The sequence below is a fragment of the Amborella trichopoda genome, chromosome 6 (genome assembly GCF_054954075.1).
Source record: "Amborella trichopoda isolate Santa Cruz 75 chromosome 6, AtrichopodaSantaCruz75HAP2 v2.0, whole genome shotgun sequence".
In the NCBI taxonomy this organism is placed as follows: domain Eukaryota; kingdom Viridiplantae; phylum Streptophyta; class Magnoliopsida; order Amborellales; family Amborellaceae; genus Amborella; species Amborella trichopoda.
This window is the reverse complement of record NC_142341.1, coordinates 5,249,672-5,321,760: the sequence shown is the minus strand read 5'-3', so window position 1 is coordinate 5,321,760 and position 72,089 is coordinate 5,249,672. Positions and strand designations below refer to the sequence as shown.

Genomic DNA, 72,089 nt, shown 5'->3' with positions numbered 1-72,089 from the left:
ATTGGCTTCGTTCCACTCTCTCGGGTCATCTCTCTCTTCCTCTCTCTTCATTGCTCCCATTGGGCTACTGGTTCTAGTCTCTTGATTTTTTCTTCAGTGCATTTCTTTTATTGCTTTGCATCTGTATTATTTTCCATTCTCCGATTAACTATGCTGACAGATGTCCCCCTTTCTACTGGAAGAGAAGAAGTTTTCATTTTCGAAGATGACATAGTTTTTAGAAGTGATTTAAAACTCACCAGAGTTCTCTTTTTTTTTTTCTTAATTTTTAGGGTTCTAGCCAAGCCAAGTTTTTTTACTCGGGTCTGGGATCCTAGCGAGTCCGGATATTAGTACAAGTATTCATACTGATATAGGTACACAATATTGATATTAATATGTGATGGTGAAAGAAATTAAAAATCGTCTTGTTGAAATTTGTTCAAATGCATACTGGAAATCATTAGGGAAAAGATGATGCCAGTTCCAATGAACTGGTATGTTTGTATTGGGACATTATTGGATGGAATATATGATTGTTTAGTTGGAGACACCGAAAGTGCTATGGTTTGACTGACAAATAACCATGCATTGGCACTCATTTCTATCAATGTCAGCTTTCGACTTTAGTATCAATTTCAGTTTTCAACTAGGATGAGTTCTACCGAATTCATGGATTTGAGGTGGAAATGGATTTATACTAATTCAGGATGTATTTCGGGTCCTAAATTTTTCAAAAATCAGGGATGACTTAAAGTAATTCATTCTTTTTAGTTTGATGGTTGAATAAATCGTCAGCTCTGAAGTTAGTTGGGATATCGGAAATTCCAACTCATTTTGTAGTTGGGATATCGGAAATTCCAACTCATTTTGGTAGAAACTCAGTCATTCCTTTTTGGCATAGACTTGATGAAGGCAGCTGGAGTCTCGATGATGGCAGCGTTTGGTTAACTCTCTCTCTGTGTCTCCCCATTTGTGCCTGTGTGTGTGTGTTACACTGATGACATCATGATCTTTGCAGAAGTGGACTCACAAACGAAGGAAATGCTGAAGCTAATAGGCGAAGATGGTGATTCTTTCGCACAAAGAGCCGAGATTTACTTCGAGAGGAGGCCCCAACTTATTGAGATGGTTGAAGAATTACAGAAGTCTTATTGTGTTCTTGCCGAACGCTATGATCGCCTGAGATCAGAGTCTGCAAAATTTCATCACGACCAAATGCTTAAAAACTCGATTAAAATTGATGATTCTGATGGTTTGAATACAGCCAAGTCTACGAAGAACTCTAATGCATCTAGTTCAGCTGAATCCATGCTAGAAGATCCTGAGTTCAAAGAGAACGAATTGAGTGTTAGGTGCACGAAAGTGGAGAGAAATTTAAATGGCAATGTTTCAAAAGCATGTGATTACAAGATAAAGGACATTAGTCGCGTGCATTCTTCGAAGAGTGAGAATGGTGCGTATTTGTACAATTCGAAGAAAGAGGTTGATGATCTAGTGCATGAAGAGATCAAAATATGCACCCACTCCCCAAAAGTAGAGAGAGGCTCAAATACTGATGATTCAAAAGGGTATGAACCAAAGACAGAGAGAAACCGCTCCACATACGGTTTAAACGGAGAGAATGGTGACTCTGATAATGATCCAAAGGGGGAGACTGGTGACTCTGCATGTGATGTGAAGAGAGACGCAGTGAAACTTACAAATAATTTGGAATGTGAGAACAGAGCACAAGAGAATGAAGAGATTGAAAAAAGGATGCAGTACTGGAAAGAAGAGAGGGAATCAGATCTTGATGCTTTGTCATTGAATGAATGCGATGTCAAGAGAAACAGCAACAGCTCTGAGTATGGTTCAAAGAGATATAATGGTGATTATGCATACCTGAAAGAGAGAGAATCATATCCTGAATTGAAAGTAGGTGACTCCAAGGGAGAGGGCCACGATTCTACATATGCTACATATGCTTCAAAGAGAGAGAATGGTGATTTTACATGTGATGTGAAGAGAGAGGGAGGGGATTACAATTTGGAGAGACAGAGCCAAACACCTCAACTAAAGTTTGAGCATTGTGCACATGATTTGAAGAGAGAGGTTGCAAATAATTTGAAGAGAGAGAGTGCATACTCTACTCATGACATGTATAATGCTGAATGTTCGGCGGCTAGATTCGAACCAGTGGACCTCAGTTTGAAAAATGATACTTGGGTTGAAATGAGAAATCAGCTTTCATGGATGATGAAGGAGAATATGAGGCAACAAAGAGAATTGATAAAGAAAAATGCTGAGAAGAGGGAGACGATAAAGCAGCTACAACTTGATCTGATTAAGCTCAATGAAGAGAACAATGCACTGCAACATAATTTGATGATCTCTCAGCCAGTGCCCAGTGAGAATCGGGTTCATTTGTGGAGATGGAGGAGCTTATCTGTCAACAAGTTATTTGGGAGATAAGCTTACCTACTTAGGCAGCTGCTATTGGAGGCTTTTGATTAGGGGTATCATAATGAACTCACATTTATAGGTTACTTCATTTCGTTTTGAGAAAGTATATGACATGACTTTTCATTTTGGGATAATAAAAGTTCAGAAACACGTTTAGCCATTAGATACAAAACTTTTAACTGGGCTCATTTTCTTATGATAAAAGTTCCGAAACACATTTAGCCATTAGATATGAAACCGGGCAACTCGAAGGTGTGTGCCGAGGACTAGGCTCAAACTTCACCAGAATTTTCCGCAAACACCTAGCCTCCTTATTTCACATCTAAGGAACTAAGATGATTTGACTTTCTTGTTCCAAATGTAAATGGTGTAAAATTCCCTTTATTAATATAGATTTGTGTCTCCCATTATTTGTCAGGCCATAAAAAAAGCTCTCTCACACACACATCACTTGCTATAAAGTACTTCAGAATAAACCTCTCTCTCTCTCTCTCTCTGTTATATCACTTTACTTACCTATGAACCTAACTATACATATGAACCTTACTATAAACTGGGTTTTCCTTTCTTGAGGCCCTTCTTACTATGCTAGAAAAGGGTTCCATAAAAGCTATAGGCGATTTAAACAAGGGCTAATGGACGTAATAGAGGGCTACATGAAGGTAATAGAACTAATTTAGACTGTCACTAGGTTCTAATGTTTGATGGGAAACCTCCCCCTTTCCCTTCAACTTCTAAATATATAAATATAAAAGAAGCATGTTGCGAACACCATGGAGACCAACATTAAAAACCATTTTTTAGTTAGAATGTGTTGAGAGCAAGAGCAATTATGAGTTTTTAACTATCCGTACGAGGCATTGTATAATGTATAGGCCATTTGAGTGACTTTTCTTTGCTTCAAGCTTCAAGGATAGTAAACTAGCAAGGCCTAAATCCATTTAGCAACACTAAGCCCTCTTATTTTAGGAAAAACAAAAAAATGGTTTCTTGTTTGTATTTCAAATTAGAGTAATGATCTTACGAGACCCTCCCACGTCTCACGTTTATGTGTGTCGGATCTTCAAAGATCACCATTAAAGATCACCGTTAAATTTGGTATATATCTCTAAAAAAGTTAAATCCCATACCCATGTAATAACTATTTTAGAGATGTGTCAAATTTTATGATGATTTTTTGAAGTCCTACGCATAAATGAAAGTTTCATAGGATCATTACTCTTCAAAAGAGTAATATAATTTAACAATATAATTTTTAAAAAATATTTTAATATATCAAAATAAAATAATAGTATTATAAAACCGTACCACACCCAATGTTGAGAGACCCCGATTAATATGGGAAATACTAACGGCTAAGATTTTACTTTTGCCATTTCTCTCTCAACTCTCAAGAATCCCTGTAATACCCTGACACATGCTCTGTACCTTGTACAGTTGTACCCCTCTCTCTCAGGCCACCTTTTTTTAACCCAAATCCACCCATGCCGTACTCTTAACACTCTCTCTTGCTTCAAACTCCATTATCGACCTCACCTCTCTTCCATTCTCAAGTTATTCGGTCTCCACTATCTCTCTCTCTAGCTATTAATCTCTCACCTCCACCACTCTCTCTCCAGCTATTAGTATCACTCTCCCCTATAAACACTCTCTCTCTCAAATCATATTCATCGATATTGATCCATTTGAATCAAGTTTGATTTTTTAACTGTCAAAATTGGTCACCTGCTACTGATCAGGAGAGTGAAATCTTTGAACGTAATTATTTTTTCATATTTCTCCTTCATTATATATATCAATAAGTTATAGGTGGAGATCATAGCGCTACAGGATGATATGACCTCTCTTAATCATGTCCAGGCATTGAGAATCTTTCAAAAGTTGATGTTGCATTTAAGTTAGTTATTTTGCCACAAAGGTTTCTTATAAATGTCTCAATTATTTATTTATTTTTGGGAGTTTTGTTTTAGCACTTAAAGTGCTGAGGAACATAGTTGCCAAATAAATATATTTTCAGCACGAGTTTCTCTTGATGCCTTAAAATGTGAGTCTTGGGTCTCATGTATCGACAGACAAAATTATACTAAACAATTTGATCCACATTCAAGGTTCATGATGTATAAGCTTTAGTATAACATTTTCTCTGCTTTCCTTTTATTTTTATTTTTCATTGTATGTATACATTTAATTTTGAGACATGGTTGCCCTATTGAAGTGTACAGGTAAAAGGTAGTTATCATTCTTAAATTTAAAAAACACTAATAGGTTGCTTCTAATAAGGGTAGAATGAAATGGAGGAATGTAGTTGCTTCCAAAACATTAAATTCTCATCTCTCGTAAGGTCTCTCAACGGATTGAAATACAATTTACTAGGGCCAAATCTCCGTCTCCACTCTCCTCTCTCTCTCTCTCTCTCTCCAATGGTGGCAAGCTGTTCCTGCATCCAACATCAAACTAGCATTTTCTGTTTTTAAGCCCTCGCGACATATTTTAAGATTTTACACCCCAAAGAGGCATTTATAATGACAAACACTCTATGTCCCTAATGGATATAGAGCAAACATAATTAGTTGAAAGGAACAAATTAGTCACTATCACATCTGCCAAATACGAAATATGCGAAGAAAGCAGATAAGAAAAATCAATCAAATGAACCGCATTTGTGCAACAAACAACTTATACAAAAAGATTATTCCCTACCCATTTTTTAAAGTAGATTAAGAGTTAGCTTTTTTAAAATGTTAATAGAGTGGTGTTGGTGGTGAGAATGAAAACCACGACGCGGTGACTAAGGTGTGAAGTGCTACCACCTCGACCTAAATCCCTTCCCTTGGGCAAATTGCACTTGGGTTTCTAATATGCACACATACTTAACAAGCATAAAAACCACAGCTACAAACAGTACTAAACCACATTCAACTGTCATGATAACAAAAGTGAGTCATCCCCAACTTCTTTCGAGTCACTTTAAATTAAAAGTTGGTTAAATAAATAAGACAATGGAAATTACTGCCAAAGCTAATAAGTAGCTAAATGGTAAATGAGAACATGCTCGTCAAAGTTCACTTCTATTCATATTTATTGATTATCTAAAATCTTGAACAATATTTTTTTGTTTGATGGTGGTGAAGTTCTTGTGTTCCAATCTTGTAAGCTCCTAAGATAATCATCACAGAAGCCGTACCATCCGCGACATTACTCAGCATTACCGGTTGATGAACTAGTAATTTTTTCACCTACAAGAACATGGGAAGTTATTGTTTATAAGCAAATCGTTAATACTTTCTTATCCAATGGAACAACAAATACACTTAAAATAAGCACAGCGACATTGAGTTTTGAAGCACACACAAGATTGTACCTGCCACGACTTTCACTTTACATCAACTTGTGAAGTGCACTATTAATAGGAGAAACCCAATCAAGCACCAGGTATACGTATGAGCCTCACAAGTGCTCAACATTAACGACAATGTAGACACCATGATAAATACATGCGCAAAAATGGAGAGTCAAGACATCTTAGCAACCTTGTCACACAACAGCAACAATCATATACATAGCTAAGAAAATAAAAAGGCAACGAGGGTAAGCCCTGTGTTTTCCACGACTTTGCTACCAAGAAATTATTTTTGTAGGCCCAATAAGAAAAACTAGAATTTTGAGTATTGGATTCCACATACATGAATTTGATTTCAATGGTAACTCTCCTCTTTTGTCTGAGATGGCTCGTGCTATTTAGACATCCAGCAAAGAGAGAAGCTAATGGAGAGAGAGACACCAATGGTGAGAGAGAGAGTGTGTGGTGGAGACGAGAGAAGGGGAGAGAGACAGTAATGGCTAGAGAGAAAGAAAGAGAGTAGTGGAGACTAGAGAACTTGAGAAGGGAAGAGAGGTAAGGTTGATAATGGGGTTTGAAGCAGGAAGGAGAGAGAGAGATATGGGAGAAGAAATAGACTACGGCAGGTTTGGGTTGAGAAAAGTGGTACGAGAGAGAGAGGTATAAGGTACAGAACATGTATCAGGGTATTAAAAGAACTTTTGAGAGTTGAGAGAGAGAAATGGGAAAAGTAAAATATTAGCCGTTGATAGTTCCCTTATTTAATCGTAGCCGCTGGGTGTCTGCCACCAGTAACCTGCTTTGGAACAAATTGCCAGGTAAACCCCAATCCCAATCTCGATGCTGAGGCTGCCATTTAACAATGATCCTCAGGGTTCCCATACCATTGGGGTGTGGCATGGTCCAATAAGATCATTACTCATCAAAATAATATAATTTAACCATATAGTTTTTCTAAAATGTTTTAGTATATAAAGAAGGTGTTAATTTTTAGTCCCATATTGAAGAATGGAAAAAGGAAATCCTGTCTCCTCCCCAGATTTCCGAAAAAGAATTGTCTCCTTTGTTGTAGATATGGCAGAATCTCTCTTCCAAATGGAGTAAAGATGACAAATTTGAAGCCTCTTATCCCATGAAGTAGGAGTGGTAAGAGAAGGTAAGAATGTGTACTGGTGCAACCAATTCAAGCCGTTGCACCGCACCTTCTAGTCACCAATAGTCCCCACATGAGCAAGTTCCATCCCTGCAAAAATGGTGGAACCGATTCGAATCTCTCACCACAATCTCTCTCCCCTCCAGCTTTGCAATCATCTTGATCACATTATGGCAATCGACACAAACCCTGAGGTTCTTGATCACCCTGATTAAAACTCTAGGCCCCATATTCAACACCCCAAAAGCCACAGCGAGCTTCTCACTATGAACCCACAAACTTGTTTCCTTTTCTTCTTCATCTACATCATGAAGAGCCTCCTTTGTATCAGCCACATAACCAGCTTCTTGTAATTTCCCCATTAATCTCTCCAAAAACCCATAGATCTCTTCACTTTGTGGGTGCTCTCTATCACCCACCAAAAAGAAATGCACTCTTCCATGGTGTTCAACCAAGCTATAACCAGGGGCCTTAACCAACCCCCTCTTCTTCATCAAAACCCGGATCTTCTCTGCGTCTTCCCACCTTCCTGCCTCAGAATAGATGTTTGATAACAAAACATAGTAACCTGTGTTCTTCGGGTCCAATTCAAAGAGCTTCTTTGCTGAGATTTCACCAAGTTTGACATTCTTATGGATCTTGCAAGCTCCAAGCAATGCACCCCAAACCACGAAATCAGGCTTCATGGCCATGGATTTTATCAGAGCATAAGCTTGATCAAGCAAACCAGCTCTACCCAACAAATCAACCATACATCCATAGTGCTCAACACCTGGTTCTATCCCATACTGCATTTTCATGGCATTAAACCACCTCCACCCCTCCTCTATGAACCCAACATGGCTGCAAGCTGATAAAACACCAACAAAAGTAATATAATTCGGCTCCACCGCATTCTCTCTCATCTCTCTAAAGACTTGCAAAGCCTCATTGCTTCTTCCATGCATGCCATAACCAGCCACCATCGCAGTCCATGTCTTCACATTCCTATACTCCATACCCATCATGTCAAATGCTTTTCTGGCCAAATCAACACGCCCGCACTTACAGTACATATCAATAAGAGCCGTTCCAACAAATACATTGACATGAAAGTCTCTGTGCAAGGCTTGTGTATGAACACAAAGCCCGAAACGTAAGGCCCCAGCTTGAGCACAAGCCAGGAGCACAGCCGATAGGGTCACTGCGCTCGCTGGCTCGCTCAACTCGCTATGAATCCTATGGACCAAAGCCAAGGCCTCAACCGCTAAGCCAGCTTGGCCATAGCCCGAGATCATGGTGTTATATGACACTATATCTCTTAGAGACATTTCGTCAAACACTTGGCGAGCAAGCACGACAGAGGCTCCCTTTGCCTTTAAATAAGCACCCATGAGTGTGTTGGCAACCGAGGTGTTTCGTGAAAGGCCTGCGCGCTCAGCAACCCCATGCAGCATGCGCGCGACAAGCGTATCTGGCCCACAGGATGAGAGCGCCGTCACCAAGGCTGCCGGGTCAGGTGACACACCTGACCTTCGCATGTCACGCCATGTACCCAACGCATGCATGGGGAGGTTGTTTTGGGCGTAACAGGAAAGCATAACAGTGTAATGAACTTGGTTCTTAAAGGGTGATTCAATGAAGGCCTTCTCAGCTTCATCGGGTTTTGAACAATTTGAGTACATATTTATGAGAGAAGATGAAACAAAAGCGTCACAAATGAGACCTGAAACCAACGCATGGTGGTGGAGGACGAGGCCCATGGTCAGGTTGGCGAGGTTGGCCGCAGCCTTGATGGCGCAGGGAAGGGTGGAGCGGTCTGGTCGCACTTTTGTGCGGCGCATTGCAGTGTAGGCGTGCAGGGCCTCAAGGGAGTCGCCATTGCGCGCGAGGTCGGCGATGAGGGCATTCCACGCCGAGACGTCGGGACGGTCGATGAAGGCGTGGGCGAGGCTAGAGAGAGAAGGGGATGAAAGAGCAGAGAGAGAGGAGGGCTGGTGATCATCAGCGGAGTGGGGTGGGTGATTAGAGAGTGAGGAGGAGAGTTGGGGAGAGAGGGTAGAGAGATAGGAGGCTAGAGGGGAGCGGAAGCAGGGAAGCGGAGGAGGAGAGGGAAGCCGCATTCGATCAAGAAATACGGCATAGGACCCTGCTGGTTCGCAAAGTATTTTAGTGACCACCTATGATTTAGAAGGGAAATGTTTATATAGAGCCGAGGCTATAAACAATCAAATTTGAGCCTATCTCAAATTTTTTTGAAGAGGTTGATTTGATTCTCAAATATCCTCAAATTGATATCTCGACATCAAGATGCATAGACATGAAAAAAAGTTTTAAAATAGTCTATATTGTAATGTATTTTTGGACAGCCAATTTTCAAGTTTTCACTGTATCGATCTGCACTATTTTTTAAGCTTTAAACTTTATAAATAAAGACAAAAATATATTTTATGGCTATCACAAATATTTTCAGTATTGAAACTAAATTTCTCGACACTATTTAAGGATAGCCTAGGCTCTATACAAACCGCACCCGATTTAAAATCCAAATCAAAAGACAATTACAAGTGAACAAGATTTCTCAAATTTGCATCCAAAAATTAAAGAAATAACATTAAATAAAAAGGAAAAATATCACAATCCAAATTAAAAGACAATTACAAGTAAACAAGATTTCTCAAATTTGCATCCAAAAATTAAAGAAATAACACAAAAAATAACATTAAAAAAAAAGAAAAATATTTTTGTACCCCCTATTTTTGACGAGAAAGCTTGTTATGCTCCCCTACAATATAGAAGTCCTATCCTCCCCCTACCATCCAGCCGTCCATTTTTATCAAGAGAGCCACTCACCGTTTGATCTTAAATCTGATGTCTCAAAGCATTTTTTTTTTAGTTTTTTTAATGCAAATTTTCTGAATATGAAATTTGGTATGTGTCATCCTCTCATTGGAGCGCACCTATAAAAATATTAACAATAATTTTTCCATAAAATATAATAACCAAAACACCCCTTGAAACTTTCTGGGGTATTTTGATCATTTAATTTTATTATAAATATATATTTTTATATTTTTTCGTTAGTGTGAGTTTAATAGAGAAATGGACGTCTAAAATTTGGTATAAAAATAGTTTATAAAAAAAATTTAAAAATAAAAAAATATCGAGACATAACGTTGTAATTGGGGCAATCTTAACCTCTATTAAAAAATAGACGGTTAGATAAAAAGTGGATATAACTTCTATCTAATAGGGAGAACATAGAAAGCTTTTTTATTTTTGGCACCTAAGCTTTTTTATTTTTGGCACCTATTTCTCGGTAGACCAAATGATTTAAATTATTTCTAAGACCATAAAGTATTTGTCTTTTCTATCTTCCAACTCTTAAATCCTCCGACCTCTAAACCCATTCAACGATATATTATTGACGCAAACAATATGTGAAACGACCAGTATGCCTCCGTAAACTCCGTCTTTTCTCTCCAAGAACTCCGTCTCTCTCTCCCCTCTCTCTCTCTTATTCTCTCGCCCCCCTCTCTCTCTCTCTAAACTCCTTATCTCTCTCTCAAATACACAAAGTAAGGTTTGGGTTTTCCTTGCAAGACGCGCATCCATCTCTTTTCCAGTACAAGTTTTGTAATATCCCTTCTACTCGAGCGCCAAAGTAAAGCTGGTGTCGAGTTGCAACAAAAGTGGCAGGAGATATTAGCAGCATATTTTCGACCTGCAAATGCTACCATGTAACCACCATGTCTCCGGTGTGGTATTAATGGTGAGGAGAGAGATTTGGTCCACCTTAGGTGGAACATCGCAAGTTGGGTATTGTTTATAGAGAAAGCTTCAATCACAAGGTGAGAGTTGTGTGGTACTGTTGACAAAGACAGAAGACCTCAGAACGCGATACCAAATGTGAACCCATCTGATTTCTGGATGGGATTGTCTTGCAAAGCTGGAACACATTGTTGTTGTCATCTGCCATGGCCACAACTGTCTGTTATTGTCATCTGCCATGGCCACAACTGTCGTTACTGCAAGCACCATGATTGCACATTCTACCCTAAAGAAAAACCTTAGTTTTTCCATTACCAAGATTTCGGAAAATAAAAGCTCTCTAGACCACGGCAAATTGAAATTGAAGAGAGTTGATTCTAGGGCTCGTAAGTCAAATGGAGTTCATCTTGAATCTCTGAGTAGGAAATTGAGGCCCTTGCTAGAATTTGTGGCCTCCTCTATGTTGAAATTGGGGAGAATTTTCGATGTTTCGAGAGAGAGTGGGCGTCCTGAGAGAGAGAGAGAGAGGGATAGCTAGGAGTTTTGAGAGAGAGAGATGTAGTCATTTTATAGGAGTTTTGAGAGAGATAGAATGTTATTTTATAAATTGTTTAAGTGTACGGTTAAAGGGGTATAGGGTAGAAAGATAGAAACTTTATAAATCAATAAATAATTTAAATTTTTGGGTCCCTTAATGAATGATGAATTGAAGCAAAAAAGTATGGGGTTTGAAAATATTTTCTCTTGAAAAAAATTGAAAACATAATTTTCCATATATTGAATGAAAAAAATATCTTGTTTTTTTTTGTTCAATTACCAAATATTCAGATGATCTTCGACAAACAAAAAACAACTTTTCTTGCTCATTTTGTAAGATTACACAAGCCTTGAATGAATAAATTTATTAAACTGAAATTAAATAACCTGGTATAAATCATGTCTAGAGTCTGAAAATAACTCGGAAGGCAGAGACACGTCAAAGCATTTTCTAAAATTTTCATTGTCTTTGTCTTCTTTTTTTTTTCTTTTTGCCAAGTCCTATTTCTTCTCCATAATAACTTATTCTTTTTAAATTAAGATTCAGGTAAAATATAAGAAGATTCTTAAGGAGAGAATAACATAAATTTTTTATGGCAACTTAGATTTTCAGGTGTTTTTTCTTTCGTTGCTCACTCTATTTCTTCTCTAATTTTCTATTATTCCTTCGATTACAACAATCATGTCAGCACCACCCCCCACCCTCCCTACCCAACCTAGTTGTCCTTGCCCCGCTTTACACTATGTTCAAGCTTTCTTATTAGATGATGGTTTTCCAGTTATTCACAATCCTTTGTTCGCAAATAGTTCCCCTGTTTGTTTTTTACAGCTAAAAAGTATTAACCAATGAAACCCCAAAGCAACCTAAGAAAACTAAGGGTGAAATAATTTTATGGTTCTAATTTATCAGATTATTTACTTCTACATTCTGTTTTAATGCATAATGACATCCATCATGGTAAAGCCAATCCATTTATATCATGAACTCCTGAAAGAAGCATCTAATAAAATTAAATGAAGTTGGGTTTATTTCATACAGGCATGATGGACTCAACTCAAGTTATGATCCTAGTTATCGGACAACATACAAAGGTCTCAAACTACAAATCAACTATTGTCTCAAGCCTCAGAGATTCACCTGAGTAAAGGGGCCTCCACATTGACTAAGCTATCAGAGAAGCCAATAGCCTGCAACAGTACAATTGAACTCAGTTCAGGAGGAGATATACACCAAGCTTTCAGGACTGTACCAACAGAGCACAGGTTTAGCCGGACCAGTCAAACTGGGCTCATTCACCGGTAAAACTGTGGTCAAATTTTAAAATTAATTAAAAATCAAAAAACACAAATACAATGGAATAAAAGCATAATAAGAAGGTCAAATACCTAAAAGAAGACCCCTTCATAAACCCATTGTGCACTGAAAATCCTATTTGCTAAATTTTGGGGTACAGAGAGAGGTAATGTAGATTCATAAAAAGTCCTCTCTAAAGTCAAGGTTTTAGACCCTCAAATCCCTTGGAGAAGGTGTTTTGGACCACAAAGCCGCTAAACGTATACAAAAGGACAAAAGAATCCAACCAAAATCACGCCAAATAGCCAGAAAACATTAAAAAAATCAGTTCCGCATGGAAACCCTGCAGCATTGGAATCGGCTGGTCCAGTCTACATTGGTTGACCTGCCAGCCCAAACTATCGAGCTAGATATTCCACAGATCCATTCAGTTTGGTGCATAGACCAGAACCCCCGATTCCACCATAATGGCCACCGGTAATCCGATACGATCCTGATAACACTGATATATACTAATAGTTAGCCCAATTTCCAATGCTTTAAGAGGAAATGGGAAATAAATGATAAACGAACCCATCTACAATAACTACCAATTCATTAATGAAAAATAAATACATAGATAACAATAATTGATAAAAAATTAAATTAATAGAAACTAATCAAATAAGATAATTGCTTAGCCTTTTTGCTGTAGTCAAATAACGCTCCGCTTTCCCCTCTAAGAGGCCTAACAACAGTCAAATCACTTAAAACTTCTTCCCAAGAAGCCTGAAGATGACAATGTAAAAAAATTAAAGAAAATTGGTAAAAATGGATTGCAAAAAGGGAAAACCAGTATGTTCCTATCCATATAAGAGAAACTCTTAAAACTCATAAATTTCAAAACTCATAGCCATAGCAATATGAAACCTCGATTTTTATTGAAACCCCACGAAGAACAACTTATTCGTCCACAAAACCATAATCTTGCATTTTCATTGGCAAAAATTCACAAAAGCGAATTTTGAAAAGAAAGAGACCATATTAAACACTTAAATTTTTCAATGGAGATCCCCCATTGATCAAAAAATCCATATCAATGCTACAGCATCAAAATTCATTCCCATCAGCAACACGAAACTCTAGTAAAAAATGCTCCAAAAAATGGGCTATATCTATTAACGGTCGTTCTTTCTCTTCCGGTTTGCTAGGTGCCACCAAGTCCATGCTATCTCAGAAGGAAAATGGTGAATAACAAGGAGCAGATTAAGGGAGAACTAAAAAAAAAACCCATTAAGAAATACTGGAAAAACAACGGAGAGTGAAGGAAACAGACTTTCTAAATTACAAGGAATCAAAAGGAACATGGAGAAAATGAAGAAGACTGTTTGAGTGAAATTAGCAGGTTGGCTTTGGACGTAGAGGGACGGGGAGCAAAATGGTCTAGACTCACTTATGAACCCTCTTACTATTAAGCATTGTGTGTAGCCAATGGCATGCTTCAAGTGAAAATAATGCTAACATTTGTAAGAATTGGCGAGGATTTTGACTAGATTTTCAAATGAAAATGACAGATTTCAGCTGAACTCATCTCAACAAAAATTGCCCATAATTAAAATTATATCCAAGACATTATCCTTGAAAAAACAAACTGTAAAGCATCTAACGTAATTATAGAAAAACAACTCCAACATATTCATTGCTGTTCAAATGCTTTGATTGTTTTGGAAAACAAATGAACACAGTATATTCTGAATTAGAGGAATACACTCTGCATATAATGAAATAACAAAGATTATCTTCCTTCCTACAGAGTTAGAATAGCAATCTACTCCAATTTTCCATTGTTTTGCTTTCATAATGATAAAACCGACAGCAGAAACACAATACTAACTGGTCCACTTATTTGTTTTCAGAGAATTAGAAGTGTGATATTAATATTTTAATGTTTTGAAGCATATGAATGAAATAGCAACCACAAAAGGATAGAATGGAAGAGCAAAACACAGATAGATAGAAAGACATACTTGAAAGCTTTAATAATCATAAATTAAAGGGAAACTGAAAGCTCAAGTTAAACTCACCCAAAATATAAGTTAGCTATAACCTGAATTCACCCCAATAAGGTTAAAAGAAACACCTAATATTCATTACCCCCAGGCAATTACAGAATGAAATTCCGGGAAAAAGCACCCAACATGGAATGAGACATGCCCAAATTAATACACTTCTAGAAAATGTTATAGAATTAACAATTCTTCATCAGATAACTATACTCAGATTTTTTTTGTAGGGAACAAAAGAAAAAGGCAAAAAAAGAGAGAGAGGTGATTACATATAATCAAGAACGACTGAAAAGTGTACGGTTTATACCTCTTCTGAACTGTGGTTGAGCCATTGAGGGCAGAGTTTTGTCAATGGTTAAGGTGAGAAGGCCCATTATGTTGGCATCAAAGATGAAGAATTGATAAATTTGGAAATTTTGCAGAGAGAGAAATGGTGAATAGACAGGGCTTGGACTAGATTGGAAAGAGATGGAGAGAAGAGAGGTTGATTTAGAAAACTAAAAATAGGGTTTGGAAGATATTGACAAAGAGATGGAGAGTTGAATTTTCAGTCGTAGAAAGGGGCAATGGGAGGGTGAGACTTTGGTTGTGTTAGTGAGATTAGACTAGCTCAGCGAGAGAGAATCGAACAGTGCAGACTCTGATGTAAAATGGGGGAGAAGAGAAAGGGCACGAGACCAAACTTTTTGAATCGCTCACCTGTAGGGCGGGCGAAGAGAGAGGGTGTCGTGGGTGAGGTGCCTAGTGTTTGCAAAATCGAACCGGATGGATTAATCGGAAATGGTGGCGAGGTTTAATCTGCAGGCGTTTCAACCGGACATATGGTGTTTCGGTTACAAAATTGTAAAAAAAAAAATTAAAAGATACAAAAAAATCTACTAAAATATAAAAATTGTATAAAAAAAAATATACTCAAATATGAAAAGTATATAAAGAAATATTAAAAATAAAATACAAATGAAATTGAAAATTATTTAAATAAATAGATTTTAAATAATTGATTTGTGCTTAGTGGTATGTTTAAAAATTTTCGAAAAATATGGAACAATGTAAAAGTGAGTATTAATGACCAAAGCAATTTCTAATATTTACTATAATGTATAGAATATTAAAAAATATATTACAAACCAAATTCTTTATTTTAAAATTTTATATATATTTTTTTATTTTTTAAAATACCTGCTGATCACTCAAATTGTTCGAAAAAATCGAGTGTTCTAACCGGTAACCGTGTTTGGGTGACCGAGCCTGGGTCGGGCAAGAACCGGTCAGGCAAAAAGTATTGAAAAATAAAATAAAAATTTAAAAATATATAGAAACATATTTAAAGTAAAATTAAACAAAAACACATCTAAATAAGGTATCTTTTAAACAATGTATTTCTTTATTTGTAATGCAAAACACCAAGAGGTATATTTGGTATTTGGTTGAGGCCTTTTAGAGGCCAAATTACATAAATACCCATGATTGTTTCATGTTCCAAATACTGAAAAAAGGTGATTTAGAATTTTTTTAAAGTAGAATTTGACAAAGTATCTGATTGACATATAAATTTTAAAGCGGACCTTTAAATAAAAGTTGTAATATTTTAACCCTTTTTATAATATTGTAAGGGATTTCAACCCCCGTTTCGATATTTTTCTACTAAATAATGATTGCGATCTCCTTGTTCTGAAAGTTAATGATTTCTTTATATACTTTTGTTGGATTAACGAAGGTCTTAAGATTTTTACATACAAAGGCTTTCGATTCCTACTAAGTGAAGTATTAGGACCAATATTTTAAAAACTGGCTAGTTTCGATCGGCAATATCAATTCAGATGGAAATCAGTTGGGATCAAACTGACTCTAGGATGGTATGGGTCCTAACCTAGTTTCCCTTAAAACCTTGTTGTATATTTTTTTTCTTTTTTTTTAAAAAAAATACTAATATTTTCTTTGATATCTTCTAAATCTCCATCCCATAAACCCCTATTTTAATTTATATTTTATTTTATTTGTTTTTTAATAATTCCTAGATTGATGATTAGAACTTATTCAGATCCAATTCAAATTACTGATCCAGTGATTTGACGAGGATCTGTGGTTGAGCGACTCACCCCACTGATCTAGGTTTGAAAACCCTGATTGGGACATCACCACCGATTCCTAATCTGATTTGATGATTTTAAGTCTTAAAATTGAAAGCAAAGGAACCATACGAAATGGTGACATGTATCAATCGTTATTCCACCACAGCAATACGGACGTTGTAATAGGTTGGACCTAGGTCGAGCCAACCTTGGCCTAGCCCAACCTTAGTCTCTACAGGTAGGGTGGTACTAGGCCGGGTGGCCTAGCCCAGCCCGACTCTAAAAAACAAGGGCCTAGATCATAAGATATGGCTCGACGTCTAGGCTAGGGCCTAGGCCGGCTTTGGCTCAGCCGGTCCCTTTTTTCTTTATTTTTTCTCTTATTTTATTATTTTTCTTAGATTATATTTGATCCAGCCCTAACACGGCTAGGGTGGGCCAAGGCTTGGGCCTCTTCAGCCTGATCAGGCTTGGCCCACCTTGTAGATAGGGTTGGCAACGGGCTAGACAAAACTTGGCTTTGGCCCTGGCCCTGCCCTTATCCCCCTAGGACCAGCTTCTAACATTTTCCATTATGTGTTTAGAAAGAGATATATCCTCCAGGGCAAATTTGAGATCTAATCTCGTGTATAAGAATGGCCTTCTCGATTTATCCCCTTTTTTCCGATTTATACCCTCCACCTAAAAGTACAAACCATCTTTTTCTCTAGCAAGGCACGAGGTATACAATGAGATTTTTTACTTTCCATTTTTTTTTTTTTTTTACAAGTGGTCACAATTAATATTGACCATTGGATGTAAAATTGGTAGAGGAATTAATTCTATTGACCAAGCTCGATGTTCTAAAGAAATTTTGTGACGAACCCAAGCTATCAGATTTCACATTAGATGATTGTAAGTAATTGTAACCTTTTTATACAAAAAATAAATAATCTCATTGTATATAATTCCAATAAATAATATTTAGGCATTCAATTCATTAACTCTTGTCTCTTCCTTCCATGTACATGCGGAAACGTGCTCTACCATGATATTAAAAAATATGCTTGACATCCTTCTTTTAGCATTAGGGATCCTTTTTATAGCTTGAACAACCAAAAGTAGGTATAATCTCCCTGTCACCTCTGGAGCCTTAGCTACGTGTATAGGTTTTCTTTTCCATTATGTATTAGAAAACTGCTAATTATTTCTAAAAATGGGTAGGGATATGTATTCCCCATTTATAGGCTATAACTTTCCATGAGGGCATTGTGTGATTACGATGGTTTGTATATCTTTTATTTCCTAACGAGTTTGCCATACAATGTGCCAAGTATAATATAGGGATTGTATGTTCGGAGACCGTTTACTTTTGATACAAGGATGTCGTCATCATGTTTTAGCCATTGGATGTTAAATCCAATAGATTGAAGTGTGTCACAACATTCGAAAAATTTTATTTCGAGCTTTGTGCCTAATCAATGACACATCTTCAACTGCCTAATTTCATATCTAACAGTTAGTAACTATTTACGACCTCGTTGTATAAAAGATAAATAGTTTTATTATATACTATTTTCCAAAACATAAACTCCACTCATATTTAAATGTAAAGGGTCAACACATTTGCCTTAACTAAGTGTATAGTGAGCTAGCTCTGGCACATGTACGTCCGTGTTCCATCTAGTTGCTGCCAATGATCCGACCAAACAAGTTTCATCCTGTTGGTCTCCGTGGTCCATTAATCATTATCAATTAAGTCATCATTTTGCTTTTTTGCCGCTACCACATGTGCACGGGGGCGTCTACATGCATAAATGCATCACTAGCCGCGTCTCCTGCCAAAGGTCAAGAAAGCATGTAGTAGGTCCATCACATAGAATTGTTAGTCTAAAAAATTGCAGCAGATCATTTGGATGGATTGGATTGGTGATCAGGGATCCGGATTGTTTACCTATCATTTGGATTGGTGATCCCATAAAAACTGAAAATATAAATGAAATAAGATAAAAATCAAAATAGAGGATTATGGGTAGGGATTTAGGGTGGGCGAAAGACAACATTGGATAAGCTTAAAGAAAAAAGAAAAAATCAAATGAAAAGGGGGGTTTTTGGGGGGCATCGGGCTGGATCAAATGAAAAAGGAAGTTTTAGGTGAGATTGGACTAGGAACCATTCGAGAATTGGTTCAGTCCCGACCAATTTTGCATCTAAATTGATGATCAAGATTGGAGGTCGTAGGGTTTTAAAACACTGGTTAAAAGACATAGGCCGACTCCAAATAGTTGGGACTTGGAATAAAGCTCGGATGACGACGATGATGATGATTCAAAGTGGCATCCTCTCAAGCCACTCCTCTCTTAAAAATGTATTGAAAGTTATGCAAAGTCTTATGAGCAATGTTTATTCTCATTTTAAGCACCACGGGAGCTAATTAAGCTCCTAGGAGATCAATCGAGGCATTAGCCTGGACCATATAAACAAACCCTGTGAACTTTTATGAAATGATCAGTCCGAATGACCCCACTAAGGCTCCAATCAAATAATAAACCTTAACCGTTTGATCCGAAAACCTATAGGAATTAAGGGTTCTGATCCTATCACAAGGCTTAGGCAAAAGTCATTGCAATCCTAGCTTATGAAACCATTCTCACAATCCACATTTATAAAGCAAAATTATAACAAGGCCCATGGTCAGGGGAAGTATCCCTCGTGATCTGAAAAAATTGACGGTGGTGATACCATGCACTCGATGCATCTGATCCATCCACCATTGTAACCAATAAAGTGAGAATCTCATCCTTCTCTAAATGCAAGCCCCACACTACCGGTGGTTTTTGATTGGGACCAGGGGTAGCAATGGGCTAGGTGGCCCGGTCTGGACAGCCCGTCCCATAAAAACTAGGGCTTGGGCTACGAAATGTGGCCCAAGGGACTGGCTAGGGCTGACAACCACGGCCCCAGGGAAGGGTCGGTCCAGTATGGAGCCAAGGCCCATCTGATTTGGCCCGACTGGCCCTCTTTTGCTCTTTTCTTTAATATCTTCTTTTGTTTGTTTTTTTTTAATTTATTTGGCCTGACCCAACCCGGCTCGGCCCTAATAAGGCTAGGGCCGAGCTTGGACCAGGGCCATTTTGGCTTGGCCAGGGGTGGCCCAGCCCGTTGCCATCCCTAATTAGGATTTGGGACCAGCAATACGGGTATGAGTGGTCTAGATGACCCCTATGTGTAGCATATAACATGTAATTGGAAACAGATATCTCACATCTAGGAAAGCACAACTCTAACGGCTTTTCCTCTTAGAAAACCTTGACTTTTGAATTTATGTTCGGCAATATATCGATTCATCTAATCTATTTATTGGACGGTGATGACCCATACAACCATGTTATTATCATGATCGTATTGGCTTATATATATATGGTCCCTATGTAGTGGCAAATATAGTGATATCCGTGTTTAAGGACTCAGTCGAGTTATTCGGACCCAACCTGACGCTTGTCGAGCCGTACTAGAGTAAAACTCGGGGATATTTAATATATAAAAGATATTTCGAATCGTTAAATCATTGTATAAATATTTTATATGTAATTTTGATGTTTTTAATTATGATATATGAGAGTGTACTATTATAAACTTAGGGCAAGTTTGGATGTAATTGAAATATTTTTCAATAACAAGAAAAAAAAATTTGAGATAGGCACGAAACCGTTTGGATAACCCCATCAGCATTTATTTCTCAACAAAATAGATTATGACGCTAAGCCAAATGTGTCAGAAAAAAAAAAAACGTGCTTGCAATTTTTATTAGGTTCCCTCTTCCCATGTTTCTCCCAAACTTTCACTTCTCTTTTGGCATTTCCGTTTTTTTTCCAAACTTTCGCTTCTCTTTTGGCCTTTCCCTCTTTCCCCCAAACTTTCGCTTTTCTTTTGGCCTTTCCGTGTTTCCCCCAAACTTTCGCTTCACTCTTCACCATCTCACTGGTATTTCCTTCTCTCATCCTCAACTACAGATCCAACATCCTTTCCAGATCCCATCAAATTTGTTTCTCTCGAAAAAATGAACTTTTCTTTTCCATCTTTCTCTCTCTAAAAGCCCCTAATTTCATTGAGCTCTCCCTAGCATCTTTTTCCATCTTTCTCTCTAGAAAGTCCCTAATTTCATAAATCTCTTCCTAGAATCCTTTCCATCTTTCTCTCTAGAAAGCCTCTAATTTCATATAGCTTTCTTTAGCATTTCGACGGAGAGCAAGCCTCTAATTTCATAGAGCTTTCTCTAGCATTTCGACGTGTTACTGGATAGTGATTCCTTTTTAATTGAGGCTTTAGCTCGATATCTCTAAGAACCTTTATTCTCTATCTAGCTTTAATGGAGTGATTTTAGTATACAAAGCGAGATGTTTTACCACTTCAAAATACTTGCAGAGCAAACCTCTTTTGCCCAAACCTCAAAATATTTGCAGAGGAAACCTCTTTTGTCATCCATTACTCTCTCTCTAATACTAATATTCAACTTCTCATTGTTCCTCTGTCTAATAATAATAATAATATTGAACTACAATAAAATTCAATTTCTCCCTGCTCCTCTCTCTAATAATAATATTCAACTTCTCCTTGCTTCTGCTTTCTGGTTCTTCTCATTCTCTGTCTCCTATATTTGTAAAAATAAACTGCAAATCTAGAGAGAAGAATCAATATAATTAAATTATGGTTCTTCTCATTCTCTTTGTCTCCTATATTTGTAAAAATAAACTGCAAATCTAGAGAGAAGAATCCATATAATTAAATTATAGAATTGTATAAATTGGGTTTGGGATTTCTTATGGATTTATTGCAATGCATCCAAACAGACATATCTGGCAAATAAATTTTTTTTTTTATATTTTAAGAGACATCCAAACAGACTACCTCTTCTTATATTTTAAAAGACATCCAAACAGTCTACCAAAATAATAAAATAAAAAAGATAATGTTTCTCAATTGAGGATAAAAAAATTGTATTTTTTTTCAATATAATTTTTTTTTTTTTTTTTACATCCAAACTGGGCCTTAATTTTATATTTTCCTTTTTTTTTTTTTCTGCATGATTTCAAGTATAAATCAAGTTTTATAAATTCATATTTTATATATTTTTAATGTTATTTTTAGTGTAGTTTGATTCTTACTACTTTTATTTTATTATAACTTTTAAAAAAAAAAATTTGGGGCTTCTTTTTGTTGGAACAAGAGCTCGAGTAAGTCCAAATTGTTACTCGCTCGAATTGAGTTTTTGAATCTCGAGTGGGCGAGGCTTATCTTGAAGGCCAATGCCCTATTGACAGTGAAATCTACACCGTTGATGGGGTCTGGATAAGAAAATGTGAGCCCCTCCACTAATCTCTCACATGACCTGTCAGAAAATGGCCATAAACAATCAAGTTCCCTCTTTCCATGAGGTAAAAAGCCTATCAAACTCTACCTCCACGAAGTCACTTTCTGTAGGACCAAAAAGACCACCAAACTTTATCTTTAGCCTTTTTTTTCCACTATTTGGACAACGGGCTTTCCACCAGCAAAACAAAAACAACTTATGGGAAAGCTTTCTATATTTTTCCCACTTAAGATATATATATATATATATATATATATATATATACTTCTCCCCATCTATCCATCCGATCTGAATGGACGGTTGAGATGGACCTAATCACAATGTCACTCATCTACATTGTTTTATTTTTAATTTTTCTACTAAATATTTTGACACCAAATTTTGGTCGTCCACTCTTCACTTAAACTTACACCGGTAAAAAATAAAAATAAAAATAAAATTTTTAATAAAAAATAAAATAACCAAAATACCTTTTAAGAGTTTTACAAGTATTTTGGTTATTTTATTTTATTATAAGTATTTTTTTAAAAAAATTTGGTGCACCCCATTGAGATGATGGTATAGACCACATTTCATATTCATATGATTTTTAGAAAAAAATTTAAAATAAAATACTATGAGACAAACCCTCATCTTTTCCTTTTATCTTAAGAGAAAAAAAAGATTGTTTACAAAGAGACCATTTATCTTTGGCATTGTCTACAAAGAGGCTATTTATCTTTATTACAAGACAATTACAACTATTCCCACTAATTAGATACCAAAGTGGATGGCTTGGGGTGAGTCATGAAGTCGTAAAATTTTCTTTTGAAACTTTGTGTCTATTCAATCACACTCTTACAATTACCTATTTTGAAATTAAATGATAAAAATAGTTGCCACCTCCTTATACAAAAAGAAAATGGTCGCTTTGATGAGAATCCTTTTATCTTTTGTACATGGGGTCACCGCTTGGGGTGAGTCATAAAATGTGAATTTTTTTTTTTTAACTTTGTGTCTATTCAATGACATTCTTACAACTACCATTTTTCAATTTAAGATACAATAATGACTATTACCTCTATGTACAAAAGATAAATGTTCTCTTCATAGACAAACCCTAGAAAAAATTATACTATTTCCAATGTACTTCAAAATAATATCTCTCAAAAATATTACATAATTTCAAATGGATCTCAACAGAGTACTTATCTCTCTGCTCATCATCATCATCCGAGCCTCGTCCTAATTACTTGAGGTCGGCCATATGAATCTTGTTGCCATTTTGTTCTATGAATGGATCAACATCTCTATTTGTCTTTTAATAAGAGTAAAAAATTGGTGAATTTCATGTATTTAAGATAATAGTAGAATTTTCTCCAAAAGGTTTTGAAAAAAAAAATATTTAGAATTGAAAAAGTACCATATGAAACCAATTACCTTTGATACAAAATAATCACGTTAATCTTAACTATTAGATGTGACATTGGATGGCTGTATGTATTTCATTGATTAAGCGCAAACCTCAAAATAAATTTTCTCTTTGTAATGCATCCAAACAATCAAATTTCACATCAAAACGTTGTAAAGAATTGTGGCCACCTTGCACAATGGGAAAGTATATTCCACCATTCTCATTTCTCAAAAGACAATGACGAAACACCCATATACTTTTATGAAAAGGACCCAAACGGTCACATACAGAACAGTAAGAAGGAAATCAGGCCCCTCTCTCTCTCTCTCTCTAAAATTTGTTCCGAGAGAGATTTGGAATGCCGTATCCGTATAAACTAGCCATTAGCTTTCTGCATATTCAATCAACAAAACGAAACAGAGATTTATAATTTTGCATTCACAAAGAAGCCATTAAAATTACTGTACACACACAATCATGGAGTAACCAAAAGGGGAGAGAGAGATTTGCATTTTTCCGCATTAAAAAAACTAGCCATTAACTCAGCATATATACATATACAATCAACAAAAAGAAGAGAGACACAAGAGATTCGCAATTGCAAATGAACAAACCCGCCATTAACCTTCTACATATACACCAAGGAATAGAAAATGGCAACAGAAATAGCAACGCCACTAGCTAATGTAGCGGAGGAAGCACCGCTCATCCCCGTGGTCGGAGCAGGGGCTGGAGCAAACTCCTCCACCAGACTTGGCTCCGGGGCAGAAGCCTCCTCCAAATTTGGCGGACTTGCGGCGGGCTTGTCTCTCGGAGAAGGCAGCAGCGGCTGCACATCCGGCGCCAAAACTGGCGGAGACTCGGCGACCACGCCGGGGTCGGGAAACACAGCGGGAGAAGCCGAGATTGTGGGGATGACGGTCGACGAAATATCGGCGCTCACAAATTTAGCGGCGAAAACAGCCACAGATATGAAGAAGAGAGCAGAGAGATGAATCACCACCGCCATAGTTAGCGGCTCCGCCAATGCTGAAGCGGAGGAGAGTGAAAAGACAGAGAATTGGTTTGAGGCCCGTGAAGAAGAGCCCGCCTATATTGCCCCATTACAGGACACGTGTTTCGTTGTTATAGGAGAGGTGTCAGAATGGGGACGAGTAGCGACAAACAAACAACTGGCTACGGTCGAAAAGCAAGATCACAGTCGAGGTCTGCTTTTTTGCTTCTTTTTACTTTTTTTTTTTTCTTTGCTTTCTCTTGGGATTTTTTATTCAGGTGAAGGTTAAAAAGCAGGGAAAGGTAAGTTTGTATTTTTTTTGGAATTCCCGAGAAGTTTTTGGAGACCTGAAAATTCTGGGGAAAAGAGGACGATATCACTTTGCATGTGTACACTTTCTTGTGCATCTAAGAACACAACCATGGGCATGCATGCATGGTGTGGAGACATAATTTTTTTTTTTTTTTTTTTTGATGTGCATAAGGGTGGCTGGTCAAAAAACAAATGAAAAAATAAATAAAGATAAAAAAAACAAACACACTAGTTATAACCGGGCCGACACTGGCCCTACCCAAACCTCGAGCCGTGGCCCAAGCCCAACTCTTTTAGGGCCGTGCCGCCCGGCCAATTGGAAGAGAGCGAGAGCAATATCATGCGCAAAAAGAGAGAGATGAATGTGTGCATAAAGCCACATATGCATTTTTTGTGTGTAATTCAATGGACAATTTATGAGCCAAATCCTACTCTTTGAGAACCAGGCCGCCTGGCCAATTGCCGATACACAAGCCCTTATCTATTTTTACAAATACTTTAGAAGTTAGTTTTTTTGAAAGTGTTAATAGGGTGGTGTTATCGGAAAACTGCAAAGTTGTGACCGAAGTTTTACATAAAAGTTAGTTTTTTGAAAGTGTTAATAGGGTGGTGTTATCGGAAAACTGCAAAGTTGTGACCGAAGTTTTACATTTGTTCAAAAGTGAGAGAGAGAAATGAGACGTGGTATGTAGAGAGAGAAAAAGGAGACATACTAAAGTGTATGCATTGTATATGCATTTGAGTAAAAGAAGCGTATACTTGCATGGTCATGCATTGTGCATGAATGAGAGAGAGGGGGCAAATGAATAATGCATGCCTGCATACATGTGCATTTGAGTAATCAAACACCGTTTTAGAGAGAGAGAGAGAGCGATGTACATTGTATGTATAGATGTGTGTGAGAGAAAGGGAGGGAGGGAGTGGTTTACAATCATTTTACTTTTAGCCAGTGGTTAGATTGGTCAATATTTAAAACTTTTAGAACAATTATGGGAGTATGATAATGTTGTGGTGCTTGGTACATATTTTAAGGAGTACAATTATTTCTTGAAGAAAACATCATCCGCGGACCCCATGTTATAATTACAGAAACTAATCACAGTGGAAATTATTTCTGTTAAAAAGGCACAAGATTCTTACTAGAAAAAGGGGCTTTATTTCAAGTACCCATTAATTTGGTCACAAAACAAGCAGATCTCCAATTTCGATTCTCACATACGCCGTAGTTAACAAGTCCACATGATGTATTTTCAATGCTATTTTAGCTTTTCAATTTTTGGGGTTTTTTTTTTTTCGAACAATAATTCTGGGTTACATTACTTGTTATTTGCAAAGATAGTTATTGTGTTTAGTATTGTTGTTATTTTATTATATACTCTCAATAAATCAATCAGAGGTTCTGTTTCGTAATAATAAAGTAAGTATTGTTGTTGCATTTATTAAATTTGAACATGAATTTGTTAAATATTACCCTAGTGATACCCGGTAAGGATGTAAGATTATTCTTCGGTTGCTTTAAATGTGTTGCAAATCATAACTTTATCTTATGTCATATTTACATATTTGATCTTTTCATTCTATTTTTTTAAGCCAAATACGAAAAGTTCGCAATATTTTAACTTACCCAATTTTTGTTGATCCGTATTTTCAACCCAATTTTTTTTTTTTGACCTTTTTGGAATAAAACTGATTTGTTACTGACGTCTTCTTTTGCTCATATGTTATTATGTCTGACTTGCAAATTATCATTGAGAATAAGACTATGACGATAACGATAAAATCTCTAGCCATTAAATTTCAAGTTTTCATATTTTTAGAGCTTTAAATTTTATGATTAGAGTTAAAAATAAATTGAAAAAATATAGAATGCTACTAGTTATCTTTAGTACAAGGTGGTCACATTAATATTGACCATTGGATGTGAAATTGGGTGGTTTTAATTATTCCATTGACTAAGCTCAAACTTCAAAAAGAAAAAAAAAAAAAAATTTCGAAATTTATGACACATCCAAGCTATCAACTTTCACATCATATGGTTATAAGTAATTATGACGATCTTGTATCAAAGGTAAATAAACTCATTGTATACCTTCCCAAATAAATTTCCAGGTCAACCAAAACTATATTTTGACAAAGCATGTTTTACTTTATTTATTTGAAACTAACCCTTATACAAAACATACTCGATTTATCAGATTTAAACGCATGTATTATGCTCGAGTTGGAGCACACTATGCGTCTACTCCCTCGCCCAAAACATCTAGTTAGTAAAAATCAGTCTTAAAATTTGGGAACCACATAACAATTACTACTAGATGATTGTTTTTTTACAAAAAACAATTGAATTTTGAGTTTCGTAAAACTTACATCTAGCTTCAAAATTTTGATGGTATCTATTCAATATTGAGGCATTGGTTTTTTCCATTATATAGAGTTTATTTCAGACTTCTTTTTATTGGGATTAGTCTACGGGTTGTAGATATTACATCGCTAAAATTTGATGTATGCAGTTAGCATGCAGCCAGCCCGCATATTCTAGAAATGCGGTCTTGGCAATAAATATATTTTTTATATATAATTTGATCTTAATTTTTAGAGTATATATAATCTTTAACATGGATATTATGAATATAAAAAATTTAAAATTTAAAAATTATTATTATATTTAAAAAACATTTGGACTTAGTTACAATAATTTTAGATGGACCACCTATTTTTATCTCTAGACCGCATATTGTAGAAATGTGGGCCAGCCCGAATGAAACAATTGTTCAAGTTTGATATGTAAAAAGTATGGGAGTGGTTTCTACAAAGTTGCAACCTTAAACAATCCAATTAAGGCGCACCTCCAAAATTTATCATAACATGTAATTTCGTTGTAAAACATTCTTTGTATTATCTTAAATTCTATTTTCATATCTAATTATAAAATTTTAAACTTCAAAAATTGTTAAAATCAAGGAGATCTATAAGCATATGAAAATCTTCAAAATGGACGGTCTAGATAATGTGTTGCAAGATGCATTATTTCTGAGACTCAAAAACTTTTTTTTTATATTCAAATGGAAGGTTTTTCAACATTAAAACAACCTTTCCGATAGATTTTTTAGGTGCATGTGTAATTCTATATTTTAAGGTTGCAACCTTATATAAACTTTTCCCAAAAAGTTTATAGCATTTGTTTTACCCAAAGAGTAAAGAACTAGATACTCCCAAGGGAGTAGGAAATCTTTTGGCGATTTATAATTTTTCCTTTGGAAAAAGATTATATAAGGATGCTACCTATACTGTAGAACTACGGATGCTCCTAAAAAATCTATCGAAAAAAGTAGTTTAAATGTTGAAAAACCTTTTGATTGATATTCTCGACATCGAGATGCATTACCATGAAAAATAAAAAGATTTTAAATCTCATAAATAGTACATTTTATAACATATTATCCACACTGTTTATTTTCAAGATTTCGTATGTTTATAGATCTACTTTATTTTAACTATTTTTTAAATTTAAAATTTTATAAATAGATGTAAAAATAAATTTGAAATAATCTTAAAAATATTTTACATCAAAATTATATGCCTATCGTAAAATTTGAAGGTGCGGCTTACCTCTACAGCTACGGAAGCATACGTATGCCAACTCTACCATGTCCTTTTCTTTCGATAAAAAGCTTAGAATAGTGACGCGGTAGATCTATGATTTCAACGGCACCAATAACGGGCAAAAGCGGGCGTTAAATCAGAAAGCGAAAAGACTTTCTGAATTTTTTACTCTTTGTTGGCTCGAGGAGACGTTTTTTCGTCGCCGACTGGCTGGCGATAGCCCGTTAACTTAACGAGCCCGTACCGTTACGTTTGTCATTATTCTTGTTGTGGACGACCAACGTCACATGGTCGCACGTTGTGCCTGAAATGTTGAGGCTGTCTCTCTCTCTGTTGTCTTATTGATCCATACACATCAAATCCCAAATTTTTTTATTTTTTATTTTTCGAATGTGCCTCAAATCCAGATCTTATGTGCTTGTTTGTGGATCTTTTGGGGGAAGCCCCAATCTAGGTGGGGTTTTCAAGAGAGAGAAAGAGTTGTGACACATTGTTCAATGCATGACTGATGGCTGAGAGAGAGAGAGGGAATGATTTTCAAAGGGTTGTGGTTAGGGGGGGCAATGGACTCAGTCTAACATTTGGACTCGACAAGACGGGTCCGAGTTCAAAACCTAGACCAAATTACTATTTAGGTTCGGGTCCGGTTAGACTTGACCCATACCCATAAACTATTGGAGATAAAATACTTCAAGCCCTATTCGTTTGGGTGTATTACAGATTTTATAAAATAGGAACTCATAGTTATCTTTAGCTATTAAACGATAAATTTGAAGACTTGAAATCTAATAGTGGGTGATTGTGACCTTGTTGACAACAATAATATAAATATATAATGGTAAAAAAAGGGTAAAAAAAAAAAAAAAAACTCATAATAAGAAAAGCAATGGACCCGACCTGATGGGATACGTCTGAGACTCGACAAGTACTGATATGGGTCCAACTTTTGATTGGATAGACCCGATACCCTATAGGTATTGGTATGGGTCCAGAATATTATAGAGAACTCTCTGTGTATATTTATTGATAAAAAATATAGAAGACTCGTATAAATATACGGCTAATAACAATTCTGGACATATACCAATAATTCGGGATATATATCAACAGTTATTGATAATTACTAACTAATCATGAGATACCTATTATGGATACAACAATTATTGATTATTACTTACTAATTTGGATAGATATCAACCATTATAATTATTGATAAGTACTAACTAATCTTAAGATACCTATTCTAGATAGATACAACAATTATTGATAATTATTAATTAATCTTAAGATACCTATTCTGGATACATACAAGATAGTTACTAACTAGAGATACCTATTGACACCTAACTTTATCAACAGATATATACCCATATATACATATTCAAGTGTATCAATACGAACAAGGTATCCATACCCTAACAGGGTCATATCTCGGCCCAAAACCTAGACCCCGACCCATCGCCACCCCTAGATGTGGTGTGAGAGTTTAATGAGCGTGCTTTACGCGTGAGTCGTTTTAATGGAAGCTGGCTGGCTTTTAAAGAAAGCGCATGTTTTGTGTGTGCAACTGTTTAATGACTAGCTGCTTAGTTTTTAGACAGAGAGAGGGCGAGAGAGTAATAAGAGGCACTATGGTTTTTATGAGTAGTGTCTGAGATGAATGCGTGTGCGTGTGCGTGTGCGTGTGCGTGTGCGTAAGAGAGGAAGGGGCAGGGCAGCATGGTTTTTACGAGTGAGAGAGTGTGTATGGCTGTGTCTCCATGTGTGTTTGGGTGTGACAGGGTGTGACTGCTGCCGTGTCTGTGTGAAAGAGTTTGTCGTGTGTGAGAGAGAATGTTGCCGTACCTGCATATGTGTGTGTGAGTGAGAGAGTTTAATGATTTGCTGCGAAAATTTTTTTATATCTTGTTGTAATCTGTAGAATTAAAGTGCATCTCAAAAATCCATCAGAAATGTTTGTTTTGATGTTGGAAAACTTTTTAATTGATCATCTTAACATCAAGATGTATGAATATGAAAGGAAAAATAAAATTCGAGTCCTATAGATAGGGTATCTTGCACACATTAGCTCAACCATTTATTTTTATGATTTTCAAGTATTTATAGACCTTGATTTGAACCATTTTTGGAGTTTAAGATTTTATAATTAGAGATGAAAATAGGTTCTCAAGCCATTCTAAAAAATTTTTACACCAAAGTTACATTTATCATAAAATTTGGAGGTGCACCTTAACTTAATTGTTTAAGGTTGCAACCTTATATAAACCACACCATTAATGAGAAGCCCCAGGTTTTTAATGAAAACGAAGGAGATAGTGTGTGTGAGAGAGTGTCACATGTATGTTATGGCTGTGTGAGAGTGATTGTTGCCATGTGTGCAGGCGCACGCACGAGACTAAGAGCTTTGACGAGAAAACTTGTGGTGATTTCTTGCATAAGTTTTGATTTCTTGCAACAAAATTCAAAGCAATACATAGCAATGAAATGAATGATTGGATTAGCAACTCAACCAAAAAAGAATCTGGACCAAGTTCCATTATCATTCCTCTGAAACCATGATTTATGCCACAATTTAAAGCAATATATAGCAGTGAAATGACTGATTGGATTAGCAACTCAACCGAAAAGAATCTGAAGCAAGTTCCATGATCATTCCTCTGAAACCACAAATCAAACTTCAAGTTTTGAACCATTAATTAATTTTCCCTGAAGAACATTGAAGCCAAGAAACCTCTGTTTTCTTGATTTACATTCCAGTGAAACCATAAATAAAACAATAATTCTTGACAATTCTTTGCCGAACCCAATTAATTGGGAAAAGGCTATAATGATGAAGAATTCTTGACACTCCTTGCTCTATATAGAATAAGAATCCATGAAAGACCGAAGAATTTGCACCAGCTCTCTTGGATCCATGGAGGACATAAATTACAGAGACTAGATATTAAAATCAGTGAACACGCCACAATAGCACATGAATTGAATTTAGCAAGCCACAGCCTTCTTCCCCATCTTTCCAGAATGAAAGGAAAAACAATTAAACAAGAGACATTATTGAGCCTTAAACCTCACTACACCAAGCAATGGTGATCTGACCACTCGTTCCTTTCTCCATTTTCCTTTCTTGGGTTCTACCTTATCAACCCAAAAAAATCTATCCCTCTCTCTAAAGAAGCCTCAGATGTGCAGTATCATTCACCCGCTTAATCTCCCAACCTGTCTTCAAAGAGTGCTGTATAACTGTTGTTGAAGAATCATCTATACAAATACGCTGAGCCATCACAGGGCTACACCCAAGCAACCCAGTGAGAAGGCATTTTATTGCCACTCCATGGCTGAAGACCCCTATACAATAGGAGCTCTTGCTTTCAACTTCTCTTAGCTGCCTATACTTAGAATCCCTGGGACAGAAGTCATCATCTGTTTCATTATCACCCATTGTCACGAATTGAAGCCTACTCTTCCCTGACTTCTTTCTCATTCCTTGTTTATGTCTATGAAGCAAATCCCATTGTGGAATTGAGGGACTTTCTCCCTCTTGAACTGGGTTTGCTTGAATTAAAGAGTTTTGAATGGGGTACCCCTTGTGGTGTGAATCCCATTGCGGGGCAGCCAGACTTTCTCGCTCTAGACTTGGGTTGCCTTGAATTAGGGTGTTTTGACTGGAGTACTCCTTGATTTCGCTCTGAAAGGAAGAATCTCTTGTTTTTAGCTTTTCTGATCTTCTTAAGATTGTTGAGTTAAGGAATTCGATCATTCTGAACTCCACCTGCCTAAGGGATTCACCAGCAGGAGGAGAGAAGTCAGGCTGAGATATCTCGATGAAGCTGATAATTTCTGGTGTATATATCTCGGAGCGAACACAGCCTTCCCACTGACCCTGGCTCATCTCGATCAGAGAATCTGAGGATTGTATCTTCTCTGGTGGAATGTTCTGCTCCTGTAGAAATTGACAAGTGTCTACTGATTTGGGTTTATTCAAGGAGGAGATTCTATGCTACCTGAAATATACAGCTTTACATACCATGAGAGAGAGAGAGAGAGCGCATTCAAATCTAAAGGCAAGGTAAGTGTGCTATTTCCTGGTGGCATATGTGTGTGCGTATTGGGGGGGGGGGGGACACGCGGAGGGAGATAGAGATTACAAAATACCTAAAAAAATTAGTAGCATTTTCTGTCGTTCAAGCATACAAACATATCAGGAAAATGGAAGAGCCAGAAATTACCAAAAAAGCCTATCAACATATCAAGCTCCACAGGAAGAAGTCATCCATTGGCTGCATAAATATGTTTCTTCCTATTGATCAATTCGGTTTGGCCTCTCACATGAGTATGAGAATGACGTATTGCATGTCATCTTGATCATGATGACAATCCAACCCATGCAGCTTTTATGCCATACATGTTTTAGTGGGCCCTTAGTTCAAAGCATCGCTTGTGTGGGTTTTTTTTGGCAGTGGGTGGGTGGGGAACGAGGGACGGGGTCCAGACCAGAGAATGCAGCTTATCGTCAATAAAAATGCAAGTAAAACTAGTAACATCTAGATTTCCAAGCTTAGTGCAAGTAAAGCACAAGAACCTTAACAACTCATTTTGCAATGTCAAACACAAGAAGCTTATACGTTTTGAAACACTTCCATATTGGATAATCATGCATGACATGTATTCTCCCGTTGGTGGTCGACGCTCCATGATTTGGATGCACAAATTCCATTTGCAAGATAATGTAAACTGCGGCAAATAAGCAGTTCTGTACATCATATTCGAAAAGGGGTAGGGAACCCTTTACTCCCACTGTACCGCACATATAAAAGACAATGCACCAGCCCTAAGCCAATACATCAAAAAGCCATTATGTGAAAAAGAGATCCCAAACAAAGCCATAACAAATGCTTTTCTTATCACATTTAGAAGGCAACTTCAGTGACTCAAGTCAGCAAGTTTCTCAGTCCAAGGAGTTCCCTTCTTCTCTTTTAGACTGAGACTCTTGGTAATGATAACATCATTTGTGTTATTCTTTCAATAGGACCAACCAATCCAATGATATCAACTAGTTCAGATCTCTACTTTTTACTTATAGGGGAAGTGGGTGTGGGTCCAGGAAAAAGAGTGTGTTTGTCAATTTAGAGCGAGTTCTTGGGAATATTTAAGACTATACAAAATAACAAGGCCGACTGGCTGAGTGCTGTATTAGGAAATGAACTGGATTAAAATAGAGATGAAAATTGGCCAAGGGGTCTTTCCATATTTACTGTAACTGATGTTGGCAAACACCATTTATTTGACCAAAATGGAACCCCTAACATCAATTGCAGGCATTCCCAAATTCCGCGTGAGTCCGTTTACAAATAAAATCTCAGGAGTTATGATACTTTAAGGGAAATCTCTAGAAAGATTTATGAAGAGTCGCACATGATTTATAGATCACCACCAATAAGTGATTTCAAAAGTTAAATGAGAGATGGCAAGCCAATGCTCAGCCTTAACTCCAGATATAGATATGGACATTCCTTCCTTGCAGCAGAAGAAAATCAGGCTAATTAGTGTAACAAGTTAAGAAAATACTTTCTAAAGCCAGTTTTAATTCATTTTACAGTGACAACACATGTAACAACCACCTTGTATCACATTAGAATTGTTTACAAGATTGCAATCATCGAAATTTGGATTAAATTCCCAAGTTCTTGCAGACAGCAAACAACGTCTAAAACAATGGCTCCACTTGGATTCAATAGAGGCAGAAGCTACTGCAATGTTAGAGGACTTAAGATTGATCCAACCCTTCTCAAACCTGCCTTTTATCATCGAGGGTGACTCCAAGAATGTTATTTCTTGGGCCAAACATCCCCCCCCTCAATCCCCTGGGTCTTAAATCATATTTTTTTTACATCTATGCAGGGGACTGACCGTCATATGGAGACACACGTGGAGGGAGGCAAACCACGTAGCAGATGCCATGGCCAAAGCAGCAGCTCTCAGTGAAGGAACATGAGATCTAATCAAATGGGTTTCTAGTTCTGCTGTATTCATCCTAAAGGCTTTTGTATCACGCCTTCTACTGTTTCCATTCTTCCTCCTCTATACTCACTAGCTACTCTTAGCTATCCCCAGTGGATAGCACTTCTCTCTCCCCTTTGTACCTCTGCTATCCACATGTGGGTAGCCTCTCTTCTTCTCCCTTGCTGTACTCTTTCATTATATAATATATATAACAGTCAACATTATCAAAAAAATGTCTAGAACAGTACCAAGTATTTCAGAATATAAGAAATTGGATGACCCACACATCAATGTCAACTGGAAGGAAGGATAGAACCAGGACCTTCACTATTTTCCTGGATCATATCATCATAGTTTCATCGCAGAAGGGCCACTCGTCCAAGAACAAGCTAGGAGGTTATACATGTGACAAGCATAAGCATAAATGACATGGTTAGTGATGGTGAGAGTTTTTCTTCTCTTTTATTTTTTATCATGAAGAGTTTGTCGACTTACGAAAAGTCCAAAGTGATTTTTCAATAGAATTCAGGCTTTCAAATAATCATTCATGCTTAAGACAAATGCCTAATAGATATTTTCATGAGACACAGATGGCATAACTGACACTAGGGAAAGTATATTGGTGAGGTAGGCGATGATTACTTGAGATAATTCTACAAACCTATAGGGCCAATGTGGATCAAAATATACATGCTAGTATTGTACTTTGAGTTGTGATGTGATGCTTGCTCCAGAGTTTTACATGATTAACGAGAATCATACTGTACATAAGAAGTCAGATAGCAATTTGGCAGATAAGCAAGATAAGCACAATCAGAGTAGGCCCCACAAAAGCAGAAAATGAAGGGGTGTGAAAGGATAAATACAAGGTTTGGTACCTAATGTTAGCATATGGATATACATCATTACTGATACCTATCAGTATATCTCTAGATAAGAATAGGATATGTATCATACTGATACATATCAGTATATGCATATGTATGGATACATATCTCTTGATAAGATTAGGTGATACATATCAGTATATCTCTAGATAAGAATAGGATATGTATCATATTGATACATATCACTATATGCATATGTATGGATACATATCTCTTGATAAGATTAGGTGGTGTATATCCATAACCATTGGTATTTATCTTTAACTGTATATTTATATGGAGTCTTGTATATTCTTGATTAAGCAATAGTTCTCTGCAGTATTCTGAAATAATCTTCCATGGGACCTAGGGCCCAAATAAACAGAAATACATTTTCTAACATGGTAGCAAAGCCATAGGAGGTTTTCTGACACCTACTGTTCGATTGAATCTGCTACGCCATAAGTTTTCTAAGACCTACTGCTCGATTGAATCTGCTACCTAAGGATTGATCTGTATCTTTACAATCCTTTGATCTGAGCCTTACTATCGGGTTGTTCCTGAACAGTCGATTAATGATCCGAGTGGGTTGCCTCCATTGCAAAGCTGCTGTTTCCGTTTCCAACTTCGAATTCACTTGTTTTCTGAACAGCCAATCAACGATCCGAGTGAGTTGCTTCCATCCTTTACTTCGCAAATTTTCAGTCGTTTGCTCTAAAAATCCCATCGAGTTTGCTTCTGAAAAGCTCATACCAAGTTTTGCTCTGCAAATTCTCTAAGCCCGTCACAATTTTGCACTACATAATCTCATTACAAATTTGCAAAGCAAATCCGTCAAAATCTTGTTACATATTGTCATAGCAAATCCGTCAAAATGAGTTGGGTTCCTTTCACAAATTTTGCTAAGCAAATCCATCAAAATAAATTTGTCCAAGGTGCTTCCATTCAAAAACCTTCTGTTCCAACAACTTTATCTTGTTTCTCTCTCTAGACCAAGTCTTGTCCAAGGTGTTTCCATTCAAAACCTTCCGTCATTTATTATTTTGTCAAGTTGTTGCTAGATAAAGTTGTTCCGTCTCTAGATAAAGTTGTTGCAAGAGGGGAAAAGTTTCTACCGTTGCATGACCAAAGACTACAATATTATGCCCAAAATCGAGTACTATGGGTGCATGGTTGATACCTGAGGCCGTCTGTTCTGCTGTTGATCGAGTTTTTCATTACTCGATCCAAGGTGTTCCGGAAGCCGTTTGTTCTTGAGGTCTGCCGTCGCTTTTCTGTGCTTGTTGTTCGCGCAATCTGAAGATCACTGCTCGTTTTTGGCAACTTATTATAGTTCAAACTCCAGCTGCTTTGTGTCAAAGCATCTTGAGTTTGAGGGGGAGTGTTAGGATATGGATATACATCATTACTGATACATATCAGTATATCTCTAGATAAGAATAGGATATGTATCATTCTGATACATATCAGTATATGCATCTGTATGGATACACATCTCTTGATAAGATTAGGTGATGTCTTACCATAACCATTGGTATTTATCTTTAACCATATATTTATACGGAGTCTTGTATATTCTTGATCAAGCAATAGTTCTCTACAGTATTATAAAATAATCTTCCAAGGGGCCTAAGGCCCAAATATACAGAAATACAGTTTCTAACATGTTAGAAATAAACTGTATTTTTGTATATTTGGGCCTTAGGCCCCCATGGAAGATTATTTCATAATACTTAAGAGAACTCTCTCTTTATTGATTGATAAAGAATATACAAGACCCCGTATAAATATACGGCAATTCTAGATAGACACCAACAGTTATTGATACTTACTAACTAATCTTCCCTAGACAACTAATCTTATCAAAAGGTATATATCATACAGATACCAACATATCGATATAGATATGTATCCATAATGATGTATATCAATACTAATACGAGATATCCATATCCATACTGATATGTATCAGTAATGATGTATATCAATACCAACATGAGATATCCATACTCTAACACTCCCCCTCAAACTCCAGATGCTTTGACACAAAGCAACTGGAGTTTGAACAATACTAAGTTGCCAAAAATGAGTAGTGATCTTCAGATTGCTTGAACAACAAGCACATAAAAGCAGCAACAGACTTCAGGAATAGAGGCCTCAGGAACACCCTGGATCGAGTAACGAAAAACTCGATCAACAGCTGGATCAACAGCAGAACAGACGACCTCAGGTGATACATATCAGTATGGATATGGATATCTCGTGTTAGTATTGATATATATCATTATGGATACATATCTATATTGATATGTATGTATCTGTATGATATATATCTCTTGATAAGATTAGGTGTCTAGACAAGATTAGTTAGTAAGTATCAATAACTGTTGGTATCTATCCAGAATTGTTAGTAGCCGTATATTTACACGGGGTCTTGTATATTCTTTATCAATCAATAAAGAGAGAGTTCTCTGCAGTATTATGAAATAATCTTCCATGGGGGCCTAAGGCCCAAATATTTCCATGGGGGCCTAAGGCCCAAATATACAGAAATACATTTTCTAACATGGTATCAAAGCCATAGGTTTTTTGACACCTACTGTTCAATTGAATCTGCTACGCCATAGGTTTTTTGAGACCTGCTCAATTGAATCTGCTACCTAAAGATTGATCTGTATCTCTACAATCCTCTGATCTAAGCCCTACTATCGAGTTGTTCCTGAATAGTCGATTAACGATCCAAGTGGGTTGCTTCTGTTGCAAAGCTTTTGTTTACACCTAAGATGTCCTCACACCCAATTAATGATGGTGACACAACACAAGAGGACGATAAAACTCCAAATTGTAACTTCAAATGGAATATTCAAATCAAAACATAGTTTGTATAATGCAAATATGGAGATGCTAAAAACTCAAGTTTAATGTCTTTTGCTTAAAGGAGGTAGAGGACCACTATGCTAGAGTCAAGTTTATGTGGAGTCCAATTCATCATGCAGAAATTATAGTTCCGTTGCAGCATGCTTGCGTAATCTTATTTTATGGGGCTCATATACATGCAAATAGTAGGCATCAAACCCACTGAAACCATAGAAACAAACTTTACAGGTTACAAGTCATCCAGCCAATAAAGTTCAAATGTTTTTGGGTTTCAAACTACTGGGTGACCCTTGACATACAAAGGCCTTTTCCAAAAATTCTCCAAGTTTTAGGGGTCATATAAACCCTATTGATGAAGCCTGTAATAAATGCTATTTGATAAAGTCCTGCAGAGCTAAAGAATCAATCTTATAATGTGATGGCCATTAATATGGAGGAATCGTGGCATAAGATACCCACAGAATATGGGTAAAACACATTATAAGTTCTTGAGTCAGACACAGAGATATGAAGATATAAAACATGCGGCCACAATCTAAGAATTTAATAACTATCTTGCGAACTCCATCAATGGATCTTGAGCAGACAAGCGAATGCTTTTATGTTGGGAACCCAAGTGACTTGTTAGACACTTAAATATTGAACATAAAAACTACAAACTGGCAAAGGCAATCCCCGAAAAAATTTTCTTTAGCTTCAAGTATCATAGTGGGACCATACTGGCCTGGTTCAATAGAGTTACAAACTAGGCAATCATAAACACTTGAGAAAGTGATGAGTCATACTCATGAGAAAAGAGAAAACAAAAACAGCAAGTCACTGCAAAAGGGCAAGTCATTGCAAACTATCTCCAATATGGTGTTGCTTATTTTTAAATAGCGAGCAATTGCAAGATTGTCCATGGTGTTTTACATGGTTGGGATGAACATACAATTTCTATGTACCACTGCTAGACTCTCACAATGCAACAGTAGTCAACTCTAATATATATCTACCAAGAAAAATAAATGCATCAAGCCAGAAGCATCATATCTTGGCAGTCTTTCTGTTAACAAACATGCTGTTGATTCTTACACTTCCAGTCAAAGCCCACATCATGTCCATCACAACACAAGTCACACACAGGGATCCATATCAATGCATCTTATCGTAACACCAACAGATATATACAATGTACTTGCCACTGAAAACTAGCACCTACAGTTAGTCCATGTCAAGAATTAGCATAAAATGAAAAAAAACAGCGGAAAATAGAAACGTGGCGAACAATAATGGAAACTAGGATAAAGCACACAATTACAATCTTCGACATATTGGTATGGTCTCAGAAGATTGCACATTTTTCTTGACAAATGTGCACGTCCTATACAAAGTTAGGGAACCACAACTACGGGACATGCCAGTGTATACCTTATAAACAAGCCAATTGGAGATATTGGCAAATCATATCTGATGATGCGGGTACAAATTTCCACGTTACCAAAAAGAATATGTGACATCAAGCACTAGAGACAAGTGATTCAACGCTCCCTTGAGCGACTCTAACAAGGGTCTCATAAGGTCCATATGGACCAGAAGATGTTTAACTTAATTTTTGAAAGTCAAGTATCACAAGAATACCCTATATTGAACCGGCATTTTAAATCAATCCAGCAACATGTATTCGAGATGTTGAATTTTGCCCTGGCATCTTTCAATTGTCAACAGGATTTAACTTTTGTTGTCTATGCATGTTTGTGTTCTGAGGTATATATATTATATATATCATCAGATCTTAGAAATCTCAGACCCATTGGTGCCCCAGGGCACTGATCTGCTTTCAGTTATAGAATCACTGCCTGAAATCTCAACCGTCATCTAGAGATAGTATTCAAGAAAATCACCACCAGTTTTTGCACTTACAGAAAGACTCACCAAAACTTTGATACAGCCATTAGTTATTTCTTCACTTTCAGCAATGCACAATATTTATAGTTCCTTTAGTCATTGAGTTCAACTTCCTACTCATTTCGACGAGCATGCTTTTAAACTTTTGCAGCTTTTTAATCAGTGCAACATTTCAAGAAAAGGTACTGTCTGGAGAACATACTTATGGTTCCTAAAATTTTTTACTCCCCAAAGTTGATGTCTTTTTAATTTGTTACTCACTTTAAATCCTCTTTTTCTATCAAAGCTTACGATTTTCTCCATGAGAATACCCTGCCCCCTACACTCATGTTAGGATTCAAATCTTCAAATTTCAAGGAATACCCAACCAATTAAGAATACGCGTTCACCTTTTCCTTGGAGAGCCTGGATATATGAACCATTCACTTACAATCACAAAATACTAACAATTCATGGGAAAAATGGGATAGGGATTAGTGGATGGTATACTAAAAGATCAGAAAAATAATAATTCATAGGAAAAATTTGATGCTGAATTGCACGCTATTTAAAGATACGAAAGAAATTCCATACTATTTATATCTAATTTTTATATTGCCAATAGAAAGATTCTATCCTTAAATAATGAATGTATGTTAATTAAAATATCCATTAAAGTAGAGTAGCAGCTCAATCGATAAGAGAATTCTAAGAAAAGAGGTACACAGTTCAAATCTCTCTCTCTCTCTCTCTCTCTCTCTCTCTCTCTCTCTCTCTCTCTCTCTCAAACGAAGTAAAATCATGTATGACAGAGAAAAATTTAGAGAGAGAATCAAAACTCCATACCTGACACACAGACAAGGCAGTCCTCTTGGCTCGGTCCAGTGGTGAAGAAAATACAGCATTGAAGACAACCCCCTGGGATTTGAGGAACACAGCTAGAGCTCTAGCTTGTCTCATACCATTTGCAGTGAGAGAAGCATTTGGCCAGCGACCACCAACCAAATCAGGCCTCATGTTCATGCTACACTCTCCATGATTTATAAAGAAAACCTCAGTTCTCGTATCTTCTTCTAAAACCTCATCTGAATTGCAGAGACTCAATGATCCACCTGCAAATGACTGGTTAACTGGCAAATGGGTTTGAGAGAGAACGTTATAGGGATCATAAACCCTAATCGATGGCCCCAAATAGGGACTACCCAAAGAGGACAATTGGGGTGACAATGGTGAGGCAGAGGGATGGCATGGAAGGACCTCTGGTTCTTGTTCAAGGACCTTCTTTCCGTTCTGTTCGAGTTTATGAGACTCTGTTTCTCTCTCTACAGTTTCTTCGTCATCTTCATCTTCATCTTCTTCGTCGTGCTCTTGAGTGGATTGTGTTGCTCCCATCTTGTTGAATTCCCGGAAAACACTTCCAGATCTGTGTAAACACTTCTATTGCAGAGATGTCGGTTTCTCTCTCATCCTCTTCCAGAGCAATCTTGAGAGAGAGAGAAAGTATGTGTGTTTTTTTGCCTAGAAACCCAGCATTTCTTCAACCCCACCAGCATAAACAGCTCATGATTTCTCTTCAAATTTTAGCCAGAGAATACCCAACAAATATGTACTTCCATTATATCCAGTCATTGATTTCTACTCAATTTCGATATACATAAAAAACCCAATTAAATTTCACTCATAGTGAATGAGATCTGAATCCGAATTGTCCTCAGTCACTGTTCAAACTTGTAGAGAGAAAATCCAACAAAAGTATACTTCCCTCTCAAATCCGCTCCTTGTCTTTTTTCAATTTAAAGAGTGAGAAAAAACCCACAGAAACTGTACCGAAATCCTCTGATCCGGGTCCTGCAACACCAGATCGATCAATTCTTCTCGGAATGCCTTCAAATCCCACAAATGCTGAGATTTTCTCAATACCCAGTGCTCGTACGGGAGCTTGAAAATGGTGAAAACAGCTCATTCTTATTCATATGATTCCTTTGTATTTTAGCTCATAGTGGCCACTGGTACATGGGTTTCGTGTCTCTTTGACTTAGGCCCACAAACTCCTATGTCCTGGAATTAGAGAGAGAAAGTAATCGTCAACTTTGTAGCTTGATAGCGGCAACTGGTACATGGCCCTCGGTCTTTTAACTTCGGCCAACAAATTCATGTCCTAGAGTTAAGAGAGAGAAAGTGATGGGTGCCTTTGTAACCGATTGTCCATAAAGAGCCCTTCGTGTCCTAGAGTTGGAGAGAGAAACGGATTGTCTATAAAGAGCCCTTCGTGTCCTAGAGTTAGAGAGAGAAAGTAATGGGTATCTTTTGGGGTGTCTATAGAGAGCGCTACGTGTCCTAGAGCTAGAGAGAGAAACGGATTGTCTATAAAGAGCCCTTCGTGTCCTAGAGTTAGAGAGAGAGAGTGATGGGTGTCTTCTGGAATTGTCTATAAAGAGCCCTTCGTGTCCTAGAGTTAGAGAGAGAGAGTGATGGTGTCTTCCGGAATTGTCTATAAAGAGCCCTTCGTGTCCTAGAGTTAGAGAGAGACACTAATGGATGTCTTTTTTTGTCGATAAAGAGCTCTTTGGGTGCGGTTTGTATAGAGCCGAGGTTCTACACAATCAAAGTAAATCGCATTTTTAAATAGTAATAAGAAATGTGGTTTCAATATTAGAAATATTTGTGGTAACCTTAAAATGGAAAATAACATTGTGAGACCTGGTGACACTCATGCATAAGACTCCAAAAGATCACCATTAAATTTGATATAGATCTCTTAAAAAGTAGAGTCTCACGTTAAAAATCAAATCTCACCACCATGTGATAATTTTTTTAGAGATATGTGCCAAATTTAATTGTAATCTTTTGAAATCTTATACATATAAGTGTGGGAAGAACTCATAAAATCATTACTCTCTTAAAATATATTTTTATCTTTAATTATAAAATTTAACTTAAAATATATTTTTATCTTCAATTATAAAATTTAAAGCTTAAAAAAAGTGTTGATCAAACAAATATATAAAAATATGAAATCTTGAAAATTTAAGCTCCAAAAATGAATTACAAGATGCTACACTTGAAAATTTTAAAATCTATTTTTTTTTCTCATGCCCACATTTTGAGGATATTTGAGCATCAAAACAATCTCTTCTGATAAATTTTTTGAAGTTGGGCCATATCTAGTGCTCGAGCTACATTTTCTTGCCCATGCCCTAATATTATCCGGCGGGGCCCATTGCCAACCGTATGCAAAAGTTAGAGAGAGAGAGAAGCCAAGGGTGTTTTTTTTCTTTTTTTGCTTATACATGGTGGATGCTGGCGCATGGGCTTGGTTTTTATTTTTTTGACATGTACTGTACAACGTGATTTTAAAGATAGAAAGTAAGTGGTGTCCCATGTGCGCGTTTGGTATGGCGCATCGTTATCGCCCCTACCGACCGTTGTTCCTGGGCGTTTTACCGCTAAAATTGACTAACGCCTTTTATTAGCTATTTTTAATGAGAAGATGGAAAAGTATCTTCCGTTTTTTTAGGAAGAAGTTTATATAGAGCAGAGATTCTAAACAATCAAATTAGAATCCACTTCAAAAATTTCATTAGAAGAGGTTTTTTTTTTATGTCCAAATCTCTTCAAATTAATCATCTTGATCTCAAGATGCATTGACATAAAAAAAAAAAATGGATTTTAAGTTTTTGAAATAGTGCATCTTGTGACGCGTTTTTAAACCGTCAATTTTCAAGTTTTGCTTGATCTAAACCATTTTTGAAGCTTTTAATTTTTATAATTAAAAATAAAAATATATTTTAAGGCTATCAGAAAGATTTTCAATATTAAAACTATATTACTCGACACTATTTGAAGGTGTGTTTTGCCTTGACTATGTACAAACCGCATGTGAAAGGGTGACGAGAGAAGTTGGATAAGAAGTATCTTTCCTAGAAAATAAATGTAGATTTCTTTAGTTGGATAGGAAATAGTGGATTTGAGACAAAGACCGAGATGGTGGTAGCACCCTCAGTTGCACGTTACCGCTTTTATTTAAAAAGCCACAAATTATTTTACAAACGGATAGGGCTTATTTTCCCACTAAATTACCCAAAGAAAATAAAAAAGAGTGGATTTACAAGTTGCAAGAACTAAGGGGCCTTGGCACTATAAAAAAAAAAACAAGGATATTTACGTAACATTTCCTAGTAGAAAATAATCAAATTAATTTATGAGAAAGTGGGTTGGGTCTAAGTGGTAGCACCCCACACCCGATAGTCACTAACACAATTCCACTAACACCTTTCAAAAGGTGGGCGGGTTCTATAGGACCGAGGCTCTAAACAATCAAAGTAAAACTCACCTTCAAATAGTGTTGAGAAATTTGGGTATCATTTTAGTGTTCTTTTAAGTAAAAAATTTATGGTCAAATGGATCCACAACTTTTTGCGTACAAATAATATTTTCAATTTTTGGATCTCATGAAATATAGAAGTTAAAAATAGGGGATAAATATATATTTTCCTTTTTTTTTTTAATCCCAATTAGCTAATAGCCAAATAGAATTAGCCTTTTTTATTTTTTTGATAAGTAAATTTAAATTTCTTTGGTGAAGGATAGGGGTGGTGGGCCCTATCAACAAATTATTATTTTTAATAATTTTTGTCCTTTTTTTCTCTCTTAAATTTTTTTTTAAAAAATCACTATAAATCTCTAAAAATAGTGTTCTTTTAATTTCTAAAAGAAATTAGGAGTGATGCATTATGTATTTTCATTATTTTGTAAAAATAGGTGCACACTAAATGTTGTTCTCCTGTCTGGATGTCAGTATAATTATTAATTGTAATATAGTATTATACTATTATATCAAAATAATTTAAAAATATTAGAAAACACATCCATAATATAAGATTAAAAAAATTTATTTTTCACATAAATTAGTATCACATCAAAGTATCAAACATTTATTAATTTGGTTTACTCATCCAAAATTATTATAACCTAACTAACTATAATAATATATATTGAAATTGAAGTTGTTAGTTTATAAATTTATATTTTATAATTATTTTACTATACAAATAAAAATATATAATATCTTATAATATCATCTAATTTAAAAAATATTATTTACAATTATAAGAAAAATAATATATTATAAAACTTATAATATAAATAAATTAATAAGTGAAATACAAGAATTGGTTATTAATAAATTAAAGATATTTATATTTACAATGTGGGATAATTGATAAAACAATTTGAAATAAATTCTAAAGTGGTATGAGTTTGTGTTATTTTTCTCTCTTAAAATATCATCTAAACTAATACTTTTTTTAATATTCAATAAACTAGTATTAGTATTATTTCTTGCTTTTTTTAATATCTTATTAGCTAGTACTAATTTTTTAATCACAATTAATTAATTAATTAATTAATTATTAATCATATAATAAATTAATCCCATGAGATAATAGCCTAATAGAGTTTTTATGTTTTTTTGTTGGTAAGTAAATTTAAAATTTTTTGGTGAAAGATAGAGGTGGAGGGCACCCAATTATTATTTTTAATAATTTTTTTTTTTTTTATAATATAATTTAATTGCCACCATCGGATGTACTCCCTTCTTATTCATAACGTGCCCATCCCCACTTAATAGTGCACCCACGTAATATAGTACATCTAATAGTGTTATTAGATATGAAGTTTATTGAATGAATTGTCCCACATCGAAAGGATGTGGAAAGAAAAAGTCATATAAAGAAATCGCTCCAACCTAGAGAAACAGGTCTTCGTGTTGCGGGCCTACGTGTAAGCGGTTTAGGGGCTGCATTGTTGTGAGGGTTTAATTCAATTTTTTAATAAAAAAATTGAATCCCAATTTTCTATACAATCCGGGACAGGTTGGGCGATACCCAATCTTTATCAAGATGCCAATTTGTAAAACACTAGGAATGGATATAACTGTCTCAGATCGAGTTGCCGATTTAAAACACTAGGTATGGATATAACCTCAGACAGGTTGGGTGAAACCCAATCCGTTGCCGATTTTTAAAACATTAGGTATGGATATAACGGATTCGAACCGCGGATCCGATTTTTATTTAAAGAAGTTCAATGATATTATTAGTGTTAACCTGAACAAGTAAGAGATTCGCATAACTATATTCATTTGCTCACTTGGTTAATACCCATCTAGGGATATCATTGCAAAGGGAAATAACCTCTTAGACCTGGGGATCAACCCAAAAAAGACAAAAAGTAAAAGTAAAAGAAAGTACCGTGCGAAAGAAGTTTTGAGAGTGAATAGAGACTACCCAGTTTTTGTACTATTAGATGTAAGTGTATAGGAAGTCCAAAATCTTTTTTCTTAAAAAAAAAAAATAAAGGATAAGTTTTTATAGAGCCAAGCTCTAAACAATCAAATTTGAGCCTACCTCAAAAAAGTTCACTAGAAGAGGTTGTTTTGATGCCCAAATATCTTCAAATTGATCATCTTGACATCAAGATGCACGGACATGAAAAAAAAATGGATTTCAAGTTTTGGAAATAGTGTATTTTGTAACGCATTTTTAGATCGTCAATTTTCAAGTTTTCATAGATCTGTCGATCTATACTATTTTTGAAACTTTGAACTTTATAAATAAATATGAAAATATATTTTAAATCTATCACAAAGATTTCCAATAGTTAAAACTACATTTCTTGATATTATTTAAAGGTAGGCTCTGATTTCATTATTTAGAGCCTAGGCTCTACATAAACAGCACCTTAAACTTTTAAAAATAATCATCCCGTGATTATTAGGTGGTTACCAATATTTTGGAATGAAAAAATCCTCCTTTATAACTCTTTGAAGTTTGAACCAAGCGATGTAAGTGTACGGTTGGCAACGGGCCAACGTTAGCTTGGCTTTATTCCCGGACAGGAATTAAAAAAATAAAAATAATAAATAAGGATAGGGTCGGGCCAAACTGGGTAGGCCTGCCTTTGGCCAAGCCCAAACCCAGCTCCCGGGCCTGGCACATGCTCTAGTATTACCCATCCGAGCCACCCAATTATAAATACTTTGAATGGAGAGTACACGCATAAAGAAACTCCTATATTTGATTTTATACGAGTGGAATATTTTATATAAACAGCTTGTATACTATGTTCATATGGAAGCAATATTGTAGGCTTACTTCCTGTCCTGAATTAGCTTCTCAGGAGGATTTATTTAGATCCAAAAATGTTGAAATGATTATTTTCAAAAAATGTAATTGCATTTTGTGTTCTTAAACATTTTGATCAAACCAATAAAATATTGGACGATCTATGATCAGTTTTAGGAGATTATTCTTTTAAGCACATGCAGAGTGTGTTTGGAATTTCTTTCTTTTAGGTTGGTCAGCAAATTGAAGAGTTTGTGCCCCCAAAATTTGGGAGCTTAATATTACTGCTAAATTAAATTTAGAAAATTGTTTCATGCGGCGGGAACCGTATTTCTATATTTGCAGTCCTTGAGGTATAAAGAATTCATCTTAAAGATGGATGCAAATACGCGGTCCATCTAAAAACGATTAAAGCTAACGGTCCAAATGCATTCTTAATAGAATTATTATTTTAAAATTTCAAATTTTATTTATTTATCATATTCATGATCTCCATATAAGAGATTACATATCCTTGAAAATTAAGTCCAAAGATCCATCTCAAAACTAAATTTTTAAGAGGTGACTCATTTCTACATGGACTTATAGATACCGGGTCCATTAAATTTTACTCAAGGGAGCAAAGAGAGGAAAATGACCCCATAGGAGCGTAGGATATTTGATATCAAACTAAATCCATCTCATTTGTCTGCCTAAAGAAGCAACTAGGTCTTTCATATAGCTTTCACAATACCCAAAAGATATGCTGCTTTTGCGGGAGCTGCTAAAAATGGAGGGTTAAAGAGTGCAAAAATAAGTTAAATAAAAAGGGTTTCATTCTATCTGATCTCAGGCACAAATGATCACTTTTTGAAGGCAATGTTTGCCTCTTACTGATAAGAATCAATGAGCATCTAAGTTTCTAGCTGGCAAATTTTTCCACAAGATAAATTGGAGTAGAGGATTAATAAAATTACTTTTTTTTTTTAAAGACATCCGCAAATTTTATTGATAACTAGAATGAGATTACAACATTAGAGGTAGTAAGAGAGGGGGGAAATACCACCCTTGGCTAATGTATCAACAATATCATTAACCTCTCTATATACATGGGAAAAGGAAACAGAAATAGCTAAGGAAATATCTAAAATCCTATGCCATAAGGAGCGGAGTTCCTAAGGAATCTGCTGCTCCTTTCTACACCAATGAATCACATTCAGAGAATCCCCTTCAATCAAACACGAAAAACTCATGTTCCTTTCAATGAAGATCTCTATCCCTGTAAGCACAGCCTGTAATTCCACCAAATTAGTCGTAGCTACTCCAATTAGACCTGCAAAGGACGTAAGGATAGCACCAAATGAGTCTCGAAACACCCCACCAATACCAGTCGGGCCTAGATTTCCAAAGGAACTTCAATCAAAGTTCAGCGTAACACAACCCACAGGTGGAGGAACCCATGAGCCTTTTGTCTTACATTTATGCAAACTAAGAAGAAACAAATTAGGGAGGTTTACCATCACATCCACTTTAGAGATACCCCATTCTTCTTTAGACAATGAAATACTCGACCAAATAGCCAGTTTAATTAGGTGAAGCAAATTGTCAAAAGACAAAGCAACCCCTTCAAAAGTCCTCATGTTTCCTTCCACACCTCCCAAAGGATCACACCCATTGCAATTTTTCAAATTACACTATCCACTTTAGGCAAGAAAGGAGGAGAAAGCTGATGGATACAATTAAGAACATTATGCGGAAGAGCAAAGGACACACCCACCAAACTCATCAGCCAGTGCCAAATCCTTGAAGTAAACGGACAATGAAGCAAAAGATGGTTGACCAATTCCCCGTCTTGTTTACACAATAAGCAAATGTTTGGCAGAATTTTTCCCCTCTTGATGAGATTATCAACTGTTACGATTTTATTTTAAGCAGCCAACCAAATAAAAACTTGCACTTTATGCGGAATTGGCCGCTTCCATAATTGGCCAATAGAAGAAGAAGAAGACCATCTTCATCGATCATGGAAGATTTAACTGAAAAAACACCATCCTTTGCCATTTCCTAAATCAACAAATCATCAGCATCATGTACAATATAGACCTTATCCAAAATTTCCAATAATGCACACCATTATGACAATAATACATTTTCAGTCGTCTATAAATAAGATGAATGTTCCAAGAGATCATAAGGTCTCTTCTTTCAATCATATCAGAAATTAAGATATTTGGATTTGAAACCACTCTGAACAACTCGGGGAACGCCACTTTCAGTGGATAGTCCCCTACCCATTTATGATTTGAAAACAAAACATGTCTTCCACTACCAATGTTCCATCTAAAGTAGCCAGAGATCATAGCCCTGCAATTAAAGATATTTTTCCAAATATAAGAGACTTTGCTACCTTTACCACCACCAAGCCAAACACCATGTCCATCAAGTCCATACTTTGCCACCAGAACTTGGCACCACAAGTGATCCCTTAAATGAATAATTGTCACACCCCAAGAATTTATAATACTGTTATTCCTGAGATGTGACAGACAAACATATATACAGCTATTGATAGGACAAATTTACAGTGGCGAGGTCTTACAAAGTAACAAAAGAAAGCTAGCACAACAACAATATCTTCCAAGGTTGATCTTGACTAGCACTCAAAATGAATCCGCAGTTATCCTGAAAAAATGTTTACCATAGTTTGATGAGTTTGGCTACTCAGTAAGTGATCATCATAATCCTAAAAATAATCATGATTGAAAGATATCAATATTTTCCAAAATGAGATCTATTAACAGAAATGCATCAACAGTTTCACTTTCAATAAATGCATAATTAAGTATAATCCGAGTAATTGAAATGCTTATAACACTTTTAACGGCAGTGCATAATTCAAAGGATTTCACAAAATACCCTACTGACGTCCCAAGTAGGTCACCTATATACCCCATCAGCGTCCTGATAGGTCCACTTAATCCCTATCGGCGTCCCAGATAGGGCCACTTAATCCCTGTAGATCCACTTATACCTCACCGATGTACCGGATGAGTCCACTTAATCCCTACCGGCGTCTCAGATAGATCCACTTATACCTCACCGGCGAACCGGATGAGTCCACTTGCATGCTTAAATTATTTCTAAATCTCTTTAAACATTCGAAAGCAGCAATATCATGTACTCAACATATCACTGAAATCATTAATATGAATTTCACTTAAACCATTAATAACAGTCACTCTCTATAACATTTCAAAAATAACCAATCAAATATTTTGGGCTCAAATTTAGAAAGGTAGCAGTTTGTAAAGGCATTCTAGCATAATTGCCAATTTAATATGTATAGAAAAACTCTTATAGAAATTCAAGAATACGAAATTATCACAATTTATGGGATATCAATCCACAAATAAACATTTCACAACGATACTATAATCAATGGCAAAAATGTCAATTTTTAAATAATAACGCAGTCATTTGCACATGAATTTTACAATGTCTAAATATTCAAAACAGTAGAAAGAAATATCACGATTTTACTAAAAGCAGAAATATCACATTTATTTCTAACAATAGACAAGAAAAATAAATAAATTTATTTTTTCATAATTCACAGCATTCAAAATTTCTAACATAGATAAAATATCACAATTTTTATTAAAAAGATTATTTTTCAAGATAATGAGGTCACGTGCGCATAAAATTTATCGCGCCTAAAATTCATGATAATAAGCATAAATAATTATTTCATTTTATTTTTAAAAAGAATGGATTATTTTTCAAGACAATGGGGTCACTTACACACAAAACTTATAAAATAAAGATCCTGGACGGAAATATCACTATTTATTAAAAACAGACTATTTTTCAGGAAGACGATGTCACTTACCCACAAATATTTGAGAGGGAGCTTCCGATAAAAAATTCGGTTCGAGAGAGGAGTTCACTGTGTTTCGACCAAAGAGAGAGAGAGATCTCAAAATTTTCTAGGGTGGGAGTGCTCACCTCCCCTATTTAAATTCTTATAACGTATTATTATATTATTTTATTAGGCTCTACCTCATACCTGAGGTATCGAGTTAAGAGTCTGTTTTTAACATATGAAAACCACGTCCACTAAAGGACGTGGCAAGCAGCAAGCAAAAGTTTAAACCAAGTAAAAACCTTTGAAAATAGTGATGGCCCCCAAGGACCATCATACTCAAACAAACCATCACCTATTTAAAAGTATCTTTTCTCCTTTTTTTTTTTATTTTTATTTTTTATTTTTTTATTTTTTTTTTAAAATTTTAGGATTGTTACATTCTTAATAATTCTCCACCACCATTTACATAACAAGGCAAGATTGAAATTCCTAACATTGCGGATGCCCTGACCACCTTCACACATTGGGGTACATGTGTTGGATTTATGTGGCCTTTAAAGGCCTTATGAGTGCTTATAAAATGAAAATGATATAGTGGAATATGAACTCAGTGGGAGTGTGGTCCCTCGTGGACCATACTAAGCAAACAATGTTTACAAATACCGGAATGTGCTTGATGATCTAGGCTAGTCGGTTGGAAAAATCCTATGCCACCTGGGCATAAAGAACAAATCGAAAAAGGTTTTGGGTTAGCCGTTGATGAGGTCAGATAATATGCCCGGATGAGTGAGCCGAGGGACAGTTTGACCCTTGTGTGTGATGGTGGCCTTCAGAGACGGCAAGCATATCGATAGATCGTGTCATCACACGGCAAGCATATCGATAGATCGTTCGAAAAAGTCAGAAATCCACATTTTAGGGTGAAGCGTATGTATGTGCGAGAGATACTCCTATGCATCATAGGAGCTATGGTCGCATCAGGTCTAAGAGATATTGACTCATCTCTAAGGGAGGACTTGAAATTCACAGACTGGGATTGTGATCCCTTGACTCATCAGCCGGACTTTGGTGACCCACTAATGAGCCCCTACTTAGACTATGGGTCATGAAAAACGCTGGGTCTATCTGATAAAACAAGTGTGGTTTGTATTTCACATTTGAAGCTGAAGTGTCTCATGATTGTTTATTCTTAAACCACATGGATCTTTTTCTCATCAAATTAATTTAATTGTGTTTGTTTTATGATGGAAATTATTTTAAGATTATTATTTGAATTTCTATAAACTCCTGGATATTTTATTTATAATTTTTGGATTTATAAAATTATAGATATTAATTTTAGAATTGTTTAAATATTCAAATAATATTCTAAAATATTTTTATTAATTTTAAATATATAAAAATATCATGGGGGCCCATTGTGCGCATGGACTCGCCATATTTTACGAAGGTTGGGCTCATGAGTGCCTCCCTTGGGTGGCACGCCCCACCCTTATTATCTTTCCTATTTTTTTGTTGACATGGCATGTGGCCATATGGTTGGAAGATATTGACTAAATATTGATTTGATATATCTTTAAAGATTTTGTGAAAAAATTGAGTAGACTTGTGCTATTTTATGATATGCATAATATTTTGATTAAATTTAATTTATTTAATTTATATTGATGAGAAAATGGTTTAAGAAAAGGTGATAATGGTTCATGCACCTTTCATAATGTTGATGGCCCATCTATAAAATGAATGATCAGATCTCTCACCTCACAAGTCGCAATTGATCGATGGTCTATGTTCAATCTCACAAGAAGAGGCAAGCCAAAGAAAACCCTAAAAAACCCTAATCTTATTCAAAGCATATAAAAATGGATTGTCTGTACCAAAAACTATCTACACCTTATCTTTTTATCTCTCTCTTAAGAAAGTTTAGCTCTCTCATATTTGATCTTTCTATCCCACATTGTGAAAGAACCTAAGGGTTTAAGTTATGGAGTTCTTCTCTCCTATCTCTCAAGTATAGATTTACAGCTAAGGGTTTTAGGGTTTAGCTAAAAGAGAATTCATCTCTCTCAAACTAGGTTGCTAAGAGAATTCACCAAGCGTTTGAGTTTGTGATCAAAAGGGTTCATGTTCCATTGGTGCAGCTTGGCCGAACTTTTCTTTTCCGGTTCGAGATTGAAGCTAGACCGTCGATCCCATGCCATCGGATGATGGTGACTCGGTATGAGGTGTAATAAGCTCGGTTGAGGTAATCTCCGGCACTATTCTTTTTGTTCTTATCTTTTATTCTCAAGCATAGTGCATGGTTGTTTTAATGGCATTAAGTTGTTAAAATCTTGGTTTTATTATTATATTGATTTTATTTTGAAATTTATCTTATTATAATAAAGACCACCTGTAAGTGATCTTTTGCCGAAAGAAAGGGGTGAAAAAAAAAACAATGTATTCCTCAGTAAAAGATCACATAGGTATTTCTTTTAACATACTCTATCATATCTAAGAAGATTAAATTTTCTATTTTCACCATGTGAACCCCATAAAAAATCTCTCATCATTCTTTCAATTCTCTTAGCAACGAAGACTAGAATTTCAATCACTAACATCTGGTATACAAGAAGATTGGCTAGGCATGATCTAAGAAGAGTGACCCTACCCCCCAAGGATAGGTATTTATGTGTCCACAAATCCAGTTTAACTTGTATCGTTTCAATCACCCTATCTCAAACAGCTATGCGAAAGTTTGAATCTGAAATCAGTAACCCCAGGTAGGTAATGGGAAATGATTCAACTTTGCATCCCACTACAAGTGCCAAATTCTAGACATTCAGCTCATGACAATTGATTCCTACCAAAGATGACTTGTGGAAATTCACCTTAATTCCAAGCACGCCTTCACATATTTCTAAAAATCTTGCAACAGTTCCTAGTTGTACCTTATCTGTGTCACAAAAGATAATAGTATCGTCCACATATAGTAAATACGAAACAATAATATTAGAATTTACAATCTGAAAGCCCTTAAAGTTGCTCAAAAGCTCAACCCTGGTCAACATAAGGTTGACGCATTCTGTAAAGATGGTGAATAAGAAGGGGAGAGAGAGTCTCCTTACCTAAGCCCTCTCAATGCATTAAAAAAACCAACAGGGCTCCCCTTGAAGAGTACAGAGAAATGTGTTGTAGAGAGACATTCATATATCCAACTTCTCCATCAAGCTCCAAACCCCATCTTTTTTATAATTTCAAGTAGCAACTTCCACTCAACCATATCATAAGCTTTTTCCAGATCCAGTTTAATGAGTATATATGCCCTCTTACTCAACATATGGGAGTGAATACACTCTTGAGCTACCAATACGCTATCAGTAATTTGACAGTCCTGAATAAAAACAGATTGTGAAGTTCAAATAAGAGAAGGCAAGACTCCTTTAAGACGCTCTGCTAAGACCTTTGCAATAATTTTGTAAACACTTGAAAACAAACTTATTGGTCAAATGTCAGATAACCCACTAATCGTAGATTTTTTAGGAATCAGAACTAGAAAAGTAGAGTTAACTCCTTTAACAAGATGACCTCTATTAAAAAATTCTTTCACCATCGCCAAAAAATCATCATTCATCAAATCCCATAATTTATGGAAGAAGGCTAGGGGGAAGCCATCCGGACCCGGTGCTTTGTCTTCATACAATGCAAAAACTGCACTTCTAAGTTCCACAATGGTAATGTTCCTTTCCAATGTTACTATCTAATTGCAATCGAGAGTTTTGAAAGGGACATTATCAAAATTAAGCTGAAATGTCACCTCCTTAGTAAAAGCATTCTTAAAATGTTGAATGACTCCTCCTTCCATCGCCCCACTGTCATCTGGATCAATGCCAGGAATAGAAAGACCTAAAATATCATTTTGTCTTCTTCTGACACTAGCAATCGCATGGAAGAATTTTGTATTCAGGTCACCTTATTTCAGCTATTTGTTCTTAGATATTTGTTCCCAATAGATTTCCTCAATTCTCCAAGTGTCCTCCAATTCTTGGATTTAAGACTACACTCCCAAACCAACTGCTCAGTTAAAACCCCACTCTCTTGGATATTTTGATATAGCAATTCAATCTCAGCAACTAGACCATCAATCTTGGCTCTAAAACTCATATGGTTCTCCTTTCTCCACTCCAACAGTTTGTGCTTTAAGATCAACAACTTTTTGTAGATTTAGAAGTCTAAAGATCCCAAAACCACAATGGTAGCTCACGTTCTCTTAATAAGATTGACCACCTCATGGTTCTCCAACCCGCTTAATTCGAATATAAAGGGTTTGGACCCACTCTTCTAACTCCCAATATTTAAAAGAATAAGAAGATGGTCAGAGGACAAATGCACCAATGATTTTACATTAACAAGGGGGAAGACTGCCCACTTTGCTGTAATAAAAAACCTGTCCAATATGGATATAGCAAGATTTCCAACGCTATTATTAGACCAAGTGAATCTTGATCCAACAATCGGTGGGTCCAAAAAGGCATTATCGATAATAAACTTATTAAATAATCTCATCATAGAGTTAATTAGGTGGCCTACTAAATATTCATCAAGCCACCTTATAAGATTAAAATCCCCCCAATAACAACATGAAAAGCAAAATCCCTAATGACTGACGATATTTTCTGAACAAAAACACGCTTCAAAGAACAAATAGAAAGTTCGTACACATTCATAAAACCCCAAGAAAAACCCTGAGTAGGCCCCAAAAAACCCAGAAGTATGAAGTTATCTTTAACAATTGAAACAAAATTGCTAAGCACCAATGGAATCCAAATCTCACCAGAGTTTTCAACATAATAAATACCACAAAAACAGACAACCCTTGAGCCTCAAACTTCCCTTGCTATAAAAAGAGTAGGACACGGAAGTTTAGTCTCTTGTAAAGCCAAAATTATAGGTTTGTACTTAGAAACTAAAAACCGAACATCTTTTTTGTGTCTGGGATCACCCAAGCCCCTAACATTCCATGAAATAAAATTCATTAAAATTAGGGAGTAGAAGATGAAGAACCTGGTCCGGAAGGACTGACCCCGTCACAACTATCCTGCGGCACCATGAACTCCCATTCATCATTATCAGTCGCAGAGAAAGAGGATGAAGTACCGAGATCAACCAGCTCAAACTCACGAAAAGTAATTGCAACATTCATAAAACCACCTTTAGGAATGCCTCAAGCCTCCAATCTAGCCGAGGAATGAACACCCCTTTGATAGGTTTTCTGCCCCTTAGCCTTAGCTGCGGTCTTTTCCCTTGGGGTATAATTCACCACATCTTTAACATGGGCCTTTTCCATAGGGTTGAGTGAGTCAATGTCCTTCACTGTCTCTTTAGCTTTTCTTAGATTACGGATCTCTATTATCACCAACGCCAGGGGAGCATTTTCTGTGCCCATGTCGATCAACAACTTTTGGATCAAGGGAACATCATCTGAAATATCTTCAGGTGGTAAAGCCGGCCCATCATTAGGTGTAGTTAAAACTACCAAAGGTGAAGGCTCAAGAACCGTAACCATGGACAACTCAGAGGTCATGTTAGACACGACATCAATCAAAGCATTAACCACAGGAACCTCCATAGGGGCAAGTAAAGCAGGAACCTCCTCTGGCTCCAACAAAGGCAGAGGCTCATATGGTCCACCAATACAATTGCCAAGGGATCGATAAACAATGGATTGAAGCGGTTGCGGCTTTTCTTAGAGTAGCCCTTTACGACAACAGATCGATAAGGCAGAGAGTGCATCTTACACTTGAGAATAGCACATACAAGCACCACACACCACGCTCGACCGAGGCCTTTCCAGTGAAAGAAGAAAACAACCAGAGCAGTAACCAAGGCTGGTTTCTTAGGAAGGTAAAGTGTACTTTCTTGTTTGGTCAAATAAGGAATAGAAAATTCCTTAAGCACATCAAACTTAGTGCAATTAGCCACCTGTACAATGGCATGTTTCCCAAAGGTGGGCTGATGGCATGGCAATCTTACCCCAGACGTGCATGGCACGGAATCAGCAGTAGGCGGCACCAAAGTTATCATGAGAATGTTTTGATAGACCCTCAGCTCTCTTTGATTGTGCAAGTGAGATATCGTCAAGTATCCACTGTTTAGGCAGGATATCTACATTTACCGAAGACTCAGCTAGGAGTTCCCTCTTCAAACCTCTTCGCTTAGGTGTCAAGGGGTTACGGAAATGAAAACCTTGCGTATATTTTGGAAAACTCCCCACTGCCACCCAACGTTTTTAAGATTTGGGGGTTACCTTTTTTTAATTTTAAACTCCCTAGGATTACATCGGGGTCCAGCTAGGTGGTTACCCTTGACTTGTTGTATTACCGACGTCGGTGCCTTAGTATTCTCCGGCGACTGCAATTTTCTGCCATGGCGAATTTCAAAAACTCCACTAGGAATATCAGTCCTCTAGGTCGATCGTGTGGGATCACATCGTACTCAAATAACAAAGGAATCAACCCCAATGTTAAGACAAATATTGTCAGGGATACTAACACTGTTCACTATGGAAACTTTGACACGAACCCCATCGCAAAAAGGATTTAAGAAAGAGTCTCAATCCATATCTTTGTAGCATCCTACATCATTAGCAATCCTTTTAATGATTTCTAAGCTCCACACATACAGAGGAATGCCACTAAGAGTAATCCAGATATTCTCTGTATGTATAAAAGAGCTATGATCACTTACCTTCCATAAATCTAAAGATAACAATCATCATCGGATTCGACAGAATCAAAATTTGAGAGCTTTGACAACCTCCTTCTCAGATTCCAGTTTAAAAATTACCTTGTTGATTCCTATCACCTTGAGATCGCGACAATAGGAAAGGTTCCAACACCTAGCCCAATCAGCTAAGCCGAAGAAATCAGCAATGGGGGGGGGGGGCATGAGCCAGTGACGAAAAGTCCCGGCTTAATATTAAGCTTTTCCCAATCGGTTTTTTCGAGACACACCATTGGAAAAGAAGACAAACCATTTAACCCCGGAATACCACCACTGACAATCATCGCAAACACTACCTTCTATCACCATCATACTTCACATGAGAGCACACAGGAGCACTCACCATCTTCCCCCAGCATGCACAAGGACACATCTCTCTTTCTCTCTCTCTCACACACTGAGTTTTGCAGGACCTTGACCTTCACTGATGGGGGTGCGCGACACCTGTCCTTAACAATATTATTTAAGAGAAAGAAAATTACTTCTCCAATACAATACACAAAGACAGAGAGCACCAAAGTTGTCTCTTTCTAGATAAATCTCTCACAAAATACTTTCGAAAGCAAGAACGCTTCATAGCAAGGTTGGAGTAAACAAATCCTTTATAGGGAGATAAAATACCTTTTCACCTACTACACATGACTGTTCAAGTACACATTAGGTCAAGAATTGTGTCTCTCAACCTTTAGAATGGTGCATCTACTGCAACTACTATGCAACAGTGTTACCTACAATCATGCGGTATTTCTCTCGGTTCTGGGAGGCTAGCTACCATGTTTGACAACCATGAGCCAAAAGTCACACAATGTCCTCTTCGGGTTTCGTTAGACCAACCATCACACTTTATATGTGTCCCTACCATAGTTAGTAAATCTCTGTTTAATCGGTGATTTTTTCAAAAAATCGGCTTTTTTATGGGAACAGTTTTGAACAGTGTGGCACAAATTACTGGACCGGACCAATCCATTGGAATTAAAGTATTGGGACGTCCTTTGACCACCAAACCATTGGAGATTGCACTCTATTGGAAACATTGCTTGTTGCTGTAAAAAGATTGACGAGCCACGAATGTGACCCACATACATACACAGGCTAAGGGCGTGGGCCAATACGAGCGTAAAAAATACAAAGTATACCGTCAAATACCATTTCTTATGCGTTGTAACATGTTGCAAAAGCTTTCTTTTCTTTGGTTTTTAGAACACAAGTGAAGATGATACCTATATATTTAAGGAAGGCTACCCTCATCCTATTTTTCAACGTAAGATAGATAATCCACTACTTCTCTCTCTATAAAATAAGCAAAAACACACTTATCAAAATATTATTTTGAAATAAAACATAGTATTTTCAAAACAAAATATAATAAGAGCATATTGTCTATTTGCTCCCTTAGGTAAAACTTAAACTAGGCGAACTTTTTTACCCCAAAATTTGGAGACATAACTTGCTGAATCAAGCGACCAACATTAAGAAAAAACTAAAAAAAGAAACCAAATCATACATTGTCTTTGAAAACAGTACCATCCCAAAATTGAATAGGGGCCATCCAACTTTTTGAGGGCAAGATTTAAGTATTGATAATCAAAATCTGATTTTTTTTTTTAAATAATCATCTAGTGATTCTTAAATAGATCTCATAATTTTGTATGGAAAATTCCTTCTGGCTAGGTCTTTTGCCTGAGGGAGTTAATATACAGTCTCGTACGATCACTCGTGCATGCGGCTTAACTTCCATGTCTCAAAAGTACATTGCATGTGGTGCCCACAATCCACCAACTAGCCACTTTGTCCAAATGGAAACTATGGTGCACAAATATTTCTCTCTCGTCAGGTAAAGTGTAGAGCTAATGCACGACATTGAGTCTAATTCGCTACTATTGGTCCAATAGTATACATTAGGGCCATTTATTTTTTAGTACAAAAGGTTGCGATTACTATGGACCATTAAATGTAAAATTTGATGATTGAAGATGTGTGATTGATTCGATACAAAAACCAAAATAACATTTCGCCAACTATGTAATGTATATGTAGCCGTTATATTTTACATTTAATAGCTAAGAGTGATTGTGACTTTTTTATTCTAAAAATTATCCTAAAAATTATATCTAAAAAGAGCTAAGAGTGATTGTGACTTGCTTATTCCAAAAATTATCCTAGAATTATATCTAAAAAAAGATAAAAACTTCTAAAATTGTCTTAGTTGTCCCTTTCTTTATTCCAAGGGTATTTAATAAGGCATCGATGATAGTTTTGCTGAATGATGGGGGTAATTTTGAAGTGAAACTCAAGGTGCTTAATAATAAAGGCCATCGTCTTTCTTTGAATATTCCAAAAATATCCTTCTAAAGATGATATGTATTCTTTATCGTTTAATAAAAATATAAATAATGTCTTTCCCAATAAAAAAAATTGTTTCATGTGGACTGGACCGCATTTCTACATATGCTGTGGAGAAAGTGTAAAACGTCCATCTTAAATATGGATGCAAGTAGGTTTTCCATTTAAAAACAAGAAAAACTAATTGTCCAAATGTTTTCTTACTAGAATTATTATTTTTAATTTTTAAAATTATTTATTTTTTCATATTCATGATATCCATGTTAGAGATTACATGTCCTTAAAAATTAAGTCTTAAAATTCATCTCAAAAAGAGATTTATCAAGAGGCCCGCGTTTCTACATATGCGGTCTTGGTCGCATAGAAACCGGGTCCTCCCAATAATAAAAAGAAAAACAATTATAAGGTTGCAACCTTAAAATGTAGAATTAAAGATGCATCTTATATAATTTGTACTTCTTATGTACACGGGATGAGAGAGAAAACAATTGAACGCGTTTGCCCAATGAAATAACCCTGAACAGAAGAGAAAACTTGTTGGGATTTTATTTTTCATTATTATGAAACACTTAATAGTAATAGTTTTTGTTATTACAAATATGTCCGTTTTTTCAACTTCCTAACAAATTTTTTTAAACAAGATTGTTTTACCCATTTTTGGTTTATCAAAAACCTAAATTACGCCTATTTTGGTTTTTGAAAAAGCGAAATTAAACCCATCTTTTTTAACACCTTTCGGTCTCTCACTGCGCTCTGGAGCTCTCTGTATTTTTTCTTCTCTCACTCTTACCTCTCCTATAAGAAATCCTAATCTATATCTTTTACCTCTTTACAAGCAATGGGACCTGAATTATGCGATGATGGCGGTGGACAATGAGACAAGAGGAGCAGAGAGCGCCACTGATGCAGTACAAATAGAACATGTTGCAGTCACTCTTGTTTGAATTGCCAAGTGACTTGCATTGGCGAAAGAAGCTCGTTCCTAAAAGAGGTTTAAGCCATGGCGGCCGAACCATCACCACCTCCTCCTCCTTACAATCACCAAGAAAATCAAACCCCATTACGTTATCACCCAAAGAGAACAAAAGCCAATGTTTAAACTATGTTTAGAGAAAGAAAGAGGTAAGACAGTTCAGACTTTAAACCTATACCATAGTTTGATCCACCTCTAATTTGATGAACAAGAATCGATCTCTCTCTAGGTTGAAGTGGGGTTTGTCTTCCATCTTAGTAAATCGTGGGTCTCTCCATCGCTTGTCTCTTTATCTCTCTGGCATTTTTTTGTCATCAGCCGTTCCCTCTCTCATCTTCCTTCACAGTTTATCTCTCTAAACTTTATTTTCTTTTGGAGTTTAAGTGAATGGATCTCCAAGTCTTAGTTACTCTCCCGTTTTCGGTTTTTGAGAAACCAATTTTTCAAAAACTGAAAATAAATAGTTTCTCCCTTTTTAAAAAAAAAATATTATGAAGTTGAAAAAACGGATATATTTATAATAACTGTTAGGTTCTTTTTTTTTTTAAAGACAAAATTATTAAGTATTTTCATAAAAACAAAAAAATACAAAAATAGATATTTATGTTATTTTTCCAAACTTTTTTCCGCTTTAGGGTAAGACATTAAACGAGGAAACTTCTTTTAGATCTTTTTGCTATTAGGATGCGAGCCTCGACTCGTGCTTAATCACGTGCACATCTGGTTTTATGTGATCGATGGTTATAAAAATATACGAATAAGTTCATATAAGGTTGAACCGTAAGTGGGAATTCCATAATTTCACATGGAAACATACTCTTACAAAAAAAAAAAAAAAAAAAAAGGAAAAAGAAAAAGAAAAAGAAAGAAGAAGTGGTTGTAAGGCTCCCGCTTTCAAACAACACATCTCCAAACTCAATTGAGAGATGTAGTTTGTTGTTAAAAATTTTCTTCAATTGAAAATAGCATTTTTTTGACTAAAAAAGAGCAAAGAGTAAGCTGAAAAAAGTATGGTGAGAAGTTACGATGAACGGCGTCTGAGAGTAACATAGCAAAATGATAAATTAAGATCTGTAAATCTGACCCAAATAGTTAAAAAAATAGCTGTAAGATAAGGGGTGCGGTTTTTATAAGGTTGCAACCTTAAACAATCTAGTTAAGGTGCACCTTAAAATTTTATCATAACATGTAATTTTGTTATAAACAATTCTTAATATTATCTTAAAATCTATTTTCGTACCTAATTAGAAAATTTTGAATGGTTAAATTCTACTAGATCTATAAATATATGAAAATATTGAAAATAGACGGTTTAGATAATGTGTTACAAGATGCACCATTTTGAGGACTCAAAAACTTTTTTTTTTTCATATTCATACATCTTGATGTCAAGATGATCGATTAGAGGGTTTTTTCAACATTAAAACAACATTTTCGATATATTTTTGAAGTGCATATGTGACTCTACATTTGAAGGTTGCAACCTTATATAAACGGTTCTCATAAGATAATGAAGTTTGGGATAGTATTTCCTTGTAGATTTGGAGGAAATCTACGTTATCGCTCGTATAAGATAACGTTGACGCCTTGTATAAATTTTTTTTGTTTTTTTTTTTAAAAAAAAACGTAGGATAATTCACGTTCAAAGTGGAGCGGCAAATTATGGAAATGTCGTGAAATGACAAGGGGGCCCTCAATCAATTATCCTTGTTCCTCACTCAACCAACATCGCTGATCTCTTCCCCATTGAACGGCTCAAATTCGAGCATCTATCTAGTCTCTCACGATAGCATATCATCGCATCCAACGTTTAGATGTGTGACACGTGTATATCCACCCAAATACGATGGACTTGATTGGAGGTACAAATATCTAGCAGGCAAACGCGCTTGCTTCCTTAGTCAATTGCATTTTATTTCGTGGGGCCGCGGTTTCATAAAGTCTTTCATTTAATTAACGCAGTTTAGGTGTTGTATAAGGTTGAGGCCTATACAATCAAAGTAAGGCGCACCTTTAAATAGTGTTGACATATGTCATTTCAGTATAAATATTTTTTATGATGGACAACAAAACTTTATTTTTATCTTTAATAATTAGATTTAAAGCTTAAAAAATAATGTAGATCAAGCATATCTATGAACACTTTGAATGTTGAAAATTGACAGTCTAGATAATACATTACAAGATATATTATTTCCTAGTTTTGGAAACCAAGTAGTCGGACCGAGTCTGAGTAATGCCAAGTACGGTAGCAACGAAAAAGTGGTCAAAAGAATTATAAAAAATAAGAAATGTATGTTTAAAGTAAGATTAAGAAAAAATCATAAAAAAAAAAGATACAAAAGCAGTAAAAAAAAAAATAGATTTTAAAAAATCAACTTGTGACTAGAGATATTTTTTAAATAATTCAAAAAAGAAAAAAATAAAAAATAAGTATTTATGGCAATAATGTTTTTCAATCTTTGTCAAAACGATAGAGAACACACATACACACACACATATATATACAGAGAGAGAGGAAAAGTTTATATATAGCCGAGGCTCTAAACAATCAAATTGGAGCCTACCACAAAAATTTCACTAAAAAAATTTATTTTGATGCACAAATATCCTCAAATTGATCATCTTGATATCAAGATATATGGACATAGAAAAAATGGATTTCAAGTTTTGGAAATAGTGTATTTTGTAATGCACTTTTTTACCGTCAATTTTCAATATTTTCAAGTTTTCATAGATCTGCTCGATCTATTTATATTTAAAGATGAAAATATATTTTAAGGCTAACACAAAGATTTCCAGTATTGAAACCACATTTCTCGACACAGTTTGAAGGTAGGCTCTAAAAAAAAAAATTAGAGCCTACCTAAAAAATTTCACTAGAAGATGTTGTTTTGATGCCCAAATATCTTCAAATTGAGAAGCATAGACGGAAGAAAAAAATAGATTTCAAGTTTTGAAAATAGTGCATCTTGTAACGTATTTTTTAACCGTCAATTTTTAAGTTATTAAAGTTTTCATAGATCTGCTCGATCTACACTCTTTTTTAAGCCATAAAATTTATAATTAAAGATTCGAAAATATATTTTAAGGCCAACACAAAGATTTCTAGCGTTGAAACCACATTTCTCGACACAATTTGAAGGTAGGCTCTAATTTGATTACTTAGAGCCTAGGCTCTATACAAACAGCATCCTATATATAGAGCCTAGGCTCTAAACAATCAAATTGGAGCCTACCACAAAAATTGCAGTAAAAAAATTTGTTTTGATGCGCAAATATCCTCAAATTGATCATCTTGATATCAAGATATATGGACATAGCAAAAAATGGATTTCAAGTTTTGGAAATAGTGTATTTTGTAATGCATTTTTTTACCTACAACTTTCAATATTTCAAGTTTTTATAGATATGCTCGATCTATTTATAATTAAAGAGGAAACTATATTTTAAGGCTAACACAAAGATTTCCAGTATTGAAACCACATTTCTCGACACAGTTTGAAGGTAGGCTCTAAAAAATAAAATTAGAGCCTACCTAAAAAATTTCACTAGAAGATGTTATTTTGATGCCCAAATATCTTCAAATTGAGATGCATAGACAGGAGAAAAACATAGATTTCAAGTTTTGAAAATAGTGCATCTTGTAACGCATTTTTTAACCGTCAATTTTTAAGTTATTAAAGTTTTCATAGATCTGCTCGATCTACACTATTTTTTAAGCTATAAATTTTATAAATTAAAGATGAAAATATATTTTAAGGCCAACACAAAGATTTCCAGTGTTGAAACCATATTTCGCGACACAATTTGAAGGTAGGCTCTAAACAATCAAATTAGAGCCTACCTCCAAATTGTGTCGAGAAATGTGGTTTCAACACTGGAAATCTTTGTGTTGGCCTTAAATATATTTTCACATTTAATTATAAATTTTGTAGCAAAATAGTGTAGATCGAGCAAATCTATGAAAACTTTAATAACTTAAAAATTGACAGTTAAAAAATGAGTTACAAGATGCACTATTTTCAAAACTTGAAATCTATTTTTTTCTCAAGTCCATGCATCTGGATGTCGAGATGATCAATTTGAGGATATTTGGGCATCAAAACAACCTCTTCTAGTGAAAATTTTGAGGTGGACTCTAATTTGATTTTTTAAAGCCTAGGCTCTATATAAACATTTCCCATATCTATATGAGTGTGGTTTGTACATAGCCTAGGCTCTAAACAATCAAATTAGAGCCTACCTTCAAATTGTGTCGAGAAATGTGGTTTAAATACTGGAAATCTTTGTGTTAGCCTTAAAATATATTTTCATCTTTAATTATAAAATTTTTAGCTTAAAAATTAGTGTAGATCGAGCAAATCTATGAAAACTTGAAAAATTAAAAATTGACGGTCAAAAATGCATTACAAAATACACTATTTCCAAAACTTAAAATCCATTTTTTTTCAAGTGCATACATCTTGATGTCAAGATGATCAATTTGAAGATATTTGGACATCAAAACAACCTTTTATAATAAATTTTTTGTGGTAGGCTCAAATTTGATTGTTTAGAGTCTCGACTCTATATAAACTTTTTCCTATATATATATATATATATATATATATATATATATAAGATACTACAAAACGCATATAGGTGAAAATGAATAGTGATTCGCATACCATCATCACCGTCCAAAGTTCATCTCACGGTCACGATTATCCGGTAGCGTTTTAGTTTCTGTTTTTTTTTTCTACAAATTGGAATGATCTGAAATCTGGAGGGTATGTTCATCAAAAATAGGTGAATCTACGAAAACTATCAAAAAAATATTTTACAAGAAATAAATTGATCAAAGTACCCCAAAAAGTTTTAGGGGTATTTTGGTTAATTTTGTTTTCACAAATTATATTTTTTATATTTTTATTAGGTACGCCTCACTAAGATATACACATGCTCCAAATTTCAGATCATTCTGATTTGTAAAAAAATTGAAAAATGAAACACTACCAGACAATCATGACCGTACAATGATGATGATAGACGAAATCACTGTTCAATTTTGCCTATAGATGTTGGAAAGATTTTTTCTATATATATATATATATATATATATGTATAGGATTTTTTATTGATTTTTTTGAAAAAATTAATGTCCCCAAGTTGGACACTCAACTTGGGATAACTTGGGCTTGGAAAGGACCGAGCCCGAGTAACTCGGCCGAGTAGAAGCTAGTCGGCCGACTTTGTGAACAATACTATTTTCAAGACTTGAAGTCCATTTTTTTTATGTTTTTGTATTTCAAGTTTGAGATGATCGGATTTGAGATATTTTGGGCATTGAAACAACTTCTTTTAATGAATTTTTGAGGTGCGCCTTAGTTTTGATTATTTAAGGCCTCAACCTTACATAAACTTTTTCCAAACTTGAAAACTGATCTACGTGAGTCTTTGCACTATTTTTTATAAGGTCTATAGAAGGCGTCAACTTTAAAATAAGTACTACTTCAAAATTCGAGAAGATTATTTTGATGTCGAAAATAGATTTTTGTGAAGTTTATAAAAGTACATGTAAGATATCAACTATTTTATATTTTACCTATATTTTTTGAGTAATGATCTTATGAGACCTTCTTACATCTATGTGTGTAGGACTTCAAATGATCACCATTAAATTTGACACAAATCTCCATAAAAATATGTGTAAAATTTGACTTTTTATAGAGATTCGTATCAAATTTAATGGTGATCATTTAAAGTCCGACTCACCAAATTTAATGGTGATCATTTAAGGTCCGACACACATGAATGTGAGAAAGTTCTCAAGATCATTACTCATTTTTTTAAAAAAAATGACCTGTACCTCCTCCCTATAAATTTTACTCTTGTAGAAACCTCCGGGCCCTAAAAAACCCTAGCACACCCTTTATTTATTGAAACACCAACAAAAAACCTCCTTATTCTTCGTTTTCTTTACTAAATTACAATATTAAACATTTTATTCTCTATGATTAGAATACGGTCCAAGCAAAAGCGAACCCTCTGCCTTTGAGTCTCTTTCTTCACCACTAATCTTGAGCCCCTTCCTTGCCCGTTCTTATTCTTCACTGTAAGCCCCATTCACTGTGAACCACACTCTTTTCACCAGGATCCCCTCCCCTCTCTCTCTTCATTCTCTTTTCTTTCACTGTGAAGCTCCCTTTAACCTACCTCTCTCCCTCCCTGAAAAAGTAAGATACGAAATCTGAAACCACAAAAAGAATGGCATGAAGAATTGCATATTGGAGCTTAAAATTGGAAAACCAGTTTATTTGAAGAATCAACAAAAATCGCAGAAATTTTTTGCAGATTTGGAGATTCAAGGCAAAAAACTAGTGTGCCTTGTGGATTGTAGCTGGAAAAGCCATTCCAAGAGATTGTAGACTGTTTTAAATAATTTCAGTACTGTTTTATTAGTTTCTCTTTCTAGAAAACTTCACTCTACTGGTTTTATGGATCTTGGGTAGCTTTAGGGTGAATTTCTGTCAAAATACAAATAAGTGGGTATTTGGGGACGTTTGAGGTGATTTTCTATCGAAATTGTAGTGTTTTTCAAACGGATCTCATTGATTTTTCTGGAGAAAAAGGTGGAGCTGCAGTGAGGTGGGATATAAAGAGTTTCGACTGAACTTGAGTTTTGAACAGCCTCGGGGGTTTTATATGTGAGTGAAATTTAGGAGGCGGGGGTATCATTTTCCCTTTTTTTTATTTAATTTTAAAATAGCGATTAAAATATATGACCTGGAATATTTGAACAAAGGTTAAAGTTTGGTGCATGTTGATAAGGAAAACGTTTTTATGGGCTGCAGCCCCTCAAAATCAGTAAAGCCTCACGTCAAAATTCATCGAAGATTGCAGTTCTGACATCGAAAAACTTTCAAATCAATCGTCTCGGCCTTGATCATTATAGTTATTAAAAAAAAATAAGATTTCAATTCTAAAAAATAATGTATATTGTACACATTCATTTATACCATCTATTTCACCCTAAAAATAAGTATTCATAGATATGTAATATTTGTACCATTTTTTAAGCTCCAGATTTCATAGTTCATGTTGGAAATTGATTTTAGAGCCATTATCTAGATTTTTCGATGCCTAAAGTGCTTTTTGGATGAGGATTTACCATTCTTTTTCATAAGGCCAAGGCAAGCTTTTAGAAAACAAAGTAAAACCCCACATCGAAACATTGCCAAGAAAACACTTTACACATGGAAATCTTTATGATGGCTCTAAAATCAATTTCAACCACTAATTATGAAATTTATTGCTCAAAAAATGATATAGATCTTACACATCCATGAACATTTGAAAATGGGTAATCTAATTCTGTATTATATCATACATTTTTTTAGAGCTTTAAATCCTAATTCATTTCTACAATAAAGGTTTTTCGACACCAGAATTGCAATTTACACCATCTTATTAAATTTGATGGCGTAGAATATTGCTACCTTATTTATACAAGGAAGATTGTCGCCTTATACAAACCGCATTGTGTTTTAAAGCCCAACAAAAAAGTTTGAAGCTTAAAGTAGATTTTCTGATATTGAAACTTACTTTGATCAAGTCTTTAAAATTTGGGATTGTATATTATGAGACCATTTACATTTAGCAAAAGGATGTTACAATCATTTTTAGCCATTGAATATGAATCTAATATATTGAACCAGTGGTTTAAAAAACAGATCGGTGCCCCGGATCAGGCACTCCAAAAGCCCATTAGGATCGATGAATCGGCAATTCGGATTGGGAATTGACTGAATTGGTCTGATTAAGCCTTAAAAAAAATAATTTTTTTATTATTAAAATTCATTATAAATGTTGTTTTTTTAATAATCCAATAAAAAATACGGGTATTACATAATTAACTTTCTTTTCTTTCTTTTTTTTTATCAATTTGCGAATATTGAGATGTATGAACTTATGTTAATAATTAAATTTGCGTCACATAAAACAAAAAACATAGACTTATCATGGATAAAATATATAATCATACATATACTACAATAAATAATGGATTAACTCGATGAAAAAATGGCCACTAAAATCTCGAAGTGGCGGAAAGCCCTAGTCCGCTAAGAAAAAACCAAATTATTACAATCTAACTAATTATAATCCAAAATTATTACAACCTAACTAACTACATTATTATATATTTAAATCTAAATTGTTGGTTTACAGTTTATTATATAAATAATAACAAATTCAAAAATATCTTATAATATCATTTAATTTAAAATGTATTATTGATAACTGTAAGAAAAATAGTACATTACAAGATGTACAATGCAAATAAATAAATAAATAAATATTTAGTTATCAATATAGAAATTATTAGAATGTGCATCAATTTTCGAAATAACACTTCAATTTTTCAAAAATATAATTTTTTAGATTTCTAGTATAAATTTGGTGGAATAGATTGTTAGAGACGGATAGATATTTCAACCTTGTATGGATCCTATCTTAAAATTAATATTCCTAAATTTATGTAAAGATTGCCATATTATAAAAATAAAAATTATAATTAGATTAGTTATTCCTAGTTTGTATTAAAAAATATTTGTTGTATTAAGAAATACCTTTTATTGACAATAATACTTGTTGTATTACCTTTTTTTTTTTTGACGAGAAAATATGATACTTGTTTTATTACCTTTTATTTATTTTTTGACAAGAAAAAAAATGAGACGTTATATGACCTTTTGTTTTGCTTGTTGTATTACTTTTTATTTTTTTACAAAAAAATAAGAAAATGATGTTGCCAGTACCTTTTATTTTGTTTTTTTGACAAGAAATACTTGTTTTATTACCTTTTTTTTTTTACAAGAAAAAAAGAAGATGTATTGTCTTTTTTGTCTTTTAGAAAGAAATGCTTGTTGTATTATTATTATTATTTTTATTTTTTATTATTTTTGATGATACTATTTTCTTCTTTTTTTTCTTTTTTTTTTGAAGACAAAAGTAAAAACCTATTTTCTTTTTATTTGTATTTTTTATTTTTTATTTTTTATTTTTTTATGGCATCCCTAAAGCTCGGATTCAAGCTTGGGGCATCCCAAAAAGAAACCTAGTTGATAACCACCACAACCCATCACGCACTGTTGAACACTTGTCTACAATAACTATTTCTATTAAATAACTTTTTAACATTATATCATTTGGCACAAATCGCACATCGAAGAATCAAAGAAAGTTTAAGCGTTATAAATACCTGTACAATAGCATCAATGTTAGTGCGATCGAGAGAAGGGGCACGCCTGCGGCCTTACCTTTTAAATGAAATAACCAAAATATCCTCAATTTGTGACTCACACACCTTGTGACCAAAATATCCTTAGTTTGTGACTCACCAACCTTGTGACGTAGTCGCATGCCGTTTGGTATCATCATATGAACGATTCACGATTCAAAATCACCATTTACCGTTTGGAATCACAATTTATGAAGTTCAAAATCGTCATTTACTGTTTGGAATCGCGATTTATGATGTCATATGAACAATTCACGACATGTAATATGAAGGATTCACTGTTCAAAATCACGACTATTCAAAATCGAGTTCACTGTTCAAAATCGCCATTTACGACGTCATATTCACTGTTCAAAATCTCTATTCTCCTCGGGCGATTCCCGGTTTTATAAAAGAATCTTATGACGTCGCAAGCCGTTTGAAATCGCGATTCCTGGTTTTACAAAAGAATCTTGTGACGTTGCAAGCCCTTTGGAATCGTGATTTATGATATCATATGAAAGATTCATGATTCAATCTCGTCGATTCTCCTCTAGAATCGGGCGATTCCCGGTTTAAAATTGCTGATTCTCCTCTAAGATCGGGTGATTCCCGATTTGATAAAAGAATCGACATGGGTTGTCCGATTCCCGTGTCGACTCGCGCGAGTCCATTGCGACTCATCGAGTTTTAAAACCCTGGATTGAAGTGTATTACAACATTCGAGATTGTAACACATCCTGAACAACTTAATTTCACAACCAATGTTCAATAATGATTGTAACTTTCTTGTATAAAAATTAAGGTAAAGTATATAATGAGACCATTTACTTTTGGTACAAGATAGTCATGATAAATCTTGACCCATTGGATGTAAAATTGAGTGGCTGCATTTATTTCATTGACCAAGCTCAAAGTTTAAAAGTTTTTTTTCTCGAACTTTGTGACACACCTATACTATCAAATTTCACATAGAATAATTATAAGTAATTGTGATTTTCATATTTAAAAGGTAAATGGTCTCATTATATACAATCTCAAAAAATAAAGTCTCATTACTGTATATATTTCTATAAGATTTTATACATTCTTTTGAGATTTTTGCCTTGTATAGACTGCCTTTCCATTTGTAAAACTGCAAATTTTACATCAAGAGAAAAATAAATGGGTTATGTTAGGGTGCTCATACTATATAATATTTAACATTATACTCAATAAATTTGGACACTTATATACTTTTATTTTGTAAATCAAGTTCGTTTTTAGTAAGGGTATTTTTGTTATTAAGAGATGTATGACATCATCTACATAAGTGTAACATCCCCTTATGGAGTATTAAATGTAACCAGTGTACTTTATGTGGGGTGATGTCATACTCATGATGATGTTATACACTTCTTAATGATAAAAATACCTTTATTAAAAAAAATACTACATATACAAAAACAAAAATATGTAAATGTACAAAATTTAGTGAGTAAAATAAAAGTTGCAAACGTGCGTGGGTTATTGGTGCAAAATAGAAGGTATCTCTAAAGCTGCGGCCGCGACAATTGCCAAGGAAAACCGCACCCGCAAGAAGATGGATGACCTCGTGTTTTGGGTAAATCATATGGACAAATTTACTAAAATAAAGATCTACCAACAAAATGAAGGAAAAATTAGACTGGGAAAACGGAAGAAAATGCGTTGTCTTCCCGGCACAGATCCAATTTGAAGACGAAGCTTCCCAACGGTCGGATCTCTATCGAACGGAACTCATCCTCCAACACAAGTCCAAGACAACCTCTTCCACTTCTGTTATCTGCTACAACTGTTCTTAGATTTCAAATCACCTCTCTTTCTCTCTCTAAAAATTCTTGGTACCTTCTGTCTCTCCCCCTCTAAATTGTTCTCAGATACCAA

The 72,089-nt window shown here is 35.4% G+C and overlaps 3 protein-coding genes and 1 long non-coding RNA gene across 9 annotated transcripts in view; 1 reads left to right on the top strand and 3 right to left on the bottom strand.

Moving 5' to 3' along the window:
* Nucleotides 1-2,596, top strand: part of LOC110007297 (uncharacterized) — a 3,291-nt gene extending 695 nt beyond the window's left edge. The window contains exons 1-2 of the mRNA XM_020667422.2: nt 1-24; nt 1,001-2,596. The exon at nt 1-24 is cut by the window's left edge and continues 695 nt beyond it. Of these exons, the coding sequence (XP_020523081.2) occupies nt 1-24; nt 1,001-2,433 (1,457 nt within the window). The 3' untranslated portion in view covers nt 2,434-2,596. The remainder of the gene's footprint in view (nt 25-1,000) is intronic.
* A 3,088-nt stretch (nt 2,597-5,684) lies between these two features.
* Nucleotides 5,685-15,375, bottom strand: LOC105420678 (Tetratricopeptide repeat (TPR)-like superfamily protein). 5 transcript variants are annotated; one of them, XM_088870559.1, is made up of 3 exons: nt 14,851-15,375; nt 12,343-12,392; nt 5,685-9,045 (listed from the first exon to the last, which is right to left on the bottom strand). In XM_088870559.1, the coding sequence occupies exons 2-3, from the start codon at nt 12,362-12,364 to the stop codon at nt 6,974-6,976; spliced, it is 2,094 nt and encodes a 697-aa protein (XP_088726685.1). In that variant the 5' UTR covers nt 12,365-12,392; nt 14,851-15,375; the 3' UTR covers nt 5,685-6,973. The 5 variants fall into 5 exon arrangements, with proteins under 5 accessions (XP_088726685.1, XP_088726689.1, XP_088726686.1 ...); XM_088870563.1 differs by having other exon boundaries at nt 5,685-10,900; nt 12,343-12,509; nt 14,851-15,340; XM_088870560.1 differs by having other exon boundaries at nt 12,343-12,509; nt 14,851-15,340.
* Nucleotides 15,376-30,925: 15,550 nt separating this feature from the next.
* Nucleotides 30,926-41,576, bottom strand: MEF14 (Phosphoglycerate mutase family protein). Of its 2 annotated transcripts, none has more exons than XM_006844465.4 (2): nt 40,723-41,576; nt 30,926-32,207 (listed from the first exon to the last, which is right to left on the bottom strand). In XM_006844465.4, exons 1-2 carry the CDS (start codon nt 41,266-41,268, stop codon nt 31,434-31,436), a joined length of 1,320 nt encoding a protein of 439 aa, XP_006844528.2. In that variant the 5' UTR covers nt 41,269-41,576; the 3' UTR covers nt 30,926-31,433. The 2 variants fall into 2 exon arrangements, with proteins under 2 accessions (XP_006844528.2, XP_088726682.1); XM_088870556.1 differs by having other exon boundaries at nt 30,926-32,268; nt 40,723-40,861.
* Nucleotides 41,577-49,430: 7,854 nt separating this feature from the next.
* LOC148781511 (uncharacterized) lies at nt 49,431-60,981 on the bottom strand. The gene is made up of 2 exons (XR_016058385.1): nt 60,775-60,981; nt 49,431-49,661 (listed from the first exon to the last, which is right to left on the bottom strand). It is a non-coding gene; the product is annotated as an uncharacterized LOC148781511 (long non-coding RNA).
* Nucleotides 60,982-72,089: the final 11,108 nt, after the last annotated feature.

Coding starts and splice junctions, on each gene's coding strand:
- LOC105420678 (XM_088870558.1), bottom strand. CDS start 14,917: ATGGGCCTTCTCACCTTAACCATTGACAAAACTCTGCCCTCAATGGCT. Junction 9,046..14,850: donor TCAACCACAGTTCAGAAGAG/GTATAAACCGTA, acceptor GCGAACCAGCAG/GGTCCTATGCCGTATTTCTT.
- MEF14 (XM_006844465.4), bottom strand. CDS start 41,268: ATGGGAGCAACACAATCCACTCAAGAGCACGACGAAGAAGATGAAGAT. Junction 32,208..40,722: donor CTGCCTTGTCTGTGTGTCAG/GTATGGAGTTTT, acceptor CAATTTCTACAG/GAGCAGAACATTCCACCAGA.